At 40.9% G+C, this 60948-nt stretch overlaps 3 protein-coding genes across 6 annotated transcripts; all 3 read right to left on the bottom strand.

Moving 5' to 3' along the window:
- Positions 1 to 14546: 14546 nt before the first annotated feature.
- Positions 14547 to 25190, bottom strand: arsh (arylsulfatase H). 2 transcript variants are annotated; one of them, XM_080478514.1, is made up of 12 exons: positions 25117 to 25190; positions 24357 to 24512; positions 23026 to 23147; positions 22776 to 22898; positions 21960 to 22153; positions 20723 to 20838; positions 19963 to 20099; positions 19611 to 19748; positions 19310 to 19469; positions 18869 to 18990; positions 16759 to 18138; positions 14547 to 15160 (listed from the first exon to the last, which is right to left on the bottom strand). In XM_080478514.1, the coding sequence occupies exons 1-11, from the start codon at positions 25131 to 25133 to the stop codon at positions 17708 to 17710; spliced, it is 1716 nt and encodes a 571-aa protein (XP_080334640.1). In that variant the 5' UTR covers positions 25134 to 25190; the 3' UTR covers positions 14547 to 15160; positions 16759 to 17707. The 2 variants fall into 2 exon arrangements, with proteins under 2 accessions (XP_080334640.1, XP_080334639.1); XM_080478513.1 differs by having other exon boundaries at positions 20723 to 20943.
- Positions 25191 to 26562: 1372 nt separating this feature from the next.
- LOC308118908 (uncharacterized protein) lies at positions 26563 to 47730 on the bottom strand. Of its 2 annotated transcripts, none has more exons than XM_080478599.1 (12): positions 47449 to 47730; positions 40994 to 41100; positions 40315 to 40660; positions 39858 to 39916; positions 39566 to 39728; positions 38459 to 38491; positions 35822 to 35917; positions 33568 to 33594; positions 33047 to 33067; positions 30915 to 31031; positions 29742 to 29801; positions 26563 to 29538 (listed from the first exon to the last, which is right to left on the bottom strand). In XM_080478599.1, the coding sequence occupies exons 1-12, from the start codon at positions 47510 to 47512 to the stop codon at positions 29510 to 29512; spliced, it is 1122 nt and encodes a 373-aa protein (XP_080334725.1). In that variant the 5' UTR covers positions 47513 to 47730; the 3' UTR covers positions 26563 to 29509. The 2 variants fall into 2 exon arrangements, with proteins under 2 accessions (XP_080334725.1, XP_080334724.1); XM_080478598.1 differs by having other exon boundaries at positions 33047 to 33070.
- Positions 47731 to 49144: 1414 nt separating this feature from the next.
- On the bottom strand, positions 49145 to 59214 carry LOC308119029 (sorting nexin-4-like). 2 transcript variants are annotated; one of them, XM_080478822.1, is made up of 15 exons: positions 59064 to 59214; positions 58320 to 58444; positions 57572 to 57713; positions 57317 to 57466; positions 56916 to 56963; positions 56275 to 56330; positions 55977 to 56049; positions 55444 to 55505; positions 54368 to 54433; positions 54144 to 54233; positions 52794 to 52893; positions 51813 to 51958; positions 51411 to 51525; positions 51202 to 51245; positions 49145 to 50954 (listed from the first exon to the last, which is right to left on the bottom strand). In XM_080478822.1, the coding sequence occupies exons 1-15, from the start codon at positions 59151 to 59153 to the stop codon at positions 50945 to 50947; spliced, it is 1317 nt and encodes a 438-aa protein (XP_080334948.1). In that variant the 5' UTR covers positions 59154 to 59214; the 3' UTR covers positions 49145 to 50944. The 2 variants fall into 2 exon arrangements, with proteins under 2 accessions (XP_080334948.1, XP_080334949.1); XM_080478823.1 differs by lacking the exon at positions 49145 to 50954 and having other exon boundaries at positions 51074 to 51245.
- Positions 59215 to 60948: the final 1734 nt, after the last annotated feature.

Here is a 60948-nt window from a genome sequence, read left to right on the forward strand (position 1 = left end):
TGTGTGTGTGTGTGTGTGTGTGTGTGTGTGTATGTGTGTACAGAGTAAACAACATGCAGTGAAATGCATTAAAGTCTTTCCCGAACACAAACCAAGCAGTTCTCCTCCTAATCAATTATCATCAATCATCTATACCTGCTTTATCCAGACTAGATTGCCAAGTTAAGCACAAGACGCACCCACGAAAAACAATGCCGATCCCACATAGAAAAGCCTCTTCAGGCAAAACTAGAAGCGTACTTTCTACAGTACCAAGCATTGTGACACTGAGCCACCCTTCCCAATGATCAAGATCTTTAAAAAAGAAAAAGAAAGAAAAGATGTCTGTATTTTGTCATGAAAAGAAAAATCCAACAATTATCCACTAAGAAGTATCAGCAGTGCTGGCAAATCCTGGTAAAACTAATTTCTCTTTGCCATGTACCTTCACTGTTGTCTGGTCTCTAAATGCACAACAGAATACCATAATTAAACCCATCAGTCAGCCACATCATTAAACCAAATCCTTTTTGGTCATTATGAAGCTCAGTATTCTTCCTTGGATCCACAGTTAGCATTACTTCATAATCATAACCTCAGAAATACATCATAAAGAAAGGAAAACCAATAATGCAATACAATTCTAAGTGAAAGGAAAACAATGCAAGAAAAAAAAAGTATCCCACAAATAGCACCAATAAAATTAATAACACTCGCGTCAAAAGCACAAAGATTTTGTCTCGTTAATGAAATGAAAAAGACACAGCAGTAGGGGATTTCTGTATTGAGCAATAATGTTCTTTTTTTTCCACTCTCTTTAATTCTTTTGCTTGTTAAATGACTACTGTATGAGAACAAACCCTTACCCATTTTGTTTTGGCTGTGCCTTACTATGTGTTGCATTGAATTGACTTCAGCAATAGGGAAGGACAGTCCTGGCTGGCTGCTAAAACTGAATGTGATAAACAATTAGATTATTTCCAGTGCCAAACAAGTGGCCATCAGGCCACTTTATAAAAAACATAATCTCCCTTAAAGGGTCACTTTAAGGTTTATGTCATTTAAAGAAAAAAAAAAAGTTTTTGCCAATAAAATGATTTCATGAAAATGATTTGAGCTTATTGTAAGTTCCTTTTCACTTGCTGGACACCCTCAACTCCAACAGAAGCTCACCACACCATCGTTAAATTGCTTTCACTTGCTTTCCATCAGGTTTGGAATTCACTTCAATACATTTGTTCTTGTTGTTGATAAAACTCCAAATTACTTCCACTCATACACCTTCAACAGACTGCCTATGTCCTTTAAATCATGTTGGCTTGTAAGCAAAGATGATCAGATATTTCACATCGTTCTGGAATCTCTGCCACCAAATGTCTTCACAAACATATCTGAACCTTTTATGAAAACACCCTAAAAAATCTTTATTTATTCAAGCCTGCTAATCTTGTGCTTTTGTGTTTCTCAATCCCACTTTTCATGATTGCTCATATTTGATTTTTATCTTAAAACATATCTTTTGATGTGTCGTTTGTAGTTATTGGAAGACTTTAAACCACACATTTTCTGTCTTTCTGTGTTGCTCTAATCCACAAAGCACAGTGTTTATTATTATTTGACGGTCCAGCATTTTGTGATTATCTGAGAAAAATGCTTTATCTAACAAAAAGCCAACAAAAAAACAAAAGCTGTGCAGCAGGTAGAGTTTAAAAAAAAAAAAACGAAGCCAGAAATGGACCAATAAACTGTTTGATTTCATGTCTATCTGAACACTATTCATTTAGACCAGCACTTTCAAAGCTTCATCAGCCAATTGACCATATTTGATAATGTGTGTCACGTCAGATGGGTGTTATTGCTGTATTATCATAATACAAAAGACCTGGACATCAGCATTGTCCACAGAAACCTACTGCAGGAGACCGTGTCTATTCTCAAATGTATCCCCCACAGTGCAGTGTGTTGATTTTATGTGCACATTTCTTTATCCTGTGATAATGTGCATTCTTTCAAATTGCAATTAGTTTTTTGTTTTTATCTTTTGTGTATTCCTGGTTTGATGGCTATTTGTTTTTGTTTATTTTCATCTTAATGTGGTGTTTATATATCTTAAATACAGCACTTAGGATCTCCCTGGTTGTTCTTGGACTGGATTCTGGACTAGAATCTTGAAATATAGCATGTTCCTTTACCTTAGGGTTAAATTTACAAATTATGGTGCCGAAGGTGCTCCTGCTGGCTGCTTCTGACCAGGACATCATGGGAGCAGCGGGAGACATTCCTCAGGGTGGACCTCAGTTTGGATCGGATCCTCCTCTGAGTCCACCTCCACCCCCACCATATCACCGGCCTTTCTGATAAGTGTGTTGAGCGTGTTGGTGTCAGCCACCCTCATATAGCTGCCTTCCAGCATAGTGCGACAGATGTTGAAGGACCTCAGTCAACCAGAGACGGCTTTTTGTAAAGGGCTTGAGCGTTCTTCATCCAGTTTATTGTCTATATACACCCCTAAATACTTCTTCCACAACGTAAACATTACTGTAACTATAATAGGTTAACTTGAAGTGTCTGAAATAGTGCTTCATTAAAATTGATGTATCAGACTTAGTCGGTTCTGATGTGTCACTTTAGAAAAACATTGATTTAGGTTGACAAAATATTGTCACAATAAGCAGCCTATTTATTGCTTTTTTTTGCATCAGGACTTTGGCCACTAAAAAACAATACGCACGCACGCACGCACGCACGCACGCACGCACGCACGCACGCACGCACGCACGCACGCACGCACGCACGCACGCACACTTGAGTCCATTTCTGATGGGATCAGAAACAAACAGGTGTGCTTCAAGCCTAAATCACCAGGAGAGAATAAAGGGATGACCTACATACTCGGCTAATGACAGCAAAGCATGACCTCATGCCTGCCACTGCTTCATCCTCCGCTTCTCGTTTCCTCTTTCCTCCCTCGGTGCACCTTTCAATTCCCCTCTTGCCTCTTTTATTCTCTTTTGTCCCACCCCACTCTTTGTCCCATTTATCTCCTCTAACCCACCCCTGGCTTCTTTAACCTCCCTCATTACCACATTTTCCTCCCATCAATGTGACTCAGCAGTTTCTCCATTCTTGTCTCATCTGTTTTTCTCTCAGGCAGTCACTCACTCTGTATCAGCACAGAAAAAGTCCACTCTGGAAGAGTCTCATTCCGATCTGCCTCGTCAAACAGAATCAGCTGAACTTGAACAGAGTTCAAAGAGTGAAAGCAAAAAAAAACAACAACCCAAAAACATTCTTAGAATGTGAAATTGAGTTAGAGCTAACGTGATTATATTGGGAAAGACAGATGAATAAAGGGTAAGTAATGTCATATTGAGGGGGGGTTTTGTAGGAACTGATCAATTATTTCTGCCGGTATTCAGTTCAAGAGGGCCGCAAAAAAAAATCTGAAAAGAAAAACTAGGACAGTGGAGGGCCGAGCGATAAGTTTCAACTGGGGAATATCTTATTAAAAGCGGCATGTTGCAATGTACTGTTCCTTTTCTGCATCTGCCAAGTAAGATAATGGTGATTCAAATGTGAAAGAATCAAATCTTTTGACATAGAAGAGGGTTAAATCAGGGTACAATTTGCACAGGATTTCCAGAAGTTGTCTGAATTATGACAATCATCAACACCATGTGCTTCACACATAACATTAACACCAGAGTGTTTTCATCTTTTGACTGTATATGTTCTGGTGTGTACTGTGATTATAAAACAAGTTACAGCCTTTCTGGTTTTAAACAGATCATAGTCATATATAGGCCACGTTTTTGCAAATAACTGATACAATGTAGGACACCAGCACTCAAACAGCTTATAAATGTGTAAAATGAAATACAAAACCTGTACAGATCTTTAAGAAGAGTAAAGAAAAAAAAAACTATTTAAAGGCATTTTTAAGATGTAAAACATGAAATACTTATATAGCAGACTTACTTTCTTGGTTTCTGACTTCAAATTCATCTGCCCGGTTAAATTGTGAGTTTAAATATATATTCAGAAAGTAGATGATTCTGTCTATCTAATATAGGGGCTCACACTATTATAGATTTCCTAAATACTTCAGGGTTTTCTGGAGAGCGCAGAGATCCTCTCTCGCGCCAACAAATGTTTTACAGATACTCATCTCTCTCTCTTCTCCGCTCAGACGAGAGCCCCTTTCCAGCTTTGTAGCCATCTCCCTCCTTGTTCCTGTATCTTCAAACAAAGAAAAATCACTCTGTTTCTCAGTCTCTTTCTCGTCTCCTCTGGATTTAAACAAAAAACAGAAAAACAGTGTGTTTGCTGCAGACTGAATCCCTCATGTTTCACACGTCTTTCGCAAACATCAAAGTCTGCCGTTGCACAATGAACCTCATATTCTCATTGGATTTCTGCATCTTTCTTTCTTTCCCTTTTAACTATTCTTTCTGTCACCCCCCTTTTCTCTCCCTTCTGTGACTGCTCCCCCCTCTCAGGCTCTCATCATTCCTCTGCTTCATCACCCCCTTCTCTTTTCAGAGCCAGAGGCCCTCTCTCCATTGCCAACTGTCTCTCTTCATCTCTCTCCTCCCTCCTCACATCGATATCCCTCAATCTCTCCTTCTCCCCGTAAACAGAGTGACCCTTCAGTGTGCTGTCGCCTCTCTGCCTCCAGACTCCAGACTCCTCAGCATATCTCTCTCTCTCTCTCTCTCTCTCCCTCTCCCGTGGGTAAACATGACCCATGCTTCGATCATCTTCTTGTCATTTTGTCATTATTATGCCCTCTGAACTCCTCTCCATCTCTCCTTATGTCCCTTCCGCTCACTCCCTCACTCTGTCCCCCTCTCGTTCATCCCTCAGTTCATTTTGCTCGCCTCCTCCTCTCATCTCGCCAGCGATGACAAATACTTCTATCGCTCCTCGGCCATCTTTCAAGAAGGCTGCCGCTCCTTCTTACTCCTTCAATCTGTCACGTCCTCTCTCTTTCCACTCCAAGATGACATGCCTCCGTGCAAAAAGCTGTCCTCTCTCTCAGTCCTTTCTTCCAACACACAGAATGAGCCGCACATCTACAACACGTGGCCACAAGTAGCGGTCTCGTTGAATATCTCGCTGATTTAAAAGCTTGCGCTCTTCAAGAGACGAATTGAAAATCCAAGACGTTGGCGCTTCACTTAATGCCAAAGACCTAATGAGAATGGTTTTGCTCAAGGGGGTTTAGTTTAATACACGAGCTGAAAAACTTTTTTCACAGTGTTGTAATACAACACTGTGAACACAGTTTCAACATATCATTCAGGTTTCCTATCAAAAACCAGCAGACAATCAATCACTCTGAACTTCAGATTAAATACCAATGTAAAACAAAGTAGTTTTTATACCCCATGTTAAATGTTGGTATCACAATAATCTCAGAGTGCACAAGATACATTTGATTCCTATGCTGACTGCTTCATCTGTTAATTGGTTGATAGGAATTAATAATTCAGACTTTAAAACAAAAACTAAAATATGGAATGTTTATTGTGCTTGGTTAAAATGTAGATTTAAATTTTTAGGTATTTTTTTTTTAATCCTTTGTCTAACCTTAAAATGGAAATATTGCAATTCTGTAGTGAAAAATGTGTTGTATTAGCAATTGTATTCATCTCAATATACACGAGATCCCCAGATAATTAAATGTTTCAGAAGTAAAAAAATGTAATTAAAAAAATGCTTTTAATCCTCTAACGTCGTCCATCAGCAACAAACCACATTTCTGGCCCAGATACTGCCCCTTTCTATATTTTTAAAAAGTTGAGGGATGCGTTTCTGTCCAAGAATATCAGGGTTTGAATTGGGTATGATGCTTTATTGGAGGTTTGGACCTTTCAGGGAGCAAAGCTGTATGTGACAGCAAAAAGTGAGATTAAAACTACTTTTCCAGATTGTTAGATAGAAATAATTTGGCAAAAAAAGATATGTGAAGATGCAAAACTTGTAAAGAAGCATATGTGATGGTTTGGGTATTCTTTTTTATTTTTATACTAAAATAGTTGTTTTTTTCCATTTATTGTCTCGGGGCAACATCATGCAGATGCAATGATCCAGATGTTTGGAGATAAGCTAGACACTACAAAGAGCAACATACACAGAGTTCTTGATGTACCATCTACTCTCAGTTGTAGGAAATGGATTCGACGACATTTGACAGTCACAGAATCCTAACCATGCATTTTAACTGCATTCCAACAGACAGTGGATTGAGGATGAGCATGACAGTGGTGACGAGTGAAAGCCAGAGAGATCCAGTTAGAATGTCAGGTGATACTCAGAGGTCAAAATTATATGTGTGACAAATACATGTGTATGCCGTCATGTGCCCCTGCATATTTGTGTGGGCGCAATCACTTGAATGTATAATTAATGTACTGTATATGGAGAAGCTTAAAATCCGTTCAAATGTCTTGTGTCCTTATTTAATTTTCCGGGCACAAAGACTAGTATGTAATAATGAGTCTGCTGAAGGGGATAAAGAGGAAAATCAAGATGTACCTTCCAGTCACCAGTGGCAACTCCAATGAATATCCAGAATGGTAGGAAAGATCTAAAGATATTCTATCCCCTTATCCAAGTCATTTTTCAGAAGAAATCCTGGAATAACTATCAGAGCAGGTAAATATGTTAGCTATACAGTGTGCCCCCGACACACCCTAAACCTCATGACTAAAGAACTGGAGCAATTCCTGGTTCCTCTGGTATAAATGTTATTGTATGGATTACCAGACACCCGTATATTTTGTGATTGATACACTAAGAACTCCATAGCTCTCAATAAGTGCAACAATTCTCACCATCTCACATAAAAAGTGATGTTGTAGAAGGTAGAACAAGCTGAATTACTCAATACATTAATAAATAGAAGGCCACAGTGATTTAGTGGTCAGAAGTCAGAGACTTTCTGTGTGAAGAAGTTGCATGTTCTCCTTGTGCATGTGTGGGTTTTCTCAAACTCCTCCCACAGTCCAAAACCACCTGCGGTGAATCTGTGGCCTTGAAACATTAGCATGGCTCGGTTGGCAGAGCGGTCGCCTCCCAATCGGAAGGTTGCGGGTTTGATTCCCATCTCCATCTGCTTGCATGCCAAAGTGTCCTTGGGCAAGATACTGAACACTAAAGCACTCCCATTGGTGTGTGAATGGGTGAACGTGATGAAGGATGTAAAGCACGTTGGGGCTGCTCACGCAGCTGTAAGCCGCTCTATAACTGAAGTCCATTTACCATAGATGTAAGTGTGTGTGGTTGACTGTCTCTGTTTGCTCTGTGATGGCCTGGCGACCACATCGTCAGCTGAGACCGACTCCTAAACTTGATAACTAATAATAGAAAACTGATGGATGAAATAGAGTAGAAAAAACAAAAAAAAACAGGGAGTAATTCAGTTGCAGAGACAGAGACATTGTTTGTATTCAGTGTCTGGTGGTGAACTAATACCTGCTCACAAATAGCTTTTTCATATTGATATTTCAGTTCTCCCCTCAGATTGAGACCTGAACGTTTTAGTCAATCTCAAAATTATTTTCTGCCTGTCAACCTCATTGTGGCTTGTCTCCTTCAATCTTTTATTTGTTCCAAAATCATTACCGTATGAGTATTTTTCTCTTTCGTCATTCCTGCTCATCTGTCTCTCATATGAAGTAGCATAACAAAGGCTGGTGTCATTCTTCAAAATAATTTTGCCATCGCTCATCCTCCCTGCAGTTCTTTCTTTATTCCCCAGCATCCCACGGGTAACAAAAGACAGTTTTTGTTGAATCTGTCAGGCCAGTCTGTATCTTGTTGGTCACACCTCAAGCTCTTCTCAGTGCTACCACAAATATTCATTTCGTCGCACGTCTACCTTCTCTTTCTCACTGACCCTCGCTCCATTTTTCCATTATTCATTCCAGCTCTCTCTCCTAATGCCTCTGCTCCTCAATAGACTGGACCCTGTCATGATGAATTATGGAGGGGAGACCTGGTCACCCAGGTAATGAATGTTTCAAAATGCATTTGGGTTGTATCTACGTCTAAATCTTTATCTTTCCGCGTGTAGATATTTTAATTTTGCAATGGGGATCTTTTAAAAAAACTGCATTAGCTTGTTTTTGCTTCTTTTAAATCATTTTGAGTTATTTGTTTGTGCCTGGTTTAATTTGAAATATTTATTTTTGTCCCTTTGCAGCATTTTCAAGTACTTTATTGTCTATGATTAAAATGAATTTTGTCCTCTTCACTTCCAAGACAGTATATAACTGGCTACTGAATCTCCTCAATGTAACTTGATTTCTCACATCTTCTTTAAATATTTGCTGCATGCAAAATGTAGTTGGTCATAAACTCTACCGACAGCGTCGTTTGTTCAATCACAAAGAAGCCACCTGGAACTTGTTTCCATTCAGCTCAGATAATAAAGACAAGGTCTCTTGTTGATCATAGCTCGTTAGCCGAAAAAAAAAGATTTTTTGGTTTTACATACAAACATATGCCTCAAGTACTTGAAAAACGTCACTATGATCACAGTCCGCGATGCAGCACTCCACCGGCCATGTGGTGCTTTTTGAACTAATCTATGTCAGACTAAACTGAATGAACCGTCACAACAAAGGGGAGGCCAATTCTAACCTTAAACCTAACATGACTGACATTCCGGTGACATCTGCAGTTTGACCAAAAACACACCGACGTACAGTATGCTCTGTTTATTTGTGAGTGCATGCGTGTACCTTGTGAGCCCCAAAAATGTTGGACACCACATCATCCTTCCATCCTCTAAGCTGCTTCATATAATTCCAGAGTCAATCCCAGCAATGGGCAATGGGAGGGCGTGCTCACAGCCCGGACTCAAACCAGGATTAATCTTGCAGTGAGAAGAGCATTCTAACCACCACACTGCTGTGTGAAACACATGTTTGAGTGTTAAAATGTGATTTCAGGGCTAAGGTTCCAGTAAGGTCAAAGTAGGGGTTAGAGACAGGGTTGGGGGAAGGCATTCAGTTGTGATGGTGAAGGTCCGGGGCCCCACAAGTATTGCTGTAAAAACGGGTGTGCACATGTGTGTGTGCATTTAGGTGTCAGATGTGTAATTGAGTTGCTCTCTGAATACCTGTAATTCTCCTAAATTACACACACCGCTCTGACACGTCCTGCTAACTGGGAGTAATTCAACATTTCTCTGGAGTTCTTTTTTTCGTGCCTCGGCAACAGAAAGCTAGAGAGCTGCTGCTCTCCGGTGCAAAGCTGAAAAACAGATGAGTGTGATGCAGCCAAATTCTGTCACTTCAAGAGGCATAAACACAGGAAGCGAGGTTAAGTACGGTGTGTGTGTGTGTGTGCGTGTGTGCGTGCGTGCGTGCGTGCGTGCGTGCGTGCGTGCGTGCGTGCGTGTGTGACCACAATTGTCTCATTAGCTTGGTTATTTAGTATTCTGCACCCCATGAAACCCCACCTACCCAAACACTTCCTGTCACTGAATGGGACTAATGTTGAATTTTGCTGCACTCAACTGTTTTGATTTGTGGTTTTGACAATGTTGCGTTTTGAGACTAAAGAGTTGCACCAATGATTCAAAGGTATATCTACATTTGGGAGTAACTCGGTGTGAGTGTGTGCGCACTTGTGCTCTGTAGTTTATTTGTGTACAGGAGGGGATGTGTGTCTGTGTGTGTGTGTGTGTGTGTGTGTGTGTGTGTGTTTTGACATGCCACTCCACATGCCCTGCTCCCTGCCTGCAGCCTAGTCCCCTGTGAGAGGTAATTTTGAACATATGGCACACAAGATGGCACATACTTAAACCGCAATGTACCACACTCAACACACATGTACACAAAAAACTAACATGGCTCGGTGTACTACCAGTTGCTTCCCCCGCTGCATGTCTCTGGGATCTTAAGAATTTAGATACAAGGGCAGACATGCAGAGATTGAAACAGGCTTAGTCAGTCAGAGGTGGTGTGTTTCTTCATCTTCTCTGGCTCTCTGCATGCATGCGTCTCGAGAGATCCCCAGCAGAGGCAACATTTCGTCCCCTGGAGCCGATCTCACATGGTAACAATTCGGCCCAGTACTGCTGAAAACTGTATAATATGTACTGTACATGCACAAATATCTGCCTCTGCTGCACGAGCAGAGCATGCAGAGTTTACTCAAGCAAACAGCCCTGCATTCAAATGTCTTATCAGTAGAGCACACTCAAATACAATCGACGCTATTAGGAGTGTGAGCAGGGCACCTCTGCGCTACCATCTAAAAGCCTCATTCATTGACAAACATGGCTCTTTCTATCCGTGTCTCTCTCCATCTCACTTTTTGTGCCTCCTAATGTAATAGTGTTGTAATGGTGTGTAATTGCTGCTGTGCCACAGCAATCTATTGTTGTGAATGATCAGATCTAAAAACAGAGCAGAGCAGCAGGCTGCGTTTTCTTCAATCGTTTCTTTCTTTTCTTTGTTTATTTAAAAGAGAAAAATCATCAGAAAGCAAAATACACTGACGGAGCAATGCCAGTCCTTACTTTGAACTTTTGAACATTTTAAAATTTTAGTGTGTATGGATTATGGGGGGAATTTGTTCTACAGAAACCTTGCATCTGTTAAATCTATATTTTCTCCTTCTCTTTGACAGTTTATACAGTGCATGTTCTATTTAATTCCCCAAGTCACCGCAGCCAGTTTAAAGGAAATATTAAAAGGCATGAGCTGAGATCGAAGGGCAAAGAGTGCATGATGTGTCGGCATAGTCTGTAGATTGTAATGCCGTGTGACGGCCTTACCACAGAGTTCAGCTGCGGTTTTAACAAAACCTCCACCCAAAAGAACGGCGATACGACTCCCGACTGGCTCTGCCTCCATTCATACCCAAATAGAATAAAATTTTTCATCCCCTGAAGCTAAGAAATGGTCACAATGATTGTCAGCGATGCTTGTGAATATGAGATAAAATGTGTATATCTTAAGTTGTTTTTTGTTTTTTGTGTGCATAGTTTGGTTGTGAGCTGTTTGCTTGTTCTCTCCGTGTGTGCTTGGTTTTTTCTCTGGATACTCCGGTTTCATGATAGTGAAGTCGTGCCTCTGTTGCAAATTGGAAGGCAGTGTTGAGTCACTTCAGCACCATTCTGTCTTTCAGAGGTTTTTTTTGGTGGTGGTGGTGGTGGGGGGGGGGGGGGGGGGTTGATGTTGCTGTTATTGACAACACTGTGTACTACTGGGACCTTCAGCCATTGTTGGGTTATCTATTCTCAGTGTTGCTTCTTTCGCTCACTACACCACCTTGTGGTGAAAATCTGCATCACAACACTAAAACTGGGCCAATCCAAAAACTGTCCTAGAGAAGATTTCACTACTGTTGTTTTGTTTCATTGCGCCTGTTATTTGAGGTTATGGTGATTTTACATCACATAAGAAAACCTCATATTGCATCTTTAATGGCTCCCGCAAACAGTGCGATTTTCGTCTGTCTGGGACAAAAGATCGGATCCTGGGAGAATTGTTCGTAAAATTTGCGGCCGCTGCTCAAATCAGTCAGGCTTTGTGGACAGTTCTGGGATGTCCAAGGTATAGGTAATAAGCCTGCAACCACTGTCGGACTGTGTCTGTTATTTGGGGAGTCATAGCGGCAGCTGTGAACACGTCCGCCTAAACAAACCAATATAAATGCAGTACGACATGACGTAGTTTTCAACGCGCCACAGCAATGCTAACGTAAAATGATAGTACATGGTGCTTATTCAAGCTCTCTTTGCAAAATTGTCATCCTCAGGTTGCCTCTCTTTCCAAACCTCGACTGCGTCCATGTTGTCCTCTTCCATTTTGGGGGATTTTTTTTTTCCAAACATAAGAAAACCACACGGGTGACAGTTCTGTCCATGTTGAGCGTCTTTATTTTTCTTGAATGGATGGCGCACGACTATGACGTTATATCGATGTGATTGAGTAATTATGTCAAGTCGGCGCAGATTCAGCTTGTACAGTCTACAGATTCTTTATATTTGTCTGGTACAGTCGTGAATCAGTGTGAAGGCTTTGACGACCCCGACGGCCAAAAATCGTGCCGTTTGTGGGAAACCTCAACTCGAAAAGACACGATGAAAACCCGGTACAACTGGCTCATCAGATTTGGCAAATAGTGCAGTTATATCTGAAAATGTTTAGCAAGATTTGCCTCTTCCCCATCTTATTTAACCATTTTACAGCTTCAACTCTGAACGTCAACTGCATAGTAATTTATTTTAACTCAAACAAATGAGCATGCAGTCAGTGGTGTCCAACTGTGGAAAAAGATTCCTCAAATAAGTGTGTTTACCGCGTCATTAAATGTTTCGTCGGCTTATTTTTCAGGAGGTGCACAAACAGTAGCAATGTTCAAAAGTAATGCAGCAGTTTAAAAAGGTATTTTGAACAAAGAGAATAAAATTTTTTTAAAAAAGACACTGGACTTCAGGTCTGGAAGTTGTTATGCATGCTTACTGTGCGTCAAAGGAAGGCCATAATTTAGCAGCTGTTGCATCTGTGTGTGGATTTCTTTGGTATTCAAATGGTCAGTTTGTCAGTGATTTCATAAATTAAACTCCAAATGTTAAAGAGAACAAAAATCTCCTCGGCTGGACCTTGTCATTGAATTTAAACAGAAAATAATCGACAAGATGAGAAACAGATTTCCTGCCGGCTAGTAGACACTGTTAATTCTGAAAGACTCTCTGGTCTCTCACACCCTCTATGCTTAGCAACAATCACACCAATGGCACAAACGCAGACGCATATCGAAAGACAAACCAAACAATACAAAAACACCCCTATAGCTATTAGTGTGTGTGATACAGCAGATCTGTCTCCAGCTTATTTAAGCTGCCGCGCTGTATTCCTCCCTTTTCAAGCCGTGTGTGTGCGCGTCTGTGTGTCAAACCGTGTTGTAAAAATGCTTTATGGCATCTCATGAAACATTGACCTTTACAGAAAAGCACTGATGTGTTCAAAACAGCATGATCTATGTGCACATGTGTGTGCAGGGACATGTGCGTGTGTTTGCGTGTGTGCATCAGAGCCCACGCACACATCGATGTCTGTATGTGGTTTTGTGTGTGTGTGTGTGTGCGTGCGTGATGACGCGCGCGTGAGTGACACGACACTCTGCCAGTTACATTCTATCCCACCAACCATCATTAAGTCTGATGCACAGCCAAATGTTGTTATGTATGGTCGACTGCATGATTTACTGTTACAGACATAATGGAGTGGCTACTGAAATGAACTTGCTGAGTGTTTGATGTACTGGTCTTTGCTGGAGGGAGAGATGTGAATGCCGTGACCACGATGGCAATGATTATTGTGACGATGGAATCTCTCTCCTCACTCATGGATGCAAGTGAGATTTCTGGAGGAGGTGAGGAAAGGACAAAAAAGGAGGAGTCGACAAAGAAAGCCATTTCACGAGGAGGAAACGGAGAGGAGGAAAGGAAGGAGAGCAATTACAGGCTGCGGCTGAAGCAAACTTTGATGTTTTGACAGCCAGCCACTGCTGGAGGGAGACCGTGTTGATGATGATAATGAATGGTGATGACACTGATGATGGAGAAGTTCACAAAGTCTTTAAAGTCTTTTAGGACCAAAGATCTGTGGAGCCACAGGGTGTCAAAGTAGGTCAGCCATGCGCCCTGCCCGGGTGTGCAGCTCAGCAGCTGACTCGGTGAGCTGATCTTCATGAAGGGATGCAACAGAAAAGAAAATTCTATTTGCGAGATCAAAGAGCAATATTGTGTCACCTGCGTTACACCGTTCAGTGAGAATGGATGGAAAGAAATCTGATGATTTCTAAGGATAATCTAGGATGGGAGGGGAAAGAAGAGAGTCAGAAAAACAAAGATGGGCTGGAATTTATTACCGAGTGCTGATTAGACAGCAGCAATGTTCTGCTCTATTAGGGCAGTACCTTTATATCCACTGCTTCATGTGGGGGTTGTGTAGTGTACCTATACATTGTGATGCAATCCAGTACAACAGGTCGTTTTTAAGTTCGGCTCTTCAAAAACTAGTAATGCAATGGTGTTTCCGTGGATTGCGCTGCACTCGGGGATGTTTGTAACATTTTGCCCATGACTGTCAATGAGGGGGAAAGAACATAATAAAAATCTTTACATTTTTTACTCTACAAAACAAAGCTACCAACGAACGAAATGCCAGTGATGGAATCAAACGATTGTACCAAAGAGCGTCAACAAACATCCCATATGAACTTTTTTTTTTTTTTTAAACCACTTTCATTTCTGGTTTTACAAGAAGGTGGTAAGTAGACAAAGGACTCAGAGCTCAGATGGTAAGGACAAAATATGAGTGTATTAAGACTCTCAAGCCTGCACAGATCAACTACAAGTTGTCTCAAACACAGTCAGACTTTGCCCCCTAGTGGCCGACAGCTTTAACTACCATCTTCTGTAAATAATTCTGGATTCACCTCTACTTACATTAAACAAGCGATCAGAGATTTCTGACCTCTGCCAAGGGTAGACATGGACACAGGGAAATGACACATATTCGCCATCCAGATCATCTGCCTTCATTCATTTATTTATTTTCTTGATCACGTGATTTTATTTCATAATTAGAAAGAACACAAGACAATATATTGCAAAATTAAAATTTTCTATTGTAACAATTACTTGGATATAGATCACCACCAGAATTTAAGGAGTTCTTCATTTGATCAAAATGCACCTGTGTACCAATTTTTATGAAGAGCCGCTCATTAGTTTTTGAGATATCTTGATAACGGACAAATAAATGCGGATGATTTTTTTAACCTCCTTGGCAGAGGTAAAAAGAAACAAGAGCAACTAGAGATTTCTGACGTCCACCAAAGGTTGACCTGGACTCGGGAAAGAAAGAAAAAAAAAAGAAGTTTGCAGATCACATCCAAAATTTGATGGAATCTTTCATTGACAAATATCTGTGGTGAAGATTTCGACAAACTCTGGGCAGTAGTTTTGACATGATCTTGCTAACAGACATACAGACAAACAAATATATGGCAATGATTTTATTACGTACTTTGCTGGCGGAAAAACTTCCAAACGAGCAAACCAGAATTATAAGGGACAACACACTCCATTTCACCAAACGTGCCTATCTGGCTTTGCATACAGTACAGACCAAAAGTTTGGACACACCTTCCCATTCAAAGAGTTTTCTTTATTTTCATGACTATGAAAATTGTAGATTCACACTGAAGGCATCAAAACTATGAATTAACACATGTGGAATTATATACTTAACAAAAAAGTGTGAAACAACTGAAAACACGCCTTATATTCTAGGTTCTTCAAAGTAGCCACCTTTTGCTTTGATTACTGCTCTGGACACACTCTGCATTCTCTTGATGAGCTTCAAGAGGTAGTCACCTGAAATGGTCTTCCAACAGTCTTGAAGGAGTTCCCAGAGATGCTTAGCACTTGTTGGCCCTTTTGCCTTCACTCTGCGGTCCAGCTCACCCCAAACCATCTCCATTGGGTTCAGGTCCGGTGACTGTGGAGGCCAGGTCATCTGGCGCAGCACCCCATCACTCTCCTTCTTGGTCAAATAGCCCTTCCACAGCCTGGAGGTGTGTTTGGGGTCATTGACCTGTTGAAAAATAAATGATGGTCCAACTAAACGCAAAGCGGATGGAATAGCATGCCGCTGCAAGATGCTGTGGTAGCCATGCTGGTTCAGTATGCCTTCAATTTTGAATAAATCCCCAATAGTGTCACCAGCAAAGCACCCCCACACCATCACACCTCCTCCTCCATGCTTCACGGTGGGAACCAGGCATATGTAGAGTCCATCTGGTCACCTTTTCTGCGTCGCACAAAGACACGGTGGTTGGAACCAAAGATCTCAAATTTGGACTCATCAGACCAAAGCCCAGATTTCCACTGGTCTAATGTCCATTCCTTGTGTTCTTTAGCCCAAACAAGTCTCTTCTGCTTGTTGCCTGTCCTTAGCAGTGGTTTCCTAGCAGCTATTCTACCATGAAGGCCTGATTCACACAGTCTCCTCTTAACAGTTGTTCTAGAGATGTGTCTGCTGCTAGAACTCTGTGTGGCATTGACCTGCTCTCTAATCTGAGCTGCTGTTAACCTGCCATTTCTGAGGCTGGTGACTCGGATGACTCGGATGAGCAGAGGTGACTCTTGGTCTTCCTTTCCTGGGGCGGTCTTCATGTGAGCCAGTTTCTTTGTAGTGCTTGATGGTTTTTGCGACTGCACTTGGGGACACCTTCAAAGTTTTCCCAATTTTTCGGACTGACTGACCTTCATTTCTTAAAGTAATGATGGCCACTCGTTTTTCTTTACTTAGCTGCTTTTTTCTTGCCATAATACCAATTCTAACAGTCTATTCAGTAGGACTATCAGCTGTGTATCCACCGGACTTCTGCACAACACAACTGATGGTCCCAACCCCATTTATAAGGCAAGAAATCCCACTTATTAAAGCTGACAGGGCACACCTGTGAAGTGAAAACCCTTTCAGGTGACTACCTCTTGAAGCTCATCAAGAGAATGCAGAGTGTGTCCAGAGCAGTAATCAGAGCAAAAGGTGGCTACTTTGAAGAACCTAGAATATAAGGCCTGTTTTCAGTTGTTTTACACTTTTTTGTTAAGTACATATTTCCACATGTGTTAATTCATAGTTTTGATGCCTTCAGTGTGAATCTACAATGTCAATAGTCATGAAAATAAAGAAAACTCTTTGAATGAGAAGGTGTGTCCAGACTTTTGGTCTGTACTGCACTTGAAATGGAGTAGGAAGAACTTATACATTATACATTTACTTAATACAAGTTAACAGCACCTTTAACACTCTTAACTTATAAAACTCAAACTGGAAAACTCTCATCTTTACTGGCTCAATTGCATTTACGGAATGTTAATAATGGAGTCACTCCAGAAACACTGTAGTGCGTGAACAAAGTGTGGTAGTTCCTTCACTTCCCTTTCTTTTCTATCCTTTTATTCATTTCTTGTGTTTTAGTTTAAAGTCCTTGTTTTTGAGCAACTATTTTTAATCAATGGTGTCTCTGCCATCATACAGTAATTGCCTTTGATTAATCATATTTAAATCTAAGAAAAGAGCATGACAATATGGCTTTCGCACTTTTATAAATCGCCTTCATATCGATAAAGTGGCACTGACATTCAATTAATTCCTGTGACAAATATGGGATGGCAGTGTTTCTTTTCACTTATAGCTTTCACAGTTTTAAGTGTTCTTATTGGTTGGTAGAGTCTTCCAGACTCGGTGGGTAAATGATGCATCCAACATTATGTAAGAGCAAGAACTGAAATGAGTTTGTTCCTTATTCCTCCTGCCCCTCCTCAAAGCACCAAGCTATGGTTAAAAAAAACAACAACAAAAAAAATGTTGTGCAAGATTAATGCAAGTCCTGAGTTACTGTTCTGTTGATTATTCTTGCATTTAGTTCAAATCAAACCAAAACAATACAAATTGCAACTTTGGCCTCACATCTCATGAATTCCCCTTGTAAAGTCCCAAATCCATCTATCCTCTATAATAGCTTAAAGAAAGAAAAAAATAAAAATAAACAGATTACAGGGGCTGAACTTCATCCCAGCTAACACTGTCCTTTAAAATACAGCATGACAGTGTTAGATTTGTTTTCGACCATTTCTTTGAGAACAGTTTCACCAAACCCGTACCAGTAAACTTTCCGTTTTTCATTCTTGGACTTTTTGCTCCGAAACACGTGTCGTGTTCTCTTTGCACCAGCAGAATGGAAACGTCCCACAGCAGGGCTGGAGCCACGGTCTCCACAAAATCTTGTCCCAACTCATCTGAACTTCAACACCGTGTGTGGCTGTGCTGGTGTGTGAATGAGTGTCGTCCGATGTCTGCCTGCTTGCGAGGGTGCTCTCATGTCTGGCCACCGCTTTGGCGGTCTGTTCGAGAATCTCTGCATATCGGGGTTCAGTCTGTGGGCTCAGAGGTCTGGACTCCGAGGGGTCGTGAAATAGGTCAAACAGCAGCGGCGGGTTGTGGTGTGTGACGTGTTCTCCGTGACACAGGCAGACCTTTGTGTCGTAGCATCCAACGGCCCCCGGGGGTGAGAAGTTAGGAGTGAAAAAGTGAATCTTAAAGATGGAGTCACCTGTAGGATGACATATCTGTGAATGCAATGTTCATGCAATAGAAAGCCAAGGAAACTGGTGACGTTATGAATAAGTTACTTTTAAAAAGTAGTCGGAGCTTTATTCAAATTGCAATTATAAGCAAACCTAATAGTGCTTTTGTTCAAACTGCTCGAGCTAAAAAAAAAAAAATCAAAACTAATCCTGAAGAAATGAGTCTATCAATTCAAATATGACTTTGGTTTATAGTTCAGAAACTCGCCAAAACATTTCTGAATCCTGACCTGAAGTATTTGGAGGTTATTGCAGTCAACAGTCTGACAGTTATCAAGTCCAAAGACTCGTATTGTTCATACGGACTGATAGGAGTTAAAGCGCCATCAGAGAAGATATGGTATATTGAAGTGTTTGGAGTTGCACTCGGCACACTGTTTGGTCATAAATCTTTATATGATTTTCCTCTAAGCCAATCTGGAAAACAACATGATTTTAAAGGACTCACTTTTTTAGGTGATTATATACAATCAATAAATAATTACTTTTCTTTTCATATGACTTGCTGCAATAAAAATAAAAAAAAAGAATAATGAAGGGTTTGCTCTACTTTGTTTCAAACATTAAGCCATAAACACAGCGTGTAAAATGTCAAACTACAGCATTCCTCAAAAGATCTTCAAACTGTCGAGAATTCCAAATTTATGCGTTTGTATAAACCAACTACCAACTTCATGTGTCTGTATGTAAACTTACTTCCAGGTGGATGCCAACGTACTGCATTCAGGTAGACGCCACAGTAGTGAAACATGAATTCATGGTCTGATCGCCCAACTTTCCCCTCCAACAGCGGCATGAGGTTATGGCCATCCAGCAGTCTGAGTGAGCAAGGAGAGAGGTTGAAGAGTTATAACCTGCATCTCATATACAAGTATACAAGATATAAGAAGTCTTTGCCTCGTGTTCCATAAAATTTGCTGTTTTTCTGAAAAGGGGAGTGATTTCAGATGCAGCTGGTGAAGTTAAGAGGAACCAGCTTGTGGTGGTTCTTTTCTGTTTTGCAACGATTCATAATTTCAACTTTTCCAAACATTTGCCAGAAAAAAAAAAAAAAAAGTTTTGGGGACAGAAAATTATCTTTCTATTAATGTAACTGCAAACAACATAACAGAAATAGTCATGTAGAAAACTCCACACCTGTCGGGGTCTGTATCCTCAGCTAAATATTTCAATGTGGGGTACAGATCCATGAGGCTGGTCGGTTCATCCACAACTCTTCCTGCTGCCAGTCTGCCGGGCCAACGGAAAATCCCCGGGACCCTGATCCCTCCTTCCCAGCCCCCCATCGCCTTTCCACCTAAAGGGACGACAACAGGAAACAGGACACCACTTAATTCAGCATAAAAAAGTTCATCGTCTCTCAGTAAATTAAAATGGAAAACGGTCCAAAATTTGTAATTCGGTATCTATCAGTGAAATAAGGTCAAACATGGCTGACCTTTGTAGATACTGTTCCAGCCTCCTTTCTGTCCAGTCGTCAGATCGGAGTCCTCCAGGTGTCCACCGTGGTCTGACGCAAAGTACATCAGAGTATTGCTGGCCAGTCCAAGGGAGTCCACTGTCTCTGTTATTTCACCTATCAACAGGACAGCCAGTTAGATAATGTGATTTGACTTGAATCTGTAAGAGAACCAATGTCTCCTCCGACTTTCTTCATTAACAAGACCAATTATTTTGGGGGTTACTTTCTGCCTTACTCTAAAAATATTGCTCTGGGTTATTCACCGATGGCAACCGTCTGATGTTCCGCGATTCATCAGGACATATTGGCACAAAGATCTTCAACTTACCAATCATCCAGTCCACCTCCTCTAGATTGTCACCATAGCGACCGTGGCGACTTTTACCAGCAAAGGCAGGAGTTTTGAACAGCGGAGTGTGCAAGTGAGCCAACGAGAAAAAGAGAAGGAAGGGACGATCGGCATTCCTGAGACAGAAAGTGAACTTTTGTTAAAAAAACAAAACATCTGTAATAAATTATACAATGAAAAACAGTGAAATGTGCCTTTATGTGAAAAAACTATCGAACTGAAGGTGGTTATGGATTTCATTGATTTAATGTAGAATTTGTTAAATACAATATGCGTAATACCGTTTTCAAATTTGGAAATGACATAAAAATCATGACCGCAACCACGTTAAATATGAAACTTTCTGTGTCCGGGGCATAGCTGCAGCAATACAACGTGAATAAACTAAGCTGGGAGTTATTAGACAGAATCTGTCAAACTTTTATGGCCTTTGTAGAAACATGTGTATTTGGCCTGTATGTGGAGATGAGGTTGATGCAATGAACACTTCTCCTTATGCAAATTGCATCAGCAAAGATCAAGTTCAGTCCTAAATCTGGATGTTTGAAGATCATTTTGTGACAACTAAAACAAAAGAAAATTGCTGTCCACACATATGCATGAAGGATGACATATCATATTGGTCTTGTGTTTGCAACAAACCACAACTCTACACAAGAGGTTCAACAGCCTCAACCATTTTCCTTTACTAAGAATAAATTAAAACAAACCAACAACTAAACAACACATGCATTCCTACCTCCTTATAAAATTTTGTGCTTCTCCCAGCAATCTCTGGGGCAGTGTCTCCACTGTCATTGGCTGTTCAATTACTTCTTGGTTCCTCATGATGATGCAGTTCCAGATTGGCAGGAGCTTAAAGGGCACATACCACACTGCGGTTGCTAGGATGGTGAGAAATAAAAGTGGCACCACGAGCCGCAGCCTGACTTCAAATAGGCCACATACATGGACACACACCTAAAAATACAAACAGTCAAACATTGGGTTTTAGAGATACTTTCCTCTCAGTAACAAGGCTTCTTCTGACAGATTTACACACTCATTTCAGCCAACCAACTCACAGGAATACAGAAATAACATGTGAAGCTAAAGTTGGTGGAGAATTGCTCTGGACTGCATCGTGATGTTCTGCAAACACTTCAGAGACTCAAACAAGTGAAACAAATCAACTTAAACTGCATTCTAGCACTCAACTACTACAAACTAAAGTCTGAATATGTTGATGTATGATTCATATCCTTTCTGGTGGTGTGTCATTCTGACTGTACAAACAGAATTTCCATGTGAGAAGGACTGCGTTGCTTTTTCTCTTTGACACTACTTGTTGCCGTTTTTTGTGAATTGGAGGCAGATCTGTATGCAGTTTCATGATGCTGCCACTAGATGCCAGAGCAGGCCAAAGCCGTCATGTTTTATGGGTGAATGTCCTCTATTCCAACACATAATATTTGAGCTTACTTCTGAAAACAGTTATATCTGGTTAAATTCAAAAGCTAATGTTTGTCAGGGAGTGCCGCTCTGCTTAGTTATTGTTTGATATTTTGTACTTTGGTGTGCTACCTTTTTAGAGCCAATTGTTTGTTTCAATCTTGTTTTTGTTTGTGGCACAGCTGCTTCCAATCCATCCCACAGGTACCCACTATTGCCAAATTCTGCTTTCGACATTGTGCTCCCCCCCAAAAAATACGTTTCTGGCTTGAATGACTCAGTTTCACAATTGCAACTTCTGTTCTCACTTTTTTCCCAGCCCTTTGGCACGTATCTCAGTGATTACACATCAGTCGGTTTGCTTTGGGCAGAACGGCACAACAAGCCTCTGTTTTCTAAAATTCTTTCTCATCGTCTCATAAGACAAACGCGTTCCCCATTTGAGTTCAGAATATTTTAAAAAGCCTGCCCCCATGTTTGTTTGTTTTTTTTTAGCTCGGCGTAACCATGTCCATGAAAGAGGAAAAAAAAAAGAACACACTCACCAGAGTGAGTCCAAACAGCATGGAGAGATTTTGGAGTGTGTGCTGGAGGTCTGCCAGCACATCGCTGCCTTCCCCGGGCACACAGTCATTGAACAGAGTGAACGGCAGACCGTAGAAGTAGCTGAAGCCATGCTGGTTCGGGTGATGACAGTGATCCCCTCTGTGCTCACAGCTCACACCCAAGTGCCATTTACCTGGGGATTTACGGCGAATCAGAAACAACAAACTGAGCACAAATCAACCTTTTGATGCATCCTTAGGCGTACCCGAAGAAAATCCTTACATGAACAGGGAGAACATGCAAACTCCACACAGGAAGCAAACCCTAAAAGCCAAACTCGGACCCGACGGTCTCACTGTGCGGCGAGAGCGCCACTGGATTACAAAGCAGCCCACATTCTTCTCTATAATCGCCGGCACATTTATCCTGACGTTGAATTACTTTCGCAAAGCAGTGCCAGCCGTATGCAGAACCATATGGTTTACGTGCTGCCAATGCTTGTAAAAGTGTGAAACTGTCGATGGCAAATTGCCTCCTCATGCACAACAAGGTTTTCTTATTACTCTAAACCACACAAACAAGTGAGAAACAAGGAGGCGTCCACCACGGATTGATCTACACTCAGAATTCCACATGCCCGTTCTGTAAACATTCAGCGTGCCATCCTGAACAATTTGCCCAACTTCAAGTCTTACATGATGGCAGATATGCTGGAGAATTACATTGTTCTTTTCTCCACGTGGCCTAAATACAGTTTTGAGGAAAACTCCATGAGCGGGATCAACAAATAAAATGTCCACATCGTGTTCTCTCACCCACGAGGCCGGTGGTATATCCTTGCTGCTGTAGCCTTTTAGCAAAGGTGGTCTCGTCGGGTGGAAGCCCCCCAGAACCGCCGAGAAACAGCAGCACCTGGACGCGCCCTGTGCTCGTCATCCCTTGGTAACAGACACACAAATATGCAAGAAATAAATGACCAAACACAGTATGTCTGACAAAATCAAACACCAGACTGAAGCTGCGATTACTTGTTACTGGCTAAATGAAAGCAAGAGTGTTTGTTACCTGAACGAACTGGGTAGCGGCCCGTCACAAAAGCAGTTCTGCTCGGCGTGCACAGAGGAGCAGCGGCAATATGCTGAGTCAGCTTCACCCCTTCAGAGGCCAGCCTGTCTATGTTAGGAGTCCTGCATACAGTAGAAAACAACATGTAGGAGACACTTGAAGGTTAAAAAACAAAACAAAACAATGAAAGCTGATTTAATGAATTGTTAAGCCACCACATGCAGCTCATCAGACAACTCAGTGCCCTGTGGAGGCAGGTAATGTCCTCCACCACAGAATAATGGTGATCACTCGCAACTACTTTATATTGATTTGTAGCAGCAGCCCTCCTCTGAGGAGGCAAATGGGCTCAAACCGTACCAGCAAACATTCCCCTGCAGCATAATAAAGCTGCGAGATATTCTCAGTGTTATGATGAGGCCTGCATGGCTCTCTTTGTGTATTACAAACACCATTTAAAGAATATATTGAGGGAATACTCAGCCCACATTATCACAGTGTTCCACATGGCTGTACACCGGTGCTCATGGTATACGCGCCAGTGCCTTTTTGTAACAATCTGCAACACTGTTACAAAACCTCACCAGAGTGTTCATTTCAGATGTGGAATTACCCGGCAAAGTGTAAAAATTACCAATGAGATATCGAATGCTGTTTGTCTACTGAGAGTCACACAGTTGTAGTGAGATAAACATACATACGACAGAGCGGAGGCTTTTCTTTTCTTTATCTCGAGTGAAAAAAACCCTGAGCTGTGAGGCTGAGTTTATGAAAACATGCAGGATAAATGCTACAGAAATCATTTGGAATAACAAACAAGCTTTTGCCTTAAACCCAGATTGCAGTTTGAAAAAACCACAACAAAAAAAACATTCCATAATAGTTTGTTTTTTTTGTTGTATGAAAAGCGGACTTTTGTCACAATATGCACTTAAATCTTTTTTTAAGACTAAAACCAAACCATTTTTTGAGTTTTTATTATTCATAGGTTAGGTGTTTTTTTCTAGTTCAGCTATATTGAGATCAAACTGGGCTGTATGTGGCTCAAAAATGGCTAAACAGGGGTTTGTTGTCTGTTGCACTGACTGTAAACTGAGCTGAGATGAATAAAATCCAGATTTGAAAGACACTTGAATATAGAATCGGATCGCTCGCTGATGTGGACTTGCACACAGCACTCACCCGGTCTCTTCTTTAACCTTTACATGTCAATGCAGGCACATAGATCATTGACTACCAGATGCCCTATTTTCATTTACAAGCTGGATCACATAGTTTCAAGAAAGGATAGCATGACGTTCACACTCAGAATGACCACAGATAGGACTCACCTGATGGTGTCATTACCGTAGCAGCCTATGTCACCAATGCCCAAGTCGTCCACCATCATCAGGACAAAGTTGGGCTTCCTGTGGACCTCCTGTCCTCTGACGAAGCTTTCTGCTGCCAAATGCAGCCAGAGGAGAAGATGTACTATCAGGACAAACCTATGACAGATTAAAAAAAGAAGACAGCTTTAACTGGGGCAGATAGGAGTGTTGCTCATTTAAACAATCATTTTAATCATATTAAACAATTAATAAGGGTGCAGATGAGTCTTATTTGCAGTCTAATCAGAAATGAATGCAATTATTGTAATAATCCATGCTTAAGCCTTTATCAAGTGACCATAATTCATGACATCCAAATTTCTTCTTGTTTGGGCCAAAGTTTCAGGAGTAAATAAATTGATGTCCATCATAGAATTTGAGCACCTGAGTTAAGATTTTCATAGGAATACACTGTGTCTATCATAGATAAGCCTTCTAGACAGGCATATTCAGGGTATTATTTTTGCAAATAATAAAAAAGGACCAAGAACCTGTAAGAAGCTCTCCGGTTTGTGCAACAATGACATCTGACATGACTATGAATAATATGAGTTTGCGGTAAGAATCGTTCTCCCAGGGAGCTGCAGCGTGTCATCGGGGTAAACGTGTCACAAACGTGGACACTTTTTCTTAACATGTGTAGTTTGGTCTCTTCCCTCGCGTATTATTGCAGACAAGGGATGCACGTCGACTTCACACAATAGCAACCTTGGTGACTTACCTCATTTCTGCATGCATTGAACTCTTATTTAAACAGACTCACGTCTTCCGCGTGTACTCATTTCCTGTTGCTCCGCCCTGACATTACCGGCTTGTCTGGACTATGAGCGCAGCTCAATATTGACCAAAATGTGTGAAATAGCGGCGCCACTGGCGACCAGTCGTTACAAAACTGTATGATTTAACTGCATCAACGTCGATATGTTTTCAGTCCTGGTCCTGGCCTGGGTAATCCTGCCTTGCAAGGATAATATGTTTCCCTGCTCCTACACTTCTGATGCAAAAGACTGAGGTGTTGTCACATCTGTGCAGGGCCCCATGACACCTCATTTAATTGCATTGTTTTGAAGCAAAGCAACATCATAAGCATAAAGGGCAGGTTGGGTAGGGTTATTATTTAAGCAAATATCCCATTGAAAAACGTTGGTTGACATAGAGTGAATTCAGACCACTCAAATGGCTGCTGTCACGTTTCACTGCACTACATGACCATGTACACTACAATGGGGCCATATCATTAACATAGGATTTTCTTTATGGTCTGAAACCTGTTTTTCTGGGTTTTTTTGTTTTTTTTTAGCTCTGGTATTTTTTATGAGTCCGTTTATCCTGCAGCAATTGCTGAGTTTTATTGTACCTGTTATGAAACATTACAAATTTGAATAGAAGATCAATTGTTAGTCACAATCAAGTAACTGAAGGTACACAAAAGCACGGGGTTTAATTAAATGGATAATTCTGGGTGTGGGTGTTACAGCTGGCAGATACAGAATGAATGATCACACGCACAGGTTTCAGATGTGATCGTTTGGCCTCACATCAGTGCCCACATTTTACCTTGAAAGTCCTGATGACTATCTTTATGGACCTGTCACCATCAATCATTTGGAAATCTTGAACTTGCCTTATATGAGTTTCCTCCTATAAATACCTGACGTATCAAGCATTTCAAGTATGTGTCTCATGGTGACTGTTTTGTTTTGGGTTTGTTTGTTTGGTGTTTCTAAGTGCGTAAAGCACTGCAAAAACCACACAACAGGAAACATGTTTCAAACCTTCCAGCTGAACCTTCAATGGAAATCAATTGAAAAAAAAAAAAAGATTGTATAGGACATTGTAATTTAAGTTGATTTTTAAATTACCTTCAATTAAAGACCAATCAGCAGATATAAATTGTAAGAAAGTTGCTGTCATGTTGACCTTATAATATTGACCGGTTGGCTAATTTGTTTACAATTGATAAACAACAGACAAATACAATTGCAGCCGAGGTTAAGAACTTTTAAGCAGATTTTCTGACATAAACTAATCACTTTAGCAAAGTAAGCTTCAGATATGAAGATGACACCAGAAAAAAAGTCTTTTCATTCATCAAATCATTCAAATTTCGAAACTAAACAGATATTTCAATTTCTTTTTAAAAACACACAAACCTACACAATCAACTCCCACGAAAACGTTTTTATTGACTCCTCAAACATTATTTACACAACTCCAGAAGAACACAAGTGCCAGATGACAAAAATGAAGAGGACAGTTCCTACACAAATCAAAAACACAAGTACTTAAATTAACAGGAAAGGTCTCGCACTCGTCTAAATCAAAAATGAATTGTCTAAATATGTTTGATAAATCAAGATGTGTACAGGTACAGGATAGGAAAGTGCTTCTCCCTTTCAGAGTGTCAGATACAAAATATCTCTGCTTGCTTGGCGGCTTCTGTCAGATGATTACGTTGTTCTTGGTTATCCTCTCAGGATTATTCAAGAGGGTGTAAGGTATAAGGCAGGACTGGTCAGGGCCATGATGGATGCCCTCGCATTATCTGGGAAGTGCACTTTGGGGCCCAATAAGTCTACAATTCTCAAGGTTTACATTCTGGTTTGGATGCTCTGCTCCAATAGTTTTTTGTTTACAAGGAATAATGACTGCATGGGACAATATTCAGTGTGACGCCAACAACACAAACTACCTGTGCTCCATTTCACAGGGTTTTCATTTACTTGTGGTTTCTTTTACATCAAATCAGTCCCAGCAGGTTTTCTGACTGTGCGCCGCAGGACATCAGAGTGCTTTTGTTGATTCCCATTGCACTTACACGAGCGTAGAAAGGGGCATGGGTACTGCATTCAAAGGAGGATTTTCAGTTTTGAAGGCATCAGTGGCTACTTCTGAAAGCTTGTACTTTTTACTTAGTGGGTATTTTGTGCATTATCGCTCCATGCCAGACACACAATCCCCGTGATTCGGTATCTCAAGAGAAACTCATCTATCGTCAATCACAGATGACTGGATAAAAAGGCCTTTTCCAGCAGAGTTTTGACCCTGTGTCCAGCCCACAGTTTGTAGTGTAGAATCAGTCCATATGTGACATCACAGACTATTCATATATCTCAGCTTGAGGCTAGGCTGTTAGCAACAGTCTCTGTCCTGTATTGCAGCTATATGGTGCTTTACAAGTAACACAATTTACATGAACCGCAGCACTATGCAACCTCTATTACCATATTCAAAAGTTTAAAGGGAGCCCGGAAAGTACAAAAACTTCAAGGCAACAGAAAGACATTCAGAAGTGTATATATTTTTGTGCTACAGTGGCAAAACAAAGCAGTAGCGCTGCTTCTGAGGCATTTCACAATAATAATCACAAAATACCACAGCAAACAAGTTGACTAAAGACTATCTGTGTCGGCTCTGAGGCACCACCGCTAAATGTAAAGGATTCATATAAAAGTCACAGGTGAATTGTTGTTTGTGGAAATATGACTGATATAAAAAAAAACAAAAAAGAAAAACACCACTGTGACAGCAACTGGCTTGCTCAAATGAAGAGACACACAACGAGGAGAGATTTACAGCTGAAATCAAGAGTTTGGAGCGCAGGATTGGTTCATTAAAAAAAAAGTCCAACATTCATGACTGGCCCACTGTGAGCACATTGTTACATTCACATAAAATGCTTCTTTTTCTGTATTTGCAGTGTAAAAATGAATTTCCACCACCAAAGCGATTGCTCATCAAATAATAAAAAAAAAAAACACATTCCCCATATTCACTAAACTATGTTTTAGATATTGTTTGCTTGTTTTCACATCACAGCTACCTTCCCTGTGTGTCTGTGGATTGGTCAAGCCAGGCTGTGTCAGTGAAAGGCACTATAGAGAAGAAATTACTGCATCACAACTAGACTGACACACACTACATCAGAACAATGTCAAACACGTTACTACATGACCTCTTTTGAAGTTGTCCCTGTCAGGTGACCATTCATCCATTTCCAGGGTCGTGCTTGGATCAGACCTCACTTCAACTCACTGCAGCGTATTTAGAAAATACGTTATTCATTTTTGTCAAATTGATAGTTAATACAATCTGGTATGTCTTGAATCAATTCAGATGGAATCAATTTGAGTTACGTTACCGGGAGATGAATAAGAGATTTGATCGAAATGTAATTTGTTCCACTGATTGAGGAGAAGTTAGGTAACAGGATTTAAAACTAAGCCCCTTAACCAGTTTAAAACAAACAAACAAATAAACAAACAAACACGCATACAGTGACATCATTGGCCCTCTAAACACAGACTGGACCGTAAAACAGCATCCCCAGAACACTAGGATCCTAATCCTACTCTACTGTTTCTAGTCAGAATTCACAAAATACAGTGGTAGTTACTGAAGCCCCCTGTTTTCCTTTTTACCTGCATTTTCATTGCAGAACATTGTGTTTGAAAAAGAAAAAGAAAAAAAACAAACATGTTTTATTAATGATTGCTTGTGAGTGGACTTGTCCAAATCACACTGGTGAATCCAGGAATGGCAGAAATTGCAAGAAAAAGAATCCACTCCACTACAAGTTAAACACCTACAACATCAACATCTACAACTGGTTTATATTCACATTAAATTGTTTTAAGGAGAATAGTAGCCATACAAAAATTTTTAAAGTAGGATCTATAATCAAGCCATTTTAAGGTTACATTTATTTGAGATTTGATCTCATTGATGGCCATTCTGGAAAAAAAACACAATGTTGGTTTTGGTTCAAAAAAGTTTGATGGTTTGACTTTATAAATCCCTATGTTGAAACAATCATAAAACCCCTAAAGTTCACATATATTTACTTGATCTTTGTGTAACCACCCCCCCTCCCCAACACACACACACACACACACACACACACACACACACACACACACACACACACACACACACACACACACACACACACACACACACACACACACACACACACACACACGCAGTCAAAGAGAAACACAGCCCTACTTTGGGGCCTCACAGTAATTTAGCCCTACAGAGAGTAGAGACTAACAGTGAGATTGCCACTTTGCTTGACTGTAGTTGGTCCAGGCAGTCAGGTGATCATTGCTGGTCTAGGACGAGTTCAACAGGTTGCTGAGGACTGGTGGAAAAAAAAAAAAAAAACAGTCCGGAGGTTAAAACACAAAAACACAGGATGTGCAAAATGGAAACTTTAAAATATACATTGTGTGTGTGTGTGTGTGTGTGTGTGTGTGTGTGTGTGTGTGTGTGTGTGTGTGTGTGTGTGTGTGTGTGTGTGTGTGTGTGTGTGTGTGTGTGTGTGTGTGTGTGTGTGTGTCATACCCTGGGGATCTGACTGGGCCTCGGCTGCGTCGGCTTTGTGTGCAGCCTCAGGATCCGCTTCTAATCACACACATAGACATGGTCAGAAAAACCACAAAAAGATAAATTAAAGCAGACAGTGCAGCACATTGCCCGGTTCAATTTCTCCAGCAGTTAACAAAACAAATCCTTTTACTGCTAATTAGTATAGATCACTCTGTGGTGTCTCCTCTGGCAAAAAGAGGGGGGGGTCCCCCTTCTATAATTGTGAAACCTCAGAGCTCCATTGGCTATAAATTAGGTGCCCAGAGGAGTTTCACAGACTGTTAATATAGCTCAGCGCTAATTGCCTATTATCACCAACCCAAAATGTGTTTATTTCTTTTCTCTCTCTAACAGTGCGGTACTTAAACATATGTGTGCAGACAGAACATCTCATTATTTGTAAATGGAGCAGCTGTACATGCTGGTGATGTTACCACCTTACTCGGAGAAATCATTCACAAGCAAGATTGTTTTTTTGTTTTTTTAAACTAAGCAATTACCTAATGAAACCAATTGGTTGCAATCAGAATGAAAACAGTTGACTCTGAGGCAGCGTTTGGGACGACATGGCTGAAGCTGAACGTCCTATAGTTCATGTTGATTGTAAATGAAAACTTTGCTGAACTGGCAGTCTCGGGATGCAGGATGTGTGAGTTGACATGTAATCAAAAGCACATCCGGAGACGTAAAGCTGAGTCTGCTCTGAGACAAATGAGAACTCATGACCTTCAAACCTTGAATTTTTTTTTTTTTGGACTATTAGACCAATACATGCACTTAGAACTGGCTAGAAAAAAGAGCTTAATTTAAGACCAAAGGTCCAATCAGGTACTTAATGCATTAGTTTTCTTTAAATAATTCCTTGAAGGATGAAGTCTGGTGGGGACTGACACTACTTTTTACCTAAATAAGCCACACAAGCCCAAAACTTTTGCGAATGTTGGAATCAAATCACAGAAATATGGGTTGAAATGTATTCATTATTAAAAACTAGTCTCTCAAGGAACTTCTTGTGCTTTTCTGTAGTCCAATCAAATATCAAGCAAATATCAGCAATTCCTCTCGCTGGGGTGTTATTTTGACTTTCATTTCACTAAACATTATCAATAAAAAAGATAACATCTATAACACTGCAGTGGAAATGATTACCCTGTCTGTTTTTGAAGCACAGTTTCTTCTTCTGGTAGGCAAAATATCCGCTGACTGCACCCACAGCAGACAAAACAACTGCAGACAGGATTCCTGCTAAAGAGCCAGAATTTCCCTCTGTATGGAAGAGAATGACAGTGGATCAGCACAAATAGATACACAGTCAGCGCCAGTAATATCACACTAAAACTTCCTTGGACCTTTTATAGTATTAATGCAACCGATGATTTGCTGTCGGCGCTGAGCGTGCGGGTGTAGCTGGTATAATCAAACTCATTGAGAAGCCGTCATAAATGCCATGTGTGGATGAATGCGTGAGCGAAAGAAAGACAGATAGAGACTTGGAGAGAGAGAGAGAGAGAGAGAGAGAGAGAGAGAGAGAGAGAGAGAGAGAGAGAGAGAGAGAGAGAGAGAGAGCGAGAGATGCATCATCTCGTTCCAGCATTTTCTGCTCCGTTTCCATTCATCCAGCCTGTGATTTAGACTTTGGAAAGCGTTCGCTGCACCTGTAACCTCGTTACTATGACAACACCAATTTGTTCAGTATCCATGCAGTGTGAGAGCACGCAGGCAAGTAAAGGCACCCGTGCATGTTCAACACTATTTGTAGGGAAATGCAGTTAAGTGCTTTTTACCAACATTATCACCAATTTGCTTAGTCACATGCCCGACATTGATATTTCTAAAACAATGACTATTCATATCAAAGTATCACAAAAAAGAAAACTTGTTTTCACCGAGATTGCAATATGATAGGCTATTTCTTGTTGGCTTTCGTCAGTAGTGAGTAATACTTGCAAGATAGGCTCACATGACAAGAAAGAAAAGTTTTAGTGAAAAGATGATGGGAGTATAAAAGATTGTGGCAGGAAATTATTAAAAAGAAACAACGATAAGTACTATGAGTGTTATGACGTTGAATCATGTGAGCTAAAACAAGAAAGTAGAGTGAGTCACTGAAGTGAGATGAATTAAAAAGCAATGAGTCAGAGAAATTATAAGAAAATAAAGAAGGCGCACATGTTGAGTCACTGAACGCGGGGGTGGGGGGGGGGGGTGCAGGCATTAGACAGGCAGAAACATGCATGTGCACAAATGCAAAATTCACAGCAGGTGATGTGTCATACCTGAAAAGATGTACAGATATCTAATTGAATACCTGAACAGATATCATAAAATGTCTATTTCTTCAAGCAACACCTGTTTGTCAAGGCTGGTGACAGAAGCCTTTCAGTCATTTACTTCATTTTACTTTTGCCTGCAGTCATTTGTGAAACTATGAATTGACACTCACTTGAGTTCAAAAGAACGTTTTTCCTTTTCAAAGCTCGAAAATGCCTATTTAGCAACAACACACCTGCCTCGGCCTCAGAAAAGAAGAAAAACATTTGGGGGAATGTTTTTATTGCATGTTTGTTTGGTGCAGCCAGAGGTGGTGGAAGTATTCACATTCCTTACTAAAGTACAGAAAAGTAGAAATACAAGGAAAAGTAGTACAGGAAATTTTTGTGAAAGAGGAAAAAAAAAAGAGTTAAAAGTACCCATTCAACTTCTTTGCTTCAGTGAAAGTAAAGAGTGAAAGTTGGTGCCTCTTTTAAATCATCTTGGAATATTTTAGGTGGTGTTGAGAACATACACACATACTGTACATATTGTAATACTTTGTTTCTGTGTCAGAATAGCTGCACAGATGACGGTGGTTTGAGTCAGAAACTTAATTATTTCAAAATAGTAATAACTGGACTTTATGTAAACAGCGATGAATTCCATTCATAAATGTGACTGTTTCTGCTTAATCATCGTTCATCATTCAACGAGTATTGATGTAACTTGTCTTAAATGTGTTGAGTTCAGTGGCTTTCAGTAAGGAGAGCTGCTTTCGTAACTCTGGATCTTCCTTGAAGAGGTCACAACAAGTAACGGGCCAATTTGAAGAACGTGAGTAGGACAAAGAAACTATTCAAATGTAAGTCGTGCAAATAAAAAAAGAGTCGTGGGAAAAATCCTGGCGCCTGAAAAATCTACTGTAATACAAAAACTTCAAGTTACTTGCTTCCTCTCATTACAGAAAATGTATGGGTGATGTTTGTATTGATTTGTTGAAATGGGGAAAAAATAGACAGCCAACATACCTTTGGGTTGAGAATTGTCTGCTGCTGAGAACAGAAAAAAAAACCCCAGTTACAATTAAAGTCACGCACGTCACAGAAACGCAACAACAAAGTATGAGTGCGGTTAGCAATGACATCTGATTTGCATTGGAGCAGCACTGAAGTCACACACAGTAAATGTTAGTATTTACTTTAACAGCCACAGAAAAATAAAAAACGTCATCGGCTTCCATCTGTTTCCCAGATTGATATTGAGGAACAGATGTTACTTCCCACTGAATTCACAGTCAACTCATCTCAAGGAGGAACTGTTCAAAACAATAGGGAAGAAGGCTTTCCCACTCCTTGCATCCTGTTTGCCTTGCCAGAGGCACGCCAGCAATATCCTGCGTGTTTCACCAACTCTCAGCCACATCTCTCTGGATATTGTGCCTATGCACCTGAGATAGTGTGATGTTATCATTTAGTCTCTTTTGCGTGCTTTGGCCATACTATGTTTAAAAAAAAAGAAAAAAAGAAAAAGAAAAGAATAATATTCTTACCACTGCCCGAGGCGCCAGCAGCAACTCCTGGAAGGTGACAGAAAGTGAGAAAGGTCATTTTTAGAGAAAAGTGAAGAGAAGGGGCATTGTTTTAATGGGCTAATGATGCATGTAAGCCATTGCGACAGCATGGCAGAGGAGAAGAAAGGAAAGCCGAGATTATTCTCTTTGTAGTAGCTTATACCTCAGGGGCATTACGGCTTCTAGAGTTTCTGTCCAAACCGGTCTAGAAACATGCACACACGCACATGTTTGCACGCTGGTTTCACTCATTCACATACTTCTTAAGCTCATATTCTGAACACCTCGCGTGTCCAAACCCAAATCTAAATTCAACCTCAAAACCATAAATATATGTAAATATTGCACGGCCAGCATTTTGGGTGGACACACAGTCGATTGGACCCATTGAGAGCTTTGAAGTTTTTGAAGCCTGCAAAGAAAGTAAAACAACGGGAGCGCTCATGCACGCACGCACATATCTCTGCATGAAGTGTCTCCACTGTGTGCTCAGTGAGATGCTTTTATAACATCAGAGCGATAAAATATCTGGACGAAAGACAAGCACTCTATGCCTCTCTCTTTCTCAGGGCTTTCATTTGATCCACATACAAACAACCCCGTTATCTCCCGGCCTGTCTGTATACGTCTGTGACATCATGGCGGCCCTCTGCCTGCTTCAGCTTGACAAAGCCGCTAATAGCAGAGGGTTGAGGAAAAGTACTTTGCACTAGAATATAATGATTACGGCGCACCAGATGACTCAGCTTTCAGGTGGGGAATAAAGGCTAAAACACTGGGAGAAGCTGCCTCAGGAAAATCTCTTGTTCCAGCGTTTCTGTCAAACTGCCTTGTGGCAAAAGATTAAAACTCGCCTAAAACGATTCCGTTCAGTTTCTTGTCATGGGAGCTTGGTGAATGAGAACAGCATTCTTGCAGAACAAAGATACCAGAAAAGAAGTCTCAAAACACTGTCAATAGGGCAGATTTTTAGCTGTCAGGTCCAACGGACTACATGGTGAAGGGACAACTTGGCACTTTTCATGTCAAACCATTGAACATGAAGTATGCAGGGATGGCCGCCGCATAAGTTGATGGCATGGTTTGTGTTATAAGATTCAATGAGGGTTACAACAGAGAGGGGACAAATGTGGTTGTGGAAGGACTTTAAAGCACAAATCTCAATGGGTTCAGTTTGCTGCCCTGCTCTAAAGAGACAAAAGGAATGCAAATATAATCCCCTCAAAAGGTTGATGATTGGCTTAACCGAGTGGTGTGCTGAAATTTGCATACTTATTAGGATTCTAATTTTGAAACTTACAAAGAAATTCGATAATAAACACACTGAATAACCTCCATTTTCTATGTGTTAGTGTAGACAGACCATCGCGACGGTTGGAAACACTGACAGTTTTAATTAATAAAATATATATTTATATTTAGTCTTCCATGTTAGCTGAAGCGTGGGGAAAGTGTTATCTCTGCGAGTGGAGCTAATGGTAATTCTAAGGAGTATCTGTCACAACAAGGCTCATCTCATCAGACCGAACAGTTTCAAACAGCATGAAGAGCCGAAGGAAGCAAAAAGACTCTCACTCTTTGCTTAAGTGGAACAAAAGATACTTGTACTTGAAAGAAAACTTTAGTGGAGGTGGAAGTGAGAAAGTTCAGATTCTGAAATATACTCAAGCAAAAGTAATGTTTTTTTAAGCAGATCATGAATCGTGGAAGGGGTCACCTGCACCTAAAACTATTACTATATGACTGTTGGCCACCAGCTGAATAAAAATAAAAGTGACACCAGTCATCGTTCAGCTTATATAGCTGTGAGTCAGAAACTGAATGTTTCAAAGAAATGTAGAAATAATTCTGTTGGATTTTATATAAAACACAAGGAATTCAATTTAAAACTTTCATTTTGAAATGAAATCTTAGCAGCCAAACATCATCAGCACTAATAAATGGGTCAACTTAATCTACACCTTCATTAAACTGTCTGCTACCTTGATCCGTTCACCTGAGCTCTGAATTCTCTGTATCGGGATTGAAAATACAAGCAACAACCCAATTTGAAAAATGTAAGCAGAACAAATTACAGATAAAATACTTCTGATGCAGAGTGATAAAACAAGATTTTATAAATTTATACCGACTCGATGAGACGCCACGCTTCCAAATATGGATCTCTACCAGTCTTGCTGCGTTATCGGTGACAGTAGCACAGTCGACTCTTTTTACTGATGTATGAACTAACCATCTGATCCAAAACTGCGGCTCTTTCCTCGCTGTGGTGGGTCGACAACAGCAGCATCTCCATCACCGAGGGCATCTGCCAAGTCAAAACCGCCATCTGAAAAAAAAAAAAAAAAAAAAGGAATTCAAAATCACGGGTGACAAATAAATGCCACAATAACTCATGTACGAGAATTTCCCCTCCCCAGGGGAAGATCCCCCAGATGTTCAACCAAAATCATGCTGTGTCTCTAATACAGTATTCTGCACTGTCTCCGTGTTGTGCTGTTTAAAGATATTATCAGCCACCCCGAGGGCAATCCGCAGCCCTGTCTCTAATGGCCCCTCGTGAATGCCCTGCGGGGATGTCCTCAATTAGGTCTCTGAAACACGACCAGCTCCATGGGTGTAACAGAGATCTTGTGAGACAGTATTGACTTAGATTAAAGGATATTATCTGTCAGTAACAATACCTCATCCTAGTCTATATTCACAGTAACAATACGGTCTCCTACTCGATATTCATTGGGGGGGGGGGGGGGGGGACCCAAGTGACTTATACAACATGCGTGAGTCACAGTATGAAACATCGGTGCAGGGTGGGGCCTCGTGTGATGAGGGATGTAATTTATCTCTGATGAAACCTTAAAGGCACAAGTGACCTACTCTTCTTAAAAAAAAACACCAAGGTTTTGCCATCCATTCAGAGTATCTGAGAATCATATAAGCAGTATTTGTGACAGACAGATAAAATAGATGTAACAGAGCCAGATTTTATACCACCTCTCATTCTCCTGAGGTGTTTTCCATCTGCAGTCCAGCTTTTTCTTTCAGCCCTCACTCTCTGCTGACATTTCCATTAACCTCGATTCAAGTCTGCGCCCACAACTCTTTTCTTTTGTCGTTACACCTCTGCTCAGCTCCTCCTCTGAATGAGCTCAACTCCCCTCATCATTTTGTCTGTGCTGTCTCGAAGTGAGACAAAGCTTTTCCGCCAGTTGGCACACGGAGGAAATCTTCCATGGCGAGCATTTCCGACACATTCACCGTATCCTTCCCTCTCGAGATGGAAGAGGATAGGCACAACGTAAAAGCACTATTTTTAAGTTTACACTCCGGCTGTAAAGACTGCAAAGACAAACAAGAAGAATACTGGGAAGGGGAAGTATTAAAATTATATGTACATGCCGTGTAAGTGGGAGGAGCAGTTTTAATATACGTATCAGGAAAATGACTGAACACGGTCAAGTCAGCATTTTGATCACACGATTCAATTTCTTTCTATTCTTAATGAAAATTAAATAAAATATAATATATACAATTATATAAATAAATTAAAAACACATTAAATAACACATTTTGTGGAGGACACTAGCGCTCCATACTGTATTTTAAAAGGATTTTGAATAAATCAAGTAAATAATAAACCTTGTTTAGCCATTTGGTTAAACTCTGAGGTGATTCATATTGCATCACTTTTTGTTACAAATTTTAAAGAAAAGTCAGTACGAGGGTGAAACCACTCAATTTGAAAGCATTACAATGAGGGCCCCACAAGGGGTTGAGGTATAAAATGAGGCGTGGAAACCTATAGAGTAACAGTTCATCTGTGATAAAAATCTCAGTGAGGTCATCTGGGAGGCTTTCTAACTTAAATCAAATCGATCCTTTCTCAGGGATTAGTATTTTTGAGATGGAGACACATCTGTTCTCCATTAGCTTGATCAGGCCAAAGGGAGTGGCAGGACAATGATATGTGACACCTTATGAAAGCACAACATACACATTTTTTACAGTGACTGATGATATTGAATTTTCATTGTAATTTGTGGGGTTAAAGGAGGACAGCGAAGATTCAGTATGTTCAGAAATGTCAGGTGATAAACTCTACTTGGCCTTTTATGAAAACAAAGCAGCATGAATCGCAGTGTTAATCATGTTTCAGCTCAGAAACAGGCAGTGATGCACAGGATTCACTTCATGAGAAAACTATGACACAAGTGGTCAAAAGATTATTACAGGTGATCCCAAATTGAAGAAATCTTCAAATCCTGTTCACAGTAAATAATCATCTTCATGGACTCGCACCTTCACACGTTTCCACAAGTGGTGATGCAAATAGTCAACATAACACTAATGCAAATTCTGCTTTATGGACTGATCTGATAATGAAACATTGAACATTTGGAAACATTCATTTCCAAATAAATTTGGAAATGAAATGAACAAAACAAGTGAAGCAGCTTATGCTTTTACTTGCTTTGTATACACCTTGGATAGGTCAGGAGTCCATGAAAGATCAAACACAAAGAAAGCCAACCACACACATAACACATATTATTCACTATCCACCAACTATCTGCATTAAACTTTTTTTTGACTGTGGAAGGAAACTGAAAAACTCAAAGAAACCTGCCTTCATCCATTGTAACCAAGACTGGTTGGATTAATGGGTACAGAAGATGGATGGAGATCGAGATCTTTTAAAATGCAGCAAAGCACAATGTGTTGATTTAATATTGGTCCATTTCTTGGGATTGTTTTACAATATATGTGGTTTCAATTCTAGTGTTCAGAGGTTGTATGGTGAAATAATCACCCAAGTCACACTCGTTTATAAAGCAGTATACTGTATATTCACATTGGAATATTTTTTTACCTGGTTTGACTTCAGGAGCAGCAGGTTCTTTGACTGCAAGAAAAGACAAGGAAGGACAAATTATGGCATGGTGTACAGTAAACATCCTTCATTCAAGAGAGGCTGTGATGGGCTCCTTTGTTAGCTGGATCTTTTATATCTACCTGAAAGCTGATTATCTTCCCATATTGTTGATTTTTCTGTGTGTGTGTGTGTGTGTGTGTGTGTGTGTGTGTGTGTGTGTGTGTGTGTGTGTGTGTGTGTGTGGGTGGGTGTGTGTGTGTGTGTGTGTGGGTGTGTGTGTGTGTGTGAAATGACTGGACTCCACAAAATACAAAGTACCCTCGCGTCCTAAAATTCTGCTGGTGTCCAATACCAGCCTGAATAAATCAGGTGTGTAGGAAGAGACCAGGGGAAAACATTTCAAACATGCACTGGATTCATGGGACCAGTGCCAAAGAAACGGCAGAAAACTTTAACATTTGTTTCTGCACAAATGAAGGCATGATGCATTTATATAGAGAAATGCTGTGATAGTAATCACAAGCTGGTAATTCCCGATATTTTAATGTATCTACAACAACGATAACACCCATTTTAAGGTCTTACTGTTGTTATTTAACCGTTCAGTCAATCTAAATTGTGATGAAAACATTTAATGACATCCAGATCACTGTTAAACCTATGTACTTTGAATAACTGCAGCCTGTCACTTGCGACATAACATGACATATATTTTGACAAGTACTCGAAACAAGGGGGAGAACATGACAATTCCAAACAAGTTTGTACAGTCCCCCCCCCCCCCCCCTGTAAAAGACACACACGCTACAGAAGTGAGATCAACTGCGGAAAACATGTGCTCGGCTTTCCAGACCACTCTTTTTTTTCCGTTGAAATCTTAACCTCTGGGCAAATGCCAGTTGCCAGACCAGTGCTCGACTATATAAAAGGGGGTTGTGGTGTTGTTTATCCACGCTTTAAATGAGGTGCAAGTAAACAGAGACAAGCGTTGATACAATGCAAAACAATTTAGAGATAACACAGACTCCACTCTCTAAAATTATTATGAAATTAGTATTATGATGAAGACATGTAGCAAACTCTGCAGAAGATGTATGTACTTACTTGTAGGGACACCAACCACATCATCTGTTTTGGCCTCCGGTTCTGCTTTTTCCTCAACTCCTGGTTCCGGCGTATCTTCATTTGCAGCTGGATCAGTAGGCTCTTCCTCTTTCTTTGGTTCGGTGTTATCTATTGCTGGTGGGACCTGATCATCAGCTTCACTCTAATAAAATGAAAAATATAGCAAAGGAGACAGAGAGGGAGCATATTGACTCAATGGCATTCTGTAGTAGCTCTTGAAAAGTATAGTGAAGTAAGATTTTGTTGTAGACTTTCCAAAACTGCTACTGACCTCCTCTTTGGCTGATGTTGGTAGTTCAGTCCCTGTACTGCCAGGCTCCGACGCAGGAGCTGCTCAGCAAGGCAAAATTGAGAAGAGGGAAATTATTACATCACTGATTACGGTTTTCTACCACAGTTCTTTCTGAAAGACTTCACCTCTCTGGCTTGCATGCGAATACCAGCAAAACCATTGACTGATTCCCAATACACATGGAAAGTTGTGGATTTTCATTTTCTTTTCTTTTCAAAATGAAACTTTTTTCCACTTGATATCTTTCCCTGTGTGCTTTGTTCAAGTAAATAAATGATGTGGAGATTATTGCATCGGGGTTCAATAGACATTTTACACTGATTTGAGCAGTTTTTTTCTGTACATGTGGAATTCATTACGTTGATGGGAATTCATCTGAAATGTCCACACCAAATGATTTTCTTTTATTGTCTGGAGTCAAGCTGCTTTCATTCACCTGGTTCGACTTTGGTGTCTGCAGTCGAAGTCTCTGCTGCTTGGTCTCCATCAGCAGCAGCAGTAGCAGTCTCTTCAGCTGCGGGAGTATCAGTCTCTTCAGCTGCAGGAGTATCAGTCTCTTCAGCTGCAGGTGGGTCCGACTCTTCAGCTGCAGGTGGGTCTGCTACGTCGGCACCAGCAGCAGCCTCTGGTGCCGCATCTTCTTCTGCAGGAGCAGGAGCATCTGCATCAGCGCCGTCATCTGTAGGAGTGTCTGGTGCTGCATCCTCCACAGCAGGAGCTGCTGGGTCTTCTGCGTTGGCTTCAGGGGCAGCATCAGGCTCAGGATCTGCTGGTGATACTTCCTGTAATGGGAACAAGATTTTTGGTTGAAACCGAGGGATTGAGCGAGGCTCTGAAAGCATCATGATGTAGCTGCACTTTTGAGTTCTAATTGCTTGCTTGCCATGAGGAAAAATGCTAACGTCTCCAAGAAAACATCAGTCAAAGTTTTGAAAACAGTTTGTATCTTCGAGGTCTTCCCCTGGTTTCACATTCATACTTATGTCAACACCATACTTTTTACACAACAGTCATCAGAAGTAAATGATTTCTAATGTACCAGGCCTCCACTGCAATATTCAAAATAGAACTAGGAGAGGAAATAAATCAAAACAACAAACAAAATGTATTCTTACCTCTACGCCCGTGTCTGCCTCAGGTTCTCCATTAGCCTCCGGAGCTGCGTCTGGTTCAGGGGCTGGTGTCGCTGGGTCTGCTGCCTCCTCTGCTGGGGCCGAGTCATCTGCATGATATTGTGTGAAGCAAGTCAGTAACAGAATACCAACTAAGGTCAGAGTGATGTGTTCACACTGGGATCAATCAATTTCAAATAAGTGTTGAAAAAAAATGGCACACCTCTGTGTCTCGATAAATATGACACACCTGATGAAAGCCTCAAGTAAGAAGGAGGCAGACATAACAACAAAATCAATCTCAGTGTTTCAGGAGAAGATTCTTCTGCCTTTGAACACATATTGATTACAAAGTTCCTGGAGTTACAATAATAATAAACAAAAAGACATTTCTAACCTGCAATAAAGTTTGGGAGCAATTTGTGTAACTCTTGATAATTAAATGCTGCATGCCTTAATCCATCTGTTGTCTTGTGCGGTCATCAAAAACTGCGACTGGTGTTTCAGATGTTGCGGACTCATCACATTCCTTATCATGTCACACTCCCACACATACATACAAGCACACGTTTAGAGCCACACCCTGGTCAGATCGGTGCCTGGCGATAACGCTCAAGCCCCAACTCCATGACAGGCGCATCAATCATGCTGGACCTGCCTCCACATCGTATGAAGGCTCAACGTCAGCGCAGGTATTGCAACTCAGTACTAATGAGAAAATGACAAAGACATGCTTTTTGTCATTCTGTGTATGAGATGTGCATCATGCGTGTGTGTGTGTGTGTGTGTGTGTGTGTGTGTGTGTGTGTGTGTGTGTGTGTGTGTGTGTGTGTGTGTGTGTGTGTGTGTGTGTGTGTGTGTGTGTGTGTGTGTGTGTGTGTGGGTGTGGGTGTGTGTTTGAGGCAGTGCTGTGAGATTCCACCTTCGCCTGTGAGAAGCTGAAACAGCAAACTGTGGTCTGACTTGATTGTTCTTTGCTTGCTGATTTCAGCAGCACCCTGATGATGGTTCATCTGAGAAGCGCTTTCTTCAACTACTGAGTGGCGCAGGCATTTATGTGGTTTGGCCAATTGAAACTTACTGGATCACATGAAATAAATGAAAACACGCAGGTCGCAACGACTTTTGCAAAGAGATTCCGATACATTTTCAAAACGAACTCAAATCAGAAACTGATCGAAGGTCTATGGTGTTTTATATGCTGACATAACAGTACAAAGTCTTTATTTCAGGTACAATCTGTTGTTTTCCAATGAAGGATCCCCGGACTTGCCAAGAGATTGTATCACAGTCAGTGAAGCCTTAAGGGAGAGCAGCATGAACACATCTGAAGTATTTCCATCACGCCATAAATCCTCTTGCAGCAAGAAGTGCTGGTGACACCCTGGCTCCCATGGTGGACAGGAACACACTTACATATGGCCGGAAAACGCACATGTAAGTGCGCACAAGCATGGCTCAACACACATGACGTGCAGACAAACAGACACGCACACATTCATGCACAGCTGCCCGGTCAGTAATGACAGGATCCCTTTGTTTCTCTCGCTCACTCTTTTTTTCCCCAGTGAAAGTAGCTGCACCGCCTTAAAGTCCAAGATAAACATTAATTAGTACCCCTAATGACTCCAAGAGTTATGTGTGGGTGTGGAGGGTGTCTGGTTCACTATCTTTATGAGATCCATGGAAAAGTTTGGCTTGTGACGTAAAATGCTCTTCAAGGTAATGAAGTGGAACTGTGGTGAGATACCCACTGATGCATCCTCCCCTTGCACAGAACACTTATAATGTAACAACAAAAAAACAAAAAAAAGTGCAAGAGTTCACATTGACGTCCAATCAAAAGCCTATTGTGAATTTATCAGAGCAGGATGTCTGGTAAAGTGTTTGCTGTATGTTTTGGTTTTCAATGGGCACATTTTTTCATGTAATTGTGCTCAAATACACGTGTGTGTGTGTGCGTGTGCGTGTGCGTGTGTGTGCGTGTCCGTGTGCGTGAGTTTACTCTCTCTTTCTCCTGCTACCCTATAGAACATTCTGTTCCCGTCTATCAGTTTGCCACTTCCTCATTTAACTACCTCTCCTACAAACATACCCCCAGTCACTAACAGAGACACACACATGCTCACACAATGCACGTGTGAGTGCACGGACACACACACACGTGCACGCACATGCACAAACGCACATGCCTGCCTGCGAACTCATAAAAAGTTGCCCCCTCCTCTTTGGCTCTACACATACAGACACATGTTCGCACCCATGTGAAATTAATGTGCGCACACATGTTTGCATCCACTCTCACACTCGGACTGAGAGATGTGCTGTTTTGTGTTAGTGCAACAGTGAAGTCAATTGTTGCACATTTCAAGCTATCCCTGCTTCCCTTCTGTCTTTTAAATGATCCCCCCCCCCCCCCCCCCCCATTCTCTCTTCCTCTCTCTCCAAAACTCTTAACTCCCTCTGTTTCACTGCCACCGCTCTCCCTCGAGGCTGGTGAGTCATCTCTCTCTCTCTCTCCGTGACATGGCTGCACGCGATTGTAGTTTGGGACTCCACCACAACAGCGGTAAACTGGGAAAGGCCCCCTCGAAAGGAAACGCTCAAGTCGAACCAGTTTACACATGTAAGACAGTATCAAACTGTCAGATACACTGTGTTCTTTCCTGGTGGAGAAAGTTGGATAGATCAAAAGATATCTTTTTTGGGGGGGGTCATTAATAGGCACTGTACCAACAGAAGAAGCAAAAGCCAACAAGATAAGTACAAAGAATAAAAACAGTTACTTGTTGCATCCTGCCAGCGCTTCTAATGCAATTAATTAACAGGTTATATATCATTTATTGGATTTATTCGGAAGTCAAGCTAAAAACAAATCAGCAGAGTGTGTTCCTGTGTGGCAGCTTCCTTCAGTCTTGTTATCACTATTGTAGTCTTGTAGGCTATTGGAAATTAGGGTCACCGCTACTGATAATGTGTATTATAAAATAATCTGTCAACGTGTCCACACTTATAGGCACTGTGTGCATATTTTTTATTATATTGTATTTTATCTGCTTTTTTTAGTTTCTACTATGTGTGCTTCTTTCTCTTTACTATCCTGTTGCACCACTGCAAATTCCTCCACATGTGAGATAAATAAAGGGATATCTTATCTTATCTTATCTAATTATTCAATTAAAAAAAAAAAAATCACCTGGGTTCACAAGATGAGAGAAATATGATAAAACGTTTAACATTCAAATCCAATAGTTTTTCGTTTCTGATCATGAGGTTACTGAGAAGCTCTGTCCATTATGTGACATTTCCATGAGCAATTTATACCAATAAGATAATTATTTCAACACTTTATTTGTTACTGCATTAGTCAACTAATTAAATAATATTGCGACAGTTCATGAAATTTCTGTTACAAAGAAAACGTAGCGTCTCAATGAGAAGCTTCATTCTTTTTGCCCAAGCTGTTATACAACTCTGTTTATATCTAACATTACTACCTTTGTACTAGGCGCTGAAGACAGTTTTGCAAGGCCTATGGTTACTGAGCTTTAATGATACTTTTTAAAATATGACATGAGGAGCGGCCCGTAACAAACAGGAAACATCTTTATGCTCTACTTGGACCGCTGCCAAAACGAAAGCTGGAAAAAGTTAAACCAGAAGTTTTTCCCAAGGTATAAAGTACAGATGTTTACAGAGCAACTCAAAATTTATGATCTTCAAACATCAACATGCAGTCTGATACCACTTGAAAGACTCAACTGATATTGGTGTAACATCTGAGTCAATATGCCTTTGTTTAATTGGGAATGTGGCTTCAGTTGTCGTGAAAAGTAAAGACACTTTTACGCATTTAATCCGACATCATCATGTCGTAAAACATAAAAGACTGACAGCGAGTCGAGCAGATAACCACTTTCAGCATTTTCCATCATGTTGGTTAGCTACTATGACAACGGTCAACACAACATGAGGAGTGCACTCAAACAGATACGTATGTCGTGTTTCACGTGCTTCGTGGACGTTATCAAGTCATGCTGGTGAGTGGATGCAGGTGTCATTGTCGAGGATCCAAAAAAGTGACGTGAAGGATTGATTCACTTTGACATCTCATTCTACTTCTCACTTAACCTCAAACCAAGAAAATTCAACTTCCCCCCTATCTAACTTTTAGTTGGTGACTCCAAAAAAGATTTTAAAAAGTAATTTCGGCACAATTAGTTACATAATTGTGCGCACTACATAAATGGGATTCTGGGATATGTCATCAATGGCAAAATGAAAGACAACGTTTTATCAGGCTCTCCTGGTTCCTGCCATGAGGTTGTGGGAGATTGCGTGTAGGTGACTGAATGAGTAATAATGCGTGCCCGTGCACATAAGTGTAACCAAAGACTTCTCTTGTAATTGTACACCAGAAACAGTTTGTGCATTTGCGTCAGGTGATAACAACAACACCTCCACAACACATTGTTCTTCCAGCCATGGGCCTATTGTATGTTTGTGAGACAGAAAGTGCTGTTTACACCAATCATGTACATCTTAAAGCGCCCCTATGGGAACGAATGAGTGTGTGTGTGTGTGTGTGTGTGTGTGTGTGTGTGTGTGTGTGTGTGTGTGTGTGTGTGTGTGTGTGTGTGTGTGTGTGTGTGTGTGTGTGTGTGTGTGTGTGTCTGTGTTTCACTTATCCACCAAAAGCACGATTTATGTGTTGGCAGTTGCAGGTGTAAACACAGACAAGTCAGCACACACACACTGTACACACACACCTGGCCCACATCATGAAACTCTTTTCTTCTTTCACTTGCCCTTAAGACACACACATGTTCACTTGCTGGCCTGAGCACACACACACACAGTAATGAGGCACTTCCATACTCCCACATGTTCTGTGCATTAAAGTCATACAGCACACACCCACTCATCCCCTCCTGCACACGCACACTCCCGCACATACAGATGCTGAGGGCCATCAGGGAGAGCAGAGACTAGTTGTGTCTCAGGGTGTTGTCTACAGATGGAGCTGGATCTAGTTACTGACACTCCCTGCACTTCACCTCTCTAACTCACAGTAAATGATGTACACATATGCAACGCATCGGGCCGAGCATCCCCTCTTTTCTCAGCACCGATATGCACTGACTTTACAATGAAGCTCCAGTTCATCAGTCAGAGAGTGTTGGTGGGGAGAGGCAAGAACAAAAGAACTACATCTTCCCTTTTTTTTTTTTCTCTTTCAGTGCGTGTGTGTGTGTGTGTGTGTGTGTGTGTGTGTGTGTGTGTGTGTGTGTGTGTGTGTGTGTGTGTGTGTGTGTGTGTGTGTGTGTGTGTGTGTGTGTGTGATACATAGAGGGTGGCGCCATGTTCGATCATAAAAAGTGAACTGGTAGAGTGACATGATGCCACATCAATCCCAGGTGCAACGTTTCCACTGAACTTGTTTGCATAATGCTGATAAACTCACCTCCTCTCTTCCTTGTATCGCTCTCTCTCTCTCTCTCTCTCTCTCTCGCTCTCTCTCTCGCTCTCTCTCTCTTCCCCTCCTCGTAAGCCTTGACTATGGTTCTTTTATCTCCTTCAAAACATTTTCCCTCACTTTCTCTCCAACGTCACTTTACATATCCTCCTCACTGCTTCCCATCTTTCCCTTTGAGATTTATTGTGCTTTTGAAAGATCTAAAAATCATTTCATGTGCCCCGGGGGGGGGGAGGGCAGAGGCCCCTGGGCCAGCTGAGGAGGGATAAGACATAAGAGAGAAGGACAGAGGGAAGAAAAACCAAGTCAGGGATCAATTAGACAGATAAACAAAGGAGAAAAGAGGCATAACATAAAAGGAAATGGAGATTTGCGTAATGGCAACGGGTCCAAACACACCCCTTCAGCCCAAAACTCGAGTCCAAAAAGATAAGGCCCTGTTACATGGCACACCTTTTTTGTTGATGATGTCTGGGTTGTGAAGGCAGAAGGAGCAAATAGGAGTGAGCTTTTTTTTTTTTTAATTAATTCAATCATCCAGAACAGATTCAAAAGAGGTAGATTGCAGCGAAAGGTGAAATGAATTAAAAGGAGACAGAGATTCAGACAGACAGCCTGGCAAAAGACTAATAATTGCTGAGGAGCACAGAAAGAGAGAGAGAGAGAGAGAGAGAGAGAGAGAGAGAGAGAGAGAGAGAGAGAGAGAGAGAGAGAGCGAGAGAGCGAGCTAATGGGTAGAGAAATGGAGACAGTGAGATGGCACAGACCAGACAGTGAGACAGACAAAAAGATAGATAGATAGATAGATAGATAGATAGATAGATAGATAGATAGATAGATAGATAGATAGATAGATAGATAGATAGATAGATAGATAGATAGATAGATAGATAGATAGATAGATGGCAGCATAGTGACAGAACAGAAAAAGATCTGCATACATTTGAAGATTTGGGTGAATAAATTGGAAATAAATGATTACCTTGTGCCTTGGCGCTTGTGGCCAGCAGGCTTCCTAATAGCAGAATCCACAGGTATGACATCATGGGAACACCGTGTTCTGGCTGAGAATAAAACCAGGGCTCTGTCTACCTTCTCTCGCCCTTGAAAAAGGACAATTAAGCGGCCGGGAGGGTTTCAGGTGGGTCTGGAGGGCGTGCTGCGTCTGCGTGCCGGTGCGTTGCTGCGCGTCGGATCAATGTGCTCCAAGGTGCTCTGATGCTCAGCGCGCGCCGCCGCGGATCTGCGCTCCTCTTTTGTCTGGATTGGGAGAGAGAAGGTCCAGTCTTTATTAAGGTGGGCGGGTCTCTTCCCCCGAACACAGACAGGCTGGGTGCGATCTGCTGGGGAAGGCACCGCTCCCCACACTCAGCAGAGGTTTGTCTTATTCATCTAATTCTTTATTTTTTTTAATAATTAGTTTTTGTCATCACCATGCCGACAGTATCACAGTTACCTGGGATTTGCATATCCAATAGTTTTCCTCAAGCCTTATTTGGGAGAGCGCAATTATTCTGAAACTCCTGCCGAAACTTATGTTTTCCTGACGAGTCATCAGATTAAAGACGCTTTGTGAGTCACACTCAGTCAGAAGTTTGAATTTTTCTATAATTTAAGATAATTGTGCGCATAAAAAGTTCCAGCTCTGACAAGACCCGAGATCAGCCTGCTTTCAGGGTTTTAACAGTGTAAGGACACACTCCATGATCTAACTACCCATAAGCATACATAAAAATAAAATACACATGTAAAAGTGCGATGGCTTAAGTTTTCTACACTACCTTCTTAAAACCTAATACGTCTGTATATACTTGGATTAATTAGAATATGGAGTTTCTGAGGGTGGTAACGGGATTTCAGATGAATGCTTTGTTCTGCTTTTAATCTCTTTGAACTAATGTCAGGTTTCTGTTTGACTAATCCACTCATGACTTCATGGAAACCAAGTAGGTGGATCTGTGAAGGGATCCCGACCCCACCTTCATCGTAAAACGATTTCAAAACTGAAATGTTTTTACATGGGTGTGTCGACAGGCGGCGACATTCAGTCTTGAATTGGAGGGCACACCTGTGCCCCCTTTTTTTTTTTTTTTTTTTTGGATGTGGATTTCAAAATTAAATCTTGTGCAATATTTAGCCTCAAAAATATGAACTAATATTTGTTGCTTATCAAGAAGCATATCTAAATCTTTTTAAGATTACTATTAACTTTAATTGTACACATAGGCCTATAAATCAAAGTGGAAGGACCTTGTGTAGGTCATTTATATATTGCATGCAAATACAACACTGTGATGAAGTGTAAAGATACAGTATGAGGAGGAAATTGTCCGATTGGCTGATTCTTTATTCTGCAAGAGAGCAAAACCAACCCAAACATCCACGGATCCATCGCCTATCCCTGCTCCTCCAAAGTAGAGTTGCTCCCAGCTGCCTACTGGTGAAGGAAGGAAAGTTTAGATTCACCAATTAGCCTCAAATACATGTGTTCAAACAGTGGGAGGAAACCAGAGTAACCGCATGCACGTGCAGGGAAAAAATGCAAACTCGGCAGATAAAGGACTCAAGCCCAACTTATGAAGAAGTACCAGCAGTGTAAACAAGGGGTCTTGGAAGTGATGGTATGGCCTCCTCAGGTTTGAACTCAATCCCGTCTATTTTCATATGAAGAGACAGAATGATCGGAAAAGATCTATTTTTATTACACAAACACACATGAAAATGTTCCACATTACTCCTTACAAATCAAGATGTTCTTATAACCCACAATTTATTCCAGTGCTTTAATATCACACTGTATTTTAAAGAAATATATATAGTTTAATGCTTCAGATTTTATTTCTATTGTCTATTGCTTAACATCAGTCATGTTCTTCAGAACAATTACACACAACTGACATGCCCACGATGGCGGAAGTAACCCAATATGTCGACGCCGTCAGCCATCACCTGAGTGAAAACAGACACACCCATCTGATTTTCCTACAATCACATGGCGTACAGAGTAGCCTACCATAGGGGCAATGCTCTGTGTTAACTTGACACACACCCAATTTCAACAGTTTGACCTTTAGACTTTGCTTATTTAAGCCTTTTTTTTTTTCTTTCAGCAACAAACACTGACAAAATGGAATATAACCAGCAGGAACAACAAAAGAAGACCCTAAATCACTGCAACACTTTTCATTCCTCTGCATTTTATTTGGCATATAAAAATGCAAATAAACACTTAAAAAAAAAAGTATATTAGTGTCTGAACAAAATGATTAAATTTGACAGATTTATTATAAAAACATACATGAAACTTCAATTTGACAGGATTTGCTGATCACAGCAGAGCATTCAGATGTCTGATTGGTTCAGAAATGTTTTTTGCAGAATTGAAGCAATGAAGACAGAAAAAAACAAGTGCATTCCATCAGTTGTGAACCGCGACGCTCCATCAAGAGTTTCCACAATTTAGTTCATATTTTCTTATTTTCGACACTGACCTGAGGGCTGTTTTAAAGTCACATAGGCGAACGTCACAACATTGAAAGAGGCACTTTGACGAGAAAAAGCAGAGAGCAAACAAAATGAACGTCGGTGCCGACGCTGGAAAAGCTGAGAGCAAAGCCTGGATTTGCATCGCGTTTAAAATGTACAGCTTGGATGATAGGCCATGGCTGTCTCCGAGGGAATAGAAAAATGCATCCACATAGGGCGGGACATAACTGACTACAGTTTAGACATTACTCTCCTCCGAGAGCATAAAACCAATAAAGGAGGTCAGCATTTCTCCACGTGAGCTGTTCCATAAATGCACTTAGGTCCCAGTACTTTGGTCAGATACTGGTCATTAACAATGAAGACTCACGTTGTTCATATGATGTATAGTAACAAACTATGAAAATGAGAAAAAAAAAAAAGTGCAGTGGCTTTATGAAGTGCATTCTTTCTTTGCACAAAACAGCAACATTTTTTTAACAACCTAATACTTTCTGAAACATTTGAGACACTTTGGAATGATGACAGTCTTCAAAATTAATGACGCTCCTAAAAAAAAAATCCTAATTTATGTCAAGTTCTTTTTCTCCAGTCTTTTCTCAGTATTGTCTGTGAAGACCTTACAGTCTGTGACAAATCTGCCTGCGAGAACAACACCTCAGAAATCTTACAGAGGAGCACAGTTTGATTCAGTTTCTTGACCCCATGATGAAGACGTCTGCCCTGTTATGACTAAACCTCCAAGTAACCGCCTGCTGTGTGCGGGGAGAAAAAGGAATAAATATCGGAAGTAAACAGTTTGCACTTGTTCCCATTGTGAAACGAACACACAGCGCTGGTGCTGTCGTGCACGGTCACATGTGAGGATGAACACTGAGGGTTTTTGTGTCGTCTGCTTGAATGATGTTTTCATACACAGAATGTCAAGGGAATGGAAAAGTTAAGGCAACTGAAAGCAAAACAAAGAGACAGATCTGTACATCTACTTTCTTCTACGTGTATCTGAGAGAGAGAGAGAGAGAGAGAGAAAGAGAGAAAGAGAGAGAGAGAGAGAAAAAGAAAAAGTCAGATGAGACAATTATTTTCAGTAGCTTCAATCAAGCAGAGCAAACAGGATGTAGGCAGCATAGGTGGGCTCCCCTCCTTCCACCGCATGGCTTTGGTAGACCAAACAGTCGACGGTCCAAGTCTTTAAAATCTGAGTGACTGTCTGGGTGCAGAGCGTGAGCTGGTTCGGCAAGTGGCTCACATTTTGTTGAAACACTCTTTGGCGTTGGACCACACCTGGATTCCCTGGAAGAGCGGATGAATGGCGGAGAACAGGAGTGACTTTTCCAAATGTAAAAAGACCGGATCTTATGTAAACACAATTAGAAGTTGCATATATTGACGCTTAGAAAAAAGTAAAGTGCGCAAAAACACACACGGACTAAGGAAGCCAAACACAGAAATCCCCACCTTCTTACACATGCTGATTTGCATAATGGCATAGCTGATAAGCGCTTCGCGCAGATCTTTGTCCTTCTGCTCCTTAAAGCGTTCGATGTCATCCCATGCTGTTCGCACAAACTCTCTGATGACACATTCACAAACACACGTTGTTGTTGGTCGTTAATTGTTGCGTGAAAGAGAAAACGAAAAAACAAGGTAGAAGAGGAGCAAACTAATACAATGCAGAACCTGGTTTGTTTCTTATTCATTGACAAGTTGTTTTTTTTTTTTTTAAAAAGACAGATTTCTTTGATTTTCAAAACTAACAAATAAACTTCCAGGTTTACACCTGGTTTTGACTTGAAAGCGAAGCATTTAAACTTTAAAAGGAGAGACTACGGGACCCAAGAAAAGAAAGGTTGGTCTCACTGGCACTCAGTGTTCTTCTCTTTGACCACTTCCTCTCCCTCCCGGATACTCTGCTCAAGGGTGGCCAACCTGCTCTCCCTCTGCTCCTGGCTCTCCTGGCCAAAGAGCTTACTGGTCATTCCCTTTAGGGAAAAGATCCGCACCGTCTGCATTCACACACAAAAACACAAACACACACACATATGAATAAAACATCAATTATCTTGTTCAAAATGACTTCCATAAAGAATCATCTTAGACCATGTACAAGTGCTCATTTAAAGCTATGCACTTTGGATTGTTCACTGGGTTTGTGCAGCAGGTCTCAAAGTGTGGCGGTGGGCCTCCACTGGGGGGCGCCAGAGAGCGGTGGGTGGGGCGTAGCAGCAGGAAATACTGTGATGGTCAGGAGGGGAAGTGTTTTGCCAGCATGGTTTGTTCCTTTTATTTTGTGAGGAGAAATGGGTGGAGGATAAAAGCTAAATGTTTTTAGTTAAAACACATTTTTAGAACTGTAAGTGTAAAAGAAAATTATTAAAATGATAAATTACATTTAGTGTAAAACCACAGCAGTCAGGACAGTTCAAGACTAAATATGAATGTCTTCACCCACAGTGCCAAAACTAGCATTTGAGGTTAATAAGTGACTTTCATAGGTGTGAGTTCTTCCTGTTTGTCCTGTGACAGACTGCAGACTTGTTATAAATATATATATATATATTTTTTTAAATATAACCGTTACACTGGCATTACCCGATGTCTGCTGCGATTGGCTTCAGCGCCATGTGACTCTGAACGGGATAATTCAGTACAGAACATTAAACAGCAATTAAATGGTAAATGGATTTCACTTATAAAGCACTTCCACTGGTTCAATCCCTCCACTGGGAACAATTTGGGCTTTAGTATCTTGCTTAAAGACACTTTGACATATGGAGAGAAGGAGGATAATTGAACCTGCAACCTTCTGAGAGCGAGAGAGAGCTCGTCATTGTGTTTTACCCCAGTTTCCAGCTCTTCTTTTTGTTGTTTCTTATTGGCGAGGTCCTGAGCTGCCATCTCCAGCTCATACTGGATCAAGTCATGTTTCCGGCAAACCGACCTGAATTCACACACGTACACACAGATCGAGAGGAATTTTCAACCTGGATCAAGATTGAAAGTCAACATACTGCAGAAAACATCCTGTTACATCGGATTACATCCTTATGTGCAATATTGCTATATTGCACATAAGGATGTGCAACATTGCTATATGGTTCATATTTGTCCATAAGAAAATATAGTTCCCAATAGATGCGCATACACTTCATCGAGTGTAAGCCTCAGGGGTGCGCGTCTATTGGAAACATGCATAGTTTTAGGCAGCGAGCCATCTAACCGTCATTCGGAGGGTCAATTTTCGAAAAATTTATTATGCAGAGCTTGCTCAAATGCGTCTAAAATATGTGCACTGTAGAACATTGGACGAGTGGACCCGATAAGAGCGGACACCCTCTACTGAGCAGACAAATCGTCATACGCAGAGAGGATTAAACTGTCAGCACACGTTAATGAGCGGATAGTCTGCACGCAGTGCCATCTTGATCTGGGACTAAGATTCATTATCACTTTAAACCAGGGAGTTAAACATAAGGCCCGTGGGCCAAAACTGGCCAGCAAAAGTCTTCAATCCAGCCCCACAAACCACCAAGGAAGGTGGTTATCAGGATTTATAGGAATTTTTTTGTTTTGACATTTCTCTGTATTTTGCACTAGAATGTTTCGTTAAAATTTGCTTCATGTTAGGATTGTAGTCATTTTCAATACAAACTGATCCTAAAAAAGTATAGACCATTTCATCATGTACACTGCACACCACAACAAAGCAAAACTTTCATGAGTAAATTTAAAGGTTATTATGGCAATATTTTACCAGTCGGTGCCACGCAAGATGAAACTGGGCTGTGTGTGGTCCCTGTGGGATAATTTATTTTTGTATATATTGCACACACACGCCTTTATATTGGTTCATTTATGTGCTTTTATATACGTTTCTTCCATAACATAGTTGGTGTTTGATTTGTTGGTCCTACAATTTACCACATGTTACAATGTAGTATTTACTAGTCCGCAATGCATTAGAATGCAGCTTTTAAGGTCTATTTATATTTAAATCAAATTCTTTCCAGGGGACGCCCCCAATTAGTGAAGTTTGTTCTTTCTTTGCATGCCTCACATCTTTGGAAAAGGGGGGGTGCTTTTCTATTAGGTGGTGCTCTTCTATTGGGAACTTTATGGTATTTTGAATAATAGATAGAATTGGCACCCTTGGTAAGATTCTTTAATTAAAACATTAACCAGGTAAATTACCTGACAGCGTCAGTGTAAAAGAGGTATTCCTTCAGTTGGTCTGCATAGTGCTCCTCCTCCTCCAAAATGTCATCTATTGAAGCGGCGTACCTGGACAGGCACACAGAAAGTCACATTAATGCCAAACAATCATTAATTGCCTTATTTGTTCAGGAGACAAGGGTAAAGCATGAGTACGAGTGTAGGGTTGAAGAGTAGTTTTACTAAATCTAAACTCAACCTACGTATCCATGTGGTGGCCAGCGCTCTGCAATCCATCTCCCATCTCTTTTTCTATCGCACTCCACTCACTGCAAACATAAAAATACAGGAATTAAAAACTTCCAGCCTAGAAACTCTCATACACACCATATCATAACAAAAACAGGATTTTCGCACGTTAAACAAAACAGGACAAAACACGGCATCTCCAAAAGTGATGTAATGTATTAATACTTGTTTTTTTTTCCAGCTGAAGTTAAAGTGACAAAAAATATGAGGTGGCTTAATAGGATGGAGGACATGCAGCAGATACGGTTTTATTTCCCATGTTGGCTTGTTAAAAGTACAATGTGAGCCATTCCTTCAATTTAAAAAAAAAACCTAAGCCCATAAAAGAAAATAGTAATAAATCCACAGGGGCAAGGCAGCGCTTCATATTCTGGCCTCACAGCGTGGCTTCAGTCCAGACTTTATGTGTGTGGGCTGCATGTTCTCCCTGTGGGTTTTCTAAAGGAACTTCCTTTCAGTCCAAACACACGTTTCAGGATATTGGAATCTCTTTTTGGAGAAATAAGTTAATTATTTATTAAAGATTTTACTTCTGTGTATCAATGTTTGGCAGCATTATAAAACCCTCACAGTGGTGTAGTGGTTAGAAAAACATTCTTATAGGAATAATGTCATAGGTTTGATTTCTGGCCTTTCTGTGTGGGATTTGCATGTTGTCCATACGTTCAGGTGAATTAGGGTGATCTGGTTTCCTTCCACGGTCCAAAAACATGAATGTGAATTTAATTACTAATCCTAAATTACCCATAGGTATGAATGTGAGTGTGTTAATGTCTGTGTCCGTTTGTCAACCTGCCTAGTGTCTTCACCCATAGGGAGCTGGAATCAGCCCCAGCAAACTGTGGCCTGAAGTTGGATAAAATGGTGTAGAAGAAGGATGGGTGCGTTCCATTTGTTCAAAAATACAGTGACTCAGTACTGTCGATTAATGCGCAATGGCTGTATGAGCTGCATAACGTTCAATTAAGATGTATTCTTGTGGATTGAATGAAAGGTGCGAGCTCATTGAAGGCAAAGCGGCGTTTCTCACCTGAAAACCCTGCCGTAGTTACCGTGGACCTTGTAAACGCCGTAGAGTCTGTCTGCCACTCGCTAAAAAAAAGAAAAAGCAAACAAATCAATCATCCACAACACACACTGGCTTCTAAATTAAATGCCCCGCTGTTTAGAGCCCCTCAGGTGATACATCTGATATGAACGTTTCCTCAAAACAATTTTCACCTCATGCGAGAAGCGTCCAATCCTTTTTATTTACACTGACAATCAACCGACACAGCATTCTGATATTATCTCTCTGTCATTTCTAGATGGCACAATACATATATAAAAATGTGAGCAGACTGTTAGGTGTTTGCAAAGAAGGAGAATGATAAAGCAAGTAAAAAAAAAAAAAAAAAAAAAAAAAAAAAAAAAAAATAGCAAGCTACACAAAGGCGTTTTGTGTCTTTAAAAGAAGAAGTAATTAGAAACAGATGCTTCTGTTATGCAAAACGCCATGCAAAAACAATCTAATCAATCCTTAGAATAAAATGTAAATGTGTATGGACACACAGGAAAACTCACCGCTCGCACCCTGAGTAACTGGGAGATGACAGTGTTCAGCTCATCACTGTACTGTTTCAGTGCTGTGAATCGCCTGGAGAAAAACAACAAATTTACAAATCTTCCAGTCACATATGTGCATCACTCATACTGGGCATTTGTTTTTCTGTTTAATGTGGTTGTACATTGATTTGAGGTAAATATAAATATCCCCACGTTTTAAAATCTACAGTCATATTTTATTTTGTCGAGACAAAAAGCTCAAAAATAACTGATCACCTTGAATTGTCCAATGAAACAACATCTGTTTTGCACTTACTTGTCAGGGTTTTTCACTCTGAACATGGCACTCAAAGACTTTAATCTGGAGTCAGCCTGGTATAGGGGGATAAAAAGGTCAATATCTTCATTATGACATCAAAGAAAGTTCATAATACAGGAACATTTATGAAGCACTGCTTCTGACAATCAATCTGATAACATAAAACAAGTCCGATGTGCTCGGTAGCATTAATATCCTGAGTGAATATTAACGTTGTTGGAAAACAATTTGAGGATTTTTTTTTATTGTCAATTTCCTATTCGTCTGTGGCACAGCCGCAGTTGCACGGCGTCTTTGCCGTCCGCACCTCAAAGCCGAGCCGGGCTTTTAGAATTCCCCCGCTCTGGGACCCGTGTTAAAAGAAAAACAATTTTCGGGCTCCAAACACGTTGCCCAGTGTGGCTGATCGGCCAAAAACGGTGCCTTTACACCGTGTACTGTTCACAGGACTGGACCGTGCACCTTACCCCCTACACCCCCCACCCCCCTTCTTGCACTATATTCTGCCCTTTTTAACTGCTGCACTGTCACTGGAGTTGTTTTTAATCTCACTGTACCTGTACAAGTGACAATAAAAGGCATTCTATTCTATTCTATTCCTTTACGTGAAACGGTGTTCTCATGTGGCCGACACCTACCTTGTCTTGAAAACCCGTCTCCAGAACTGCCTCTCTCCACCCCTTTTCCTGGGGACAAATGATGGACAAACAGGAATGTCAACATCAATGTGTACAAAAAAAAAAAAAAAAAAAAAGGTGACACTTAGAAAACACAAAAAGAAGCTGAGCTCCAGTGAAATGTACTAAAGGCGAAGATCAATGCAAAGAAGACAACTGCACCAACAGTTTCTACTTGACAAGAATAACAAGCTGTTTGTCATTGTTCCAGCTTGTTTGTCTGAATTCTCGCCTTGTTTGTTTTCTCTGGTGCAATCCCACACCGAGTGTAAAATCTGTCATAACGTGGATGTACATATATTCTGCTGCGTATAGCAGGAAACTTCAAAGAGGCAATATGTGACACTTGTATGCCGGCTCACCTCCGTGAGAAAGAGGAAGAAAATTTTGTCGTTGGAAAGGACGGGATGTGACGCAACACGCAGCAGGAAGTTTTCCAGGCCGACTCTCCGTCGCTCAACAAAGTCGGGGTCCAGGTTGTCCGCTGAGAGCTTGTGCCACACAAACTCAGCCTTAATGAGACGGCGATAAAGAAGACAAGTTTGTCTACAGTAAAAACATAATTAAATCAATATATTGGTTTTTAAGCATTCATCCAATGCATTTCTGTTACTCACCCTTTTCTCCGGCAGTGGAGGGACAATGGTGTATGGATAGGTGACCAAGAGGTACGTTCTGAGCAGCTCAAACTCACTGTAGCGTCGCCACAAAGTGTCGGGTGCAGCTGGTGTTCCTCCCTCTGGGACTGTTTCAGCTGGTCTGCGTATAGAAAGATGAAAACAAGACAATATTTTATAGGTTTCACAGGAAAATAGTGCTCATATTCAAAGCAGATGGAGGCCCAAGAGCAGCAGTAACGTCCTAAATCTGAATTATACAATGTCAGTGTCAAAGAATGTGTCAGAAAAGACAATCAGGCAAAAGGCAGACAAGAACTGAGAAAGCTGTTCCGAGTGCCAGCTGAATGAATAGACGGTTTCATCTGAGAAGTCTAAAATGTAATGCAATGATTCATGCAAGCTATTCTGCTCCTTGACCTTGCTTCATGTGATGAGGTTTTATTATGTTAAGTGTCTGCCAAGTGACTGACTGCCTTCAATTGTCTGTATGCAGAAAGTGGCTGCAGGTCAAGGTTAAGAGCACAATAAATACAAAAGCCACTTTTCTTTTAGTGCAAACAGCAGCATCTGCACCTGAAATTGAATCCTTTTTTTTTTTTTTGCAAACACAAGAACTAATAATTACCGTAAGCTGATTCAACTAAACTGTAGAAGAAAAAATACAAATGTGTGTAAGTGGTCTCATTCCTTTAGTTTCCCTGTGACACCACATTCAGTAATCTATGTGGGGGAACGAGGACCTCACCGTGTTTCGATGAGGTAGACCGTGTACGTTTCTTGCATATTAACCGTGTTCTTCCCCGTTCTCTTCTCTGCCTCTGCCACATTTATCTCCATTTTTCGCAACAGAGCGGTCCCTTTTTCCATCATCTGAGAAGATCAGAGTGAACACTAAGGATGAGACAGAACTCGAGGAGAAAGAATCAGTATTAGGTGGTAAACAGAGATTATATTCCAGTTTAAGGGACAAGATGAATGAACAGTTCACCACTGACGCCTGCTTCGTCACTGAAGACACACGAGCGGGTCATAAACACACTTCAAGTACCAGTTAAAATCAGAGAAAATCATTACCAACAATATCTATACTACGTCTCTTCTCATAACCCGTAACGCCGATTGTTTACAAAACGGCAGCAGGACTGACGAAACTTTACAGGAAACAACATTTGGCTTTAGCTTCAGGAGTTGCTAACTAGCTGGCTAATGTTTGGACTAAAGTTTGCAAAGTAGTTTCAACAGTAATAACGACAAATACTTTGGCTCATCTCCCCTTTTTCAGCCTTAAATCTCAGGCCCTGCGGGCACGTTTAACAAGTCCCAGCAAGTATCATAAAACTACGACAGCTTTTGCAAAACAGCTAAAAGTCTCCGTGTTGCTATCTGTGGCCAGACGTTCACCCCGCTGACGTGAGGCCGACATTAGGGCCGTTTCTACCGCCGAAACAAGCCTCGAGACAGTCAAACATGTCTCCCGCGCGACATGTACCGTGTTTATGATGTTGTTTTCTGATTCCGCAGAGGTGAGATCGGTGTTACCGATCACTGCCACTTCTTCGCCACTTCCAGAGTCTGCCATAGTTCCTTCGAGCGTGTGAGAGAGAGAGAGTGTGTGTGTGTGTGTGTGTGTGTGTGTGTGTGTGTGTGTGTGTGTGTGTGTGGATATGTATGTGTGTGTGAGCAGTGAGAGGAGTGATGTCAGCTGAGCGGAGGACGGCACTCTGCGCATGCGCCAAACAGGCTGCAGACGCAAACAGCTGGAACCAGCACACGCAGATGTAAAATGATTAAAATCACTAATATTAAAATAAAATAATTAATAATTAATACAAAATCTGAATAAAATGAAGTCAAATAAAGTTAAATAAATTTAAAAATGAACTTCAAGCCCATGTGTGGATAATAGGGGTAAATCGCAATATCTGGAGAAAAACCCATACCCACACAGGGAGACCATGCAAACTCGAAATAGAAAGATTCTAAAAGAAGATTTTCTAATAGGCTATATATATTTCTGAATTTAGTAGTTATGCATATATCTAAATACATGTACAGATGCCTAATCTGAAAGGGGTGACAAAGAAGATAATTTATTAAGTCCAATTCATTGTCTATCCTGCTTTATCCAACCCAGGGTGGTGAGCTCTGATCCCAGCTGGATGAGGGTCAAGGAGTGTACAACCTGGACCAGTCACAGCCCGTCACAGAGCAAACAGCGAGACAATCATACCTGTGCACATTCACACCTGTGCTCTGGTTTTAGTCACCAATGAACTTTGAACACATTATCAATTGACCTCATGTGAATGTTTTTGGACTGTGGAAGGAAACCAGAGTACCTGGAGGAAACCCACGCCTCGAGTATATGCAAACTCCACAGACAGGGCCATTTGCATTATGTTGTGCGAGCCCTCATCACCGCTCTATCTTACATGTCATAGAAACTAAAAATGCAGTAGCCTATCTATCGTTTTTACTGAGAACAGATGGTTTTCTTTTTAACAGGAAGCCAAAATTATAAATTTTGTAGCGTTTTCTGTTGTTTTTTTTTTTAATTCACATGCAATACGAATAGATAAAAACAAATCGTTGTTGTTTTTCAATGATGTTATGTTCTTGTCTTTAAATAAGATGTACCTGTCGTCCAATTTTGACTGAAGTTTGCCCCTGGGTCAACAATAGCTCTTGACACAACGCAAAAGTTATAGAATGAATGGGATTGTCCGTCACACTGATGCACATTTAAAGCAGCACAGCAAACCATGGTAAAAATAAATAAATAAAAAAAGCTCATGAAGCGATGCTTCTCTCCATTGAACTCATTACCCCGGACGAGCACGAGGTTGAACTTACACACTTTTCTTTGTCAAGACTGACATCTGCTGGTGAGATTGTGATCAGGCATAACATTTCCAATTATTTTACCCCCAAGTGCTTCCTTTTAGGTTTGATTTCGCTCCTTTTGGGAGGCATATTGACCGTACAAATGTACACGATAATAATTTTCAATATGCTTCCCTCTATGCATTAATATTTACTTATCATATCATGAAATATTAACTACATAATACAATAGCTGACAGTCTGCTTTAGCAATGGTCCCAGAGGAAGGTACAAACATTATGATACATGTTCAATTGGCACGTGAGTGAATGGTGGCTTTTGCAATACTAGCTTTATTATTTGAGGTGGTGGTGGTGGTGGTGGTAGTAGTTGGTTGAGCAACTAAAATGTGAAATAGATAGCATGCACAATGAATTTCCTCAATGTGGTGATATCATTTAGTCTTTCTCCTATTTTGTAGATGGTTGTGGGCTCAGATCTAAATGAGAGGGATGCGGTAGGCCTCAGGCTAGTAAACAGCGCAGAAACAC

The sequence above is a fragment of the Lipophrys pholis genome (genome assembly GCF_963383615.2).
Source record: "Lipophrys pholis genome assembly, chromosome: 13".
In the NCBI taxonomy this organism is placed as follows: Eukaryota; Metazoa; Chordata; class Actinopteri; order Blenniiformes; family Blenniidae; genus Lipophrys; species Lipophrys pholis.

What these genes read in the sequence shown, in the direction of transcription:
- arsh (XM_080478513.1), bottom strand. An exon ending in TGCTGTTTGGACTCACTCTG is followed by an intron (nt 20,944 to 21,959) that starts GTGAGTGTGTTC and finishes TTGTATTTTTAG; the next exon opens with GTGTGTGTCCATGTATGTGG. An exon ending in CTGGAACAGTATCTACAAAG is followed by an intron (nt 19,470 to 19,610) that starts GTCAGCCATGTT and finishes TCGTCCCTTTAG; the next exon opens with GTGGAAAGGCGATGGGGGGC.
- LOC308118908 (XM_080478598.1), bottom strand. Translation starts at nt 47,512, where the DNA reads ATGATGTCATACCTGTGGATTCTGCTATTAGGAAGCCTGCTGGCCACA. An exon ending in CAACATCAGCCAAAGAGGAG is followed by an intron (nt 39,729 to 39,857) that starts GTCAGTAGCAGT and finishes TCATTTTATTAG; the next exon opens with AGTGAAGCTGATGATCAGGT. An exon ending in TGCTGGCGCCTCGGGCAGTG is followed by an intron (nt 33,071 to 33,567) that starts GTAAGAATATTA and finishes TTCTGTTCTCAG; the next exon opens with CAGCAGACAATTCTCAACCC.
- LOC308119029 (XM_080478822.1), bottom strand. Translation starts at nt 59,153, where the DNA reads ATGGCAGACTCTGGAAGTGGCGAAGAAGTGGCAGTGATCGGTAACACC. An exon ending in AGACGGGTTTTCAAGACAAG is followed by an intron (nt 56,331 to 56,915) that starts GTAGGTGTCGGC and finishes CCCCTATACCAG; the next exon opens with GCTGACTCCAGATTAAAGTC. An exon ending in GAGAAGAACACTGAGTGCCA is followed by an intron (nt 51,526 to 51,812) that starts GTGAGACCAACC and finishes ATGTGTCATCAG; the next exon opens with AGAGTTTGTGCGAACAGCAT.